The 72089-nt window shown below is 37.3% G+C and overlaps 4 protein-coding genes and 1 pseudogene across 4 annotated transcripts; all 5 read left to right on the top strand.

The window, feature by feature from the left end:
* The first annotated feature begins 8933 nt into the window (after positions 1-8933).
* On the top strand, positions 8934-14063 carry LOC143626854 (synaptotagmin-3-like). The gene is made up of 12 exons (XM_077096804.1): positions 8934-9044; positions 9090-9107; positions 10486-10584; positions 10673-10723; positions 10817-10940; positions 11014-11234; positions 11308-11382; positions 11476-11552; positions 11616-11871; positions 12697-13065; positions 13714-13848; positions 13916-14063. Exons 1-12 carry the CDS (start codon positions 8934-8936, stop codon positions 14042-14044), a joined length of 1665 nt encoding a protein of 554 aa, XP_076952919.1. The 3' UTR covers positions 14045-14063.
* A 4827-nt stretch (positions 14064-18890) lies between these two features.
* LOC143626887 (large ribosomal subunit protein mL102 (rPPR5) pseudogene) lies at positions 18891-21235 on the top strand (annotated as a pseudogene).
* Positions 21236-26103: 4868 nt separating this feature from the next.
* LOC143626888 (31 kDa ribonucleoprotein, chloroplastic-like) lies at positions 26104-28787 on the top strand. Its single transcript, XM_077096828.1, has 5 exons — positions 26104-26451; positions 27049-27150; positions 28005-28307; positions 28386-28461; positions 28554-28787. Exons 1-4 carry the CDS (start codon positions 26104-26106, stop codon positions 28446-28448), a joined length of 816 nt encoding a protein of 271 aa, XP_076952943.1. The 3' UTR covers positions 28449-28461; positions 28554-28787.
* An 814-nt stretch (positions 28788-29601) lies between these two features.
* LOC143626789 (protein CNGC15b-like) lies at positions 29602-32395 on the top strand. The gene is made up of 6 exons (XM_077096758.1): positions 29602-29705; positions 29946-30621; positions 30705-30991; positions 31148-31259; positions 31345-31581; positions 31667-32395. The coding sequence occupies exons 1-6, from the start codon at positions 29680-29682 to the stop codon at positions 32333-32335; spliced, it is 2007 nt and encodes a 668-aa protein (XP_076952873.1). The 5' UTR covers positions 29602-29679; the 3' UTR covers positions 32336-32395.
* Positions 32396-52219: 19824 nt separating this feature from the next.
* Positions 52220-54499, top strand: LOC143626790 (auxin response factor 18-like). Its single transcript, XM_077096759.1, has 3 exons — positions 52220-53323; positions 53403-54163; positions 54244-54499. Exons 1-3 carry the CDS (start codon positions 52220-52222, stop codon positions 54323-54325), a joined length of 1947 nt encoding a protein of 648 aa, XP_076952874.1. The 3' UTR covers positions 54326-54499.
* Positions 54500-72089: the final 17590 nt, after the last annotated feature.

Below are 72089 nucleotides of genomic sequence, written 5' to 3' on the forward strand. Positions count from 1 at the left end.
GCCGGAGGTCGCTTCGAAGTCCCCCGTTTTACCCTCAAAGAAGGGTAGAATGGACTTCATGGCGATGTTTGCTGCGCGAACGGAGTTGCGCCAAGGTACGTATTGCGCTCTTATTTTCTGACTCTTTTAGATCAAGTCCTGAACCATTTCTTGTTGTTGATTTTTTCATAGAAGCCGTAGCTGGTGCACAAGCTTCTGGCGGCACTCCTGGCGCCGTTCCCAGCGCCGTTGGCTCTGCTCCTGCTCCTGCAAGCGATGAGTCTCCCCTCATCGGCATTACTAAGGAGCAGGAGGCCGTCTTGCGCGCTGACTTGGCGGCGTCGAGACCTCCCTCACCTCCTCCTGCGCACAGCCCTCCCCGCGAGTCCGATTTTGATTCTAGGTCGCAGGAGAAGAGGCCTATTTCAGAGGAGGGTGAGGAGTTTGAAGTTGAAGACTCCGCGGGCGCACGCGCCAGCCCTGCTGCGCCACGAGGTTTCGCGGCGGAGCCTTCTCGTAGGGCTGGCGATGACTTTTCTGCTTCATCCCCGCAGGTATAGGTTATTTTTTGTTCCGCTGCGCGGACTTCCATCTTAATGTTTTGATGACTTAGATAATTTCTTTGTTTTTGCAGGAAGCCGATCACACTTACCGCCCGAGATGGAATATTACTGAAGATAGCACATTTCAGTCCATGGGGGTGTGTGCGGAATTCTGGGCTCATGCTGTGCCTCCATCTGAAAGGAGGTTCCAGGAGGACCGCGCTCGCGACGACCTGCTCAACGATCACATGTTTGCTGGGTCGGCCTTCTTTGCTGCCTCCCAAGAGCTTCGCTCTGATTACGTAAAAGTACGTGATGCTCTTGCGAAAGCCAAGCAAGAGGCTAAGGTGTCTGCTTGGCATCTTTCTGATGCTCGCGAGAGAGCTGAAAAGCTCCAAGCCGAGCTCAGTGAGAACAGAGCAAGTGCCAACAGCGCCTTCGTGAAGCGCGGGCATGAGCTTCAGGCGGCGCGGGAGAAGCTGCAGGCGGCGGAGGCGGATGCTGCCAAGTACGCGCGCAGAGCGCGCGACTTGGAGCTCGAGGCGGAGGCGCGTGACCAGGCTCTTGTCCAGTCTGTCACTGAAAAATCTTCACTGGAGAGTGAGGTTGCGCGCCTGAAGAAGGAGCTGGCGGCCGCGCAGGCCGATAAAGATGAAGCCCTGGCGACGGCAGCGTCGAGCCAGGAAGCACTTGATGCTGCGCTGGCGGAAAAAGAAGAAATCTTGGCTGCAGCAGCGTCCGACAAAGAGGAGCTAAAAAAGATTAAGGAAACTGTTGAGTTATTAAACTCTCAGGTTCCTGCCCTCGAGACGTCTGTTGCTGGCCTCGCGCAGGATCGCCACTGGCCGATCTCACAGGGCATGACTCGTTGCGCTTACGCGATGAAATACTCAGGCGAGTTTCAGGCCCTGGTGATGGATTGCAATGCTGCCGCGCGCTTGGTGAGCCGAGCTGAAGGGTTCACGGATGGTTACGAATATGGCATGTTGAAGAAGAACCCATCCGAGTACCCTTATCAGAGCGACGCTGCCTGCGCGGAGATGGCCGCGATGGGGGAGAAGTATATGAATACTCCCATTCCCATCCTTGCACAGGTATTTTAACCTTAATGAGATTACCTTGACTTATTTTTTAAGTCTTTTTGTACTCATATTTTTGCTTATGATTTGCAGATATCTGCGCTTGCTGACCAGCCCGATCTCGCCGCGCTAAAGAAGTTACTTGACGAATGCGAGGGGGCTGACGGCGGCGATGATGGCGCGGGGAATGCTGGCGTTGCTAGCGGCTCTGGCGTGGCCAAATGATCCGCTCCTGACACTGTCATGATAGAAGACTCCATTCAAGATGAAGAACTTGACTATGGTCAGTTTGGAGACGACGAGGAGCAGGCTGCGCCAGATGCTGAGGGCGATGATGAGGATGATAAAGAGGCTGATGTCAACGTGGAGACTTGAGAAGCCCTTCATGTTTTTTTTTTTTTTTAGTAGTTTGTATCTCATCTTGTAAACTTGTAAATTTCAATGCTTGGAATGAAATTTTGTTTTTCCCTTCTTCGCATCTTGCGCATTCGCATTCATCTCTTTATATCGCTTGTTTGCTTGTCGAATATAAGATATGCTTGCACGTTGGAATAAGAACAAGGTTGTAAGGAATTTATTATACTTAACCCTTGTCATATTGTAAGTGATTTTGCCATATCTTGATTATGTTGACACGTGTCTTGGCGCTTTCATTATTCCTCTTTTGCGCGACGTTATCGCGCGTTTATGGAATTATGAGTTTTTTAGCTTTTACGTGTCAATATGTGTTACTCAGATATCCATTACAGTTTTATGCGCGACCCCAACCTGAGACCTTAACAACTATGTTTTGGCATTTGCTTTGCCTTAGTTGTGTTTAGGTGTTTTATGGTCAGGCTGCGCAGTATGTAGGATGGATGTTGTGAGTGATTTGAGCTAAGGCTCACATTATTGGGCTAAGGCCCTGACGTTTTAGAGTTAAGACTCTTTAACGCGTTTGCGCATGTATGTTTTACTTCGTTTTATTTTGTTTTGATGTCAATACAATGTTATCATATTGCTCAAAATTAATAAAGGGAAGTGTGAAACATGTATGCGAAAGGTAATAGAATTGGGCTAAGGCCCTGACGCTTTAGAGTTAAGACTCCTTAACGCGTTTGAGCTTGAAGCTCGCGCATGTATGTTTTACCTCGTTTTATTTCGTTTTGATGTCTTAACTCTAAAGCGTTGTACGAAGTGAGCTTGGAACTTTTCCAATAGTTCCTCGAACCCATCGATTTGCCCAGTAGGCAAGCTTTCAAACCAGACACGCGCCGCGCCCGTTAGGCAGCGAGCAAACATGTGGCACCATGTTGGCATCGTCCAGCTCTCTAGGTTTCCCGTGTTGTAAAAACCTTGCAAGAAATCGTCTGGATCTGTTGTGCCGTCATATTTACCCAAACCACTTGGCATCTTGGTTTTGTGCTGGATGGGAGCCTGCGCGATGCGCGCAGTGAACTTTGAATGTTTCACCAAGATGGCTGGTCTGTACGGTGTGGTTACATCCACTTGTCCTCTAACTGGTGGGCTGTACGGCATGTGCAGATCCAGATCGGCTCTGGCTCCAGGCGCCATGTTCACAGGCGCGCGGAGCTGTGAGCCTCCTGCATGAGTATCTCGTGTCTTCCTCATGCTGTGCACTTCTTCATCACTGAACTCAGTGTGTGCAGTGTGAACAGAATGTCCTTCTTCCGGCGCGCGCGGCCTTTTTGTCCCATGAACAGTTTGCTTATCAAGCGCTTGCCTTTGTGTTAAGTCGGCTAGCTTTTTCTGTTTGACCATCTCATTATACTTGTCCATTAGACGCCGCTGCTCGTTTATGAGCCATTCTTTAGGATCATTTGTTTCATCTTCTGGACCCATTGGTCCTTTTTGCTTCGCGCCGGCAAGATTTTGTAACGTGAGATCGTCTGGAGGAGTTTCAGTCTGGCCGTGAGGAGTTGCGATGAAGGGACGGTTACTGGTGGTGCGCGTAGAATCACGCGGCACCCTCAGAAACTGTTGTCCCTCATTAACATCCTCACGTTCAATATCCTCCAGAACTTGATCAACGTTATGAACGCCAGAAACCATGGTGAAAATTGGTTTTTTTATAGATCTGATGAGATCTTGTTGCCGTTGTAACAGTGGATGGCGCCAATGAAGAAGCGTGGATCGACTCACCGGTAGACGATCTACTTTCCTCGGGTGTGATTATACTATTTCACCGATGGTTTTCTTGGATCTGGGTTCTTCCACCTACAAAATGAACAGCACCGTCAACTTACCCCTCAGAAAGGGACAGAGGGGTCCTCTTTGGGGTAACCCTCCGGTGTGAGAATAAGTATTTGTGGAGAAGATAATAATATGAGAGTAAGGAAATCTGGAGAGTATTGCTTGATAGCTGAATACTCTGTGATTGAATATGATTGTGTATGTTACTGGCTGTAACTGTCTGTGATTGAATGTAATTGAATATGATTGAATGTGAATGAATGTATATTTCTCCTTGTGGAGTTGATGCTGTATTTATAGTGCTATGGTTTCCACTGATTGGGCTCAGCCTTGTTGGCCTCCTTCAATCGCTTTGCGCCACGTGTCCTCCGGGACACCTGGTGCTTTCTCATTGGTTGTAATCACGTGGTAGCACATGTGTCATGCTGAGTTGTCCACCTTTCATTTGGCAGCTGTCAACATCAGCATATTCTTATTCCTTAAAAAGATACATTCTGGAAGGTTGTCTGACGTGCACAATCAAGGTTGCCCTAATCCTGATTTGGATAAGGACGAGGTTGACTATGTGCATGTGCGATATGCGCCAATCCTGAGGATGCGCGAGGTCTTCTCTTTATTCTCACGCGCAGATGTTTCATGCGCAGATGTGATATGCACGAGCATGTGATATGCGCCGCGCGCATATGTGATATGCGTGAGCATATGTGATGCGCGAGCATATGTGTGCCTGGGCATATGATGCCTGAGCATGTGATGCATGAGCATATGTGATATGCGCCATGCGCGTAGGTTTTGGCTTTGTGCCTTCATAATGTCTTGATTTCAAGCCTGTTGTCTATATCTTGTGGGTTGACCCGCCTCGCTTGGTGTTGAGGCGGGTACATACCTCTTCAGTAGGTATCAACATAGAAAAGTGATAGCAATATCACCGGTAACGGATAGAAATTTGAAATAATTAAATAAAAACCAGATACTAAACTGGCCTTTCGTGTTCCTTTGATGAAGAGAAAATTTTTCCATCATCGTATCTGACCTCCATTTCATCTGATGGACCCTTTTTTGAATTTAAACTCTTAGACGTAGATTCATCTTCTTGTTCGATAATCCCGTAAAGGATGATGTATATTTGATTATGTGTCTTTTTAATTATTTTAATATATTATTGTATTTTCTTTTTAATTAATTGGCAGTTTATTTCTTTAGGTTAGTGGATAGAAGTTAGCATTTTCATTTCCTAAGTTGTAGGGAACGTGCATGGTGTAGTATTTTGATTTCCCTATATGTAACTATTTCAAAGGAGAATGAAAGGATAGTGTGTTTATGATGAAAAGTTATTGTATTGGTTTATCTCTTGAGAGTGAGAGTTAGATTAATATGTGTCTATGCTAGTTCAACTTTGGCAAGTTGGATGGTGTTCTTAGACCCGATCCTCTAACCATAGTGGTGTAAAGATCGTAGCCCGGCGGTTTATTTCGGTGGTGTATCTGTATCCGAAAACGAGCCGTTGATCTATCCCTTTTTATTTAATTATTTCAAATTTCTATCCGTTACCGGTGATATTGCTATCAAAAAGTATACCGTATCTTTGAATATCAGATAAATATATAATACATTGTATCAAATTATTGGTATATCACATGACAACTTGACAAGTATTACCGTATAAGTACGCCATGACTAAATGTATTATATAATGAAGTAAATGAACGATTTTGTTGAGATCTCATAGTTAGATGAAGAAACTTGTGGTGTTGAATAGTCATGAAGAAGAAGTCTTGGGAATATTCTGTCACACTTGCATTTTTTATTTATGTTTTCCAAACTTTAGAGTTTAGACTTTAGACAACCCAATATCTGTGTATATTTATATAAACCATCCATGTAGTTTGCTATTATTTCACTTACTTTTCTAATTCTTTTTTTTTTGTTCTTTTGGTGACATGAGAAGTGAACAAGTGAGATTTTCAAACCATTATCTACATCATGTTAATTGTCACATGCAACATCCAAATAACTTCTAGTCGTTACATTGTTTTTCAGTTTAGTTTTAGCTATATTTTTCATTAAGTAAAGTAACGAGTCTAATGACTCATAAACAAATGTTATAGAGACCAAAGAGCGGGCTAGAGACAAATTTTACGTTCTATACGTCATTGGTAAGGAGTAACGGGCTCAAGCCAATCGAGATTGGCTCCAAATCTTGAATCGAGCAAAAACTTAAATGAGCTTGAGCTTATATTAGGGTATGCTTAATAAACGAGGCCAAACCCGTGTTTCATATGTTGATATTGACTAAGCTCACGAGCCTAAATGAGCATATCTACCTATCTACCTTCTACCTATACTAATAAAAGAAAATAATGAGGATGACGTGGCAGTTTCATATTGTTTCTTGGCTAAATTTTTCCGCTCAAATTTCTAATATCTATTTATAGACATTTTAAAAACTTTCCATATTATGAATAAAGATTATATATTAAAAAATTGGACAATTCCTAATAAAACAAATAACTTGGACAATTCCTTATAAAATGAATAACATTTAATGCAATTATATGTGAAAATATAAACCTAAAATTGGAATTGAAATATTTAACCAATTTCAATTTTAATTTATAATATATTAGAATGTCATGCAAAATAATATAAAAAATGTACCGATAATAATATACGATTTCTTAGATTACGTGTACATTTAAAAATTAAATCATTTTTTTTAATATCTTAGCGTTTTTAAATATCTATATTTTGTAACATAACAACAAAAACATGTATACAAATATATTATCTAATTTAAAAAATCTTTTCATATGTAAAAAATGGATTTACGAAAAAAATTTTTTTTAGGGATTTGTGACATTAATAGCTGATCAACCCAATATTTATACAATATAACAAAATTTGAATTGTTTCTAAAAATTCTATTTAGTTTTTTATATTTGTTTCAAATAATTTATTGTATTAATTTACACATTGACAAATTCCATTTAATACATGGGTTCTAAAGCTAGTTGTTAGTTTATATAACACTAGTTTGAGTCCCTCCGTGTTACCGGGGGGGGGGGGGGGGGGTTATTTAGGTTTTGTTTTTAGTTATTTTGCTATTTTATATTTTGTGATGATTTGTTTTATTTTTTTAACATGGGTTTGTTTTGATTTAATACGTATATATTATTTGTTACGTTCATTATATTTTTGACGTTTGGGCTCTTTCAATTTAGATGCGCAGGTTTTTTAAATTTTTAACGAACGAACATAAGCGAACACAAACATGTTGATTTTTTTTAAACGAACAAACATGAACACAAATATTTGTCTTATGAAAAATGGGTGGTTGATGCAGGTGGCAATGGTGGTTAATGCATGAGAGGGGGTAGGTGGTAATCGGAAGTTAGTCAGTGATGGAGAGGATAGGACGACGACGAAGAATATGTGGATGCGAGAAATTAAATTAGGGTTTGATGATGACAGGGTTTCACAAATGAATGAGATGTTATAACGCGTTTAAGGGTTATCGGGTTTGATTATGAAAGAGTTTCACAAATAAATAAGATGTCATAACCTGTTTAAGGACTATCCAGGTTTGGTGAGACCCATACCAATGAATATTGGTCAAACACACGACAAGCCTCAAATCACAAATCAAACAATCTGGTGGCTTAAAGGGGGTGAGAAGCAACCAAAGAGTGACACATAGATTTTTTTGATAGACATTTATATAAATAGATAGATTTACTTAATATGTTCAATATATATTTTATAATACTAATTGTTATATATAAAATTATAACAAAAATAATTATATAACATATATTGTGCTACAAATAAAAGTTAAACTTCTAAAATTTATTTATTTACATAAATGTACACATATATCAGTTAATTAAGTATAAATAAAAAAAACTAGCTGAGAGTCAAAGAACAAGTATCCACCCACGAGTCAAGCTTGAGTTTTACAAATAGAGCTTTAATGAGCCGAACCCGAGCTCTCATAAATTAAACGAGGCAAACTCAACCTAGACAATACCTGGTTCAATGTGATCGTTTACACTGTCATACTGAATCTACGATAATACTCAAACTCAAGAACGAATAATTAATTTATAGGCTTTTGAATTGAAACTTCCGTCCACAAGCTTCACCTTACAATTTTTTTTAAAACATAATCAACTAACTAAACAATAGAGCAGAGCTCTATTTATCCTAAACATATAATAGATAAACTAGAAAAAAAGATAAGCCAAGAAATTGAAATTTGAACAAACAATAATTGATAATGAAATCTGAATTCAATCAAGAAGATTTGAATTCAAATCTCCAACTTGTTATCCACTCCAATCCTTCGCCACACGGGTCGCCAATTAAGTCTGATCATACCATTGGATTGGATGTTCCCGTATCACACTCGTAGATAGAGGTGCACAAAATACCTGGTTCTGAACCTGACCCGGTGTACCCAACCTGGAACTGGTTCCTACTCGTACCCTACTCGCAGGTAGGCCTTGGTATAGGATTTCTCCTCAAAGCCGTACCCGGAACCGACCCGGGCCCGGTGGAGCCGGAAATACCCGGTAAAAACCCGACCCTACCTACCCGAAACCCGAAAAAAACCCGGAAAACCCTGTCAAAACCAGGTCAAATACCCGACTATACTCGGACCTGATTCCTACCCGGACCCGATTTTGACTTTTATTGACCATACTTGAAAATACCCGGTTTGTGCACCTCTACCTGTAGACCCTAGTCATTTGGATCAATGAATTCCAACTAGTAAAACAAATTATTTTATTTTCAAAGGGGTGAAGTTGATACTAACGTAAACAATGAAGGGTACAAAACATAACTTAACTAACACACGTACTTTCTCTCCTAGTATTCATCTCTTTTGTCTTGTATCGCTACCTCAAAAGCCCATTTTTGTCTGTTTAATCTCGTGTGTTTCATGATACAACACAACACTCTTTGCACTACGTTAACGTCACCCCACAAACCATCCAATTATCGCTTTTATTTCCCGTTAACTGGTTTCGTAAATCCATTGTGTTTATCTTCCTTAGACACCAATCAATCTTTTTATATTATTCAGAGACCAAGATCAAGTTTGTTTGAATTATAATTATACAAATGAAACAATATTAAGATGAGCTTTGTTTGTAGCTTGTTCGGGATCATAGGGTTTGCGATTGGGATTCCGGTTGGCGTTTCTATTGGTTTTCTTATTTTTGGACGCACTGACTCGACAGATGTTAAGGTGACTTATTTGTTTCGTGTTTGTGAATATGGGTTTAACTTGTAGTTGTTTTTAAGATGTGCGGTATGTGTTGATAAAATGTCTTAATAAATTACTTTTGGTAATTTGAGTTAGAACATAGTTATTAAAAGCCCTAGCTTCTTGCGCCTGGGCCCCTTCTTCAAGCAAGGCTCAATAAATGCGCTTCTAGTTCCTAGGTGAGCGCTTCAGCATTGTTTATGCCAAGAACTTGAGAACATAAAAACCGAATGAAAGAAACGCAAGGGGTACTATTGAAGCTTAGATCCAGGAGAAGTCAAAGGCGTTATATTGATACATTTTGTTATTCAAGTTTTGGAATTACATTTGAATCTTGACAATTTTAGATATTTTGGTACTAATTAGATGTTATTAAATGTTATATAATAGCCTTTGTTTATTTTATTTTAAGAAGAGTATTATTTTTCATGTACATAACATATTTTTTATTTAAGTGCGCTTAATTTTTCTTGGGCCCTCGCTTTTTTTACGCCTTGCACCTAGGCCGCAGGCGAGGCTATGCGCCTTGAGTACGGCTAAGCATTTGATAACTATGGTTAGAACATTTCTTGAATTATAATAATATTGTACCATGTTTGCAATTTGGTACAACATTATTATTAAATAAATGGTGCCTTGCTAGTTGGGCTCCAGAGGTGCTGAAAGTCAGGCACCATTATAGCCTAGACGATAAAAGTCTGGAGCCTAACTAGTACAGCCTAGAGCCTAACTAACTGGTCACTAAACGAGCCTAGGCACGGGATGCTAGACACAAATGGTGCCTAACTAGTCATGCAACTTTATAGCCCAACCAGCTTTGTCAGGCACTATCGTAGCCTAGCCGTCGTATATGTAGTTGGCTTAAAATTTGGCTTGTCTGGGTGGCTAGGTGCTTGGCAGAGCCCATGGACGAAGCCTATTGAGGGCCAGGGGTGGCCCCGGTCTCCTGTTTTTTTGCGCAACAGTGTAAATTAGCCCGTTTTTTGCTCGAAAATTTGTATATGTAGTGTAAATTAACCTGTTTCAACCTAAAATTTGAGAACCCCCCCCCCCCCCCCCGGGTGTTTTTGTCCAAGCTCCACCACTGGCAGAGGATACATGGTTCCTCTGGAGCAGTGACAGACATGTAAGATCTTAGCCTTATTATTCTCCTTTAGGCACTTATGTAGCCCATCTTGGACATGTGCCGCTTACTGTATGTACCAACTCATTTTGTACTTAAAACCCGCAGGGCTCTCTAGTGCCTAGTAGAGCCCAAAAAGGTTACGTGGCCGAATATGATTGGCGGTGCCTAAATTTGTTAGGTTCCAAAAGCTTGCCTGTTTCAGTATTTTGTTAATTTTTGGTTCAACTTTGCTTATTTTGGTAATATTAATGTTTTATTGATATGGTCAGTTAGAGGTTTCTCAACATACATTTGCAGGATCCGTTCACTAGACCGATTCAAGAACTTGATAAAAGTTCATTGCTTGATATTATACCCGAGCTTCCATTATGGGTAAAGCACCCGGACTATGAACGAGTGAGTACAAAATCCAAACATTCTTACTCATCATCTTCAAACTTTTTATAACAATGCAACATGTTTTTTTTTTTTAATGATTATACAGGTGGACTGGTTGAATGACGTAATTCATGATATGTGGCCGTACCTCGAAAAGGTGCCACAAAATTTGGACACTTTATGAATCTTTTTTCGGTTTGTTAGGCACAAGAAGTAACTCATGTATCACATTCATTTCATTCTTGTATAGGCAATATGCGGTATGATAGAAAGCATGTGCAAACCTATATTTGCTGAATACATTGGCATGTATTTTATAAAATCCATAGAGTTTGAAAGCCTTACATTTGGAAGTCTTCCTCCTATAATTCAAGGTATGTTTGTTCACTAATATTATAATCACACACTATGCATAACAGTTATAGGCTGCTGTTATTAACTTGACAGGTATAAAAGTACACGAGTTGAATGAGGACAATTTGGTCTTTGATCTCGCGGCTAAATGGGCTGGAAATCCCAAGATTATTCTTATTTTGAATGTTTCACATCTACCGGTCAAAGTTCAGTTAATAGATATGCAAATAACTGCATCAGTTCGGCTGACACTAAGACCGTTTGTGCCAACATTACCATGTTTTTCTAATGTTGTTGTCTCTTTATTGGACAAGGTAGTTAAATTTATGTGCTATCAGATATTAAAATATGTCTCTATGGATAATATTATGATGTGTATTTGTTTAGCCGGATGTGGATTTCGGGCTGAAAGTAATGGGAGGCGATATAATGGCAATCCCGGGGCTCTATCAATTCATTCAGGTCCTCTTTTGCTTCATTTTTTGAAAAAAAAATTCGTTATCCGAATATTAAAGTTTATTAACTAAATCAGTTTAAATGCTGGTTTTATGACAGAATATTATTAAGAAATACATTGCTAGTCTTTATTTATGGCCTCAGTATCTAGAAATACCGGTTCTTGATGCTTCGGTGTAAGTTCTAATAACTTTTTCTTAATTATGATTTATCATATGCTAATCTTGATTTGGTGACAGTGGAGCTGCAAACAAGCCGGTGGGCATACTGCACGTGAAAGTTATACGTGCGAGTGACCTTTTAAAGATGGATTTACTCGGTTCTTCTGATCCATACGTTAAGCTCAAACTTAGTGGAGCTGGGAGGATTATTCCTTCCAAGAAAACGTCGGTCAAAACTAAAAATCTGAACCCCGTGTGGAACGAAGAGTTTAAACTTACTGTAAACGATCACATGTCACAAGTTCTTGAATTATACGTATACGACTGGGAAAAGGTGCGTTTTTTATTCGTATTTTTGACATCAATATTCCATTTTGATCATGAGTTTGTAATTAGGCCTGTAAACGAACCGAACGTTCGATGAACTGTTCTTGATTGTTTGGCGGGAAGTTCATTTATGTTCGTTTATTTAACAAATGAACGAACACGAAGAAAAAATTTGTGTTCATTTAATTAAACGAATGAACATGAACACATGTTCTGTTCGTTCATTTATGTTCATGAACGTTCGTTTATGTTTGTTTATTTATGTTCGTTTATGTCTGCTTATTTATGTTCATTTATGTATTAATAGAAAATAATTAATTATTATCTGGATTAGCCATCTGCTTAATGGTTTTGTATTTTTTAATTTGTGTTCATTTAAGTGTTTTCATTTATGTTCATTTATATTTGTTTGTGTTCATTTATGTTCGTTTGTCTTTGTTCAGTTATGCTCGTTTAGATATTAAACAAACGACCATAAACAAACACAAATGTTCCTTTTTTAAATAAACGACAATGAACATAAATATTTGTTCGATTAAGTTTCGTATTCGTTTTATATTAATTGAGCGAGCATGCCCTTGTTTGTGTTTGTTCAATTAGTTTGCAGGCTTTCATTATTCACATTGATGAATACGCCGGTCCTCTAGGCTCTGTCGATTTTATTTGTTTTCGTTTGTGTTTGTGAACACATTCATTTCCTTAATGAACAAACGCGAACAAAAAATCTCGTTTCGTGTGAACACATTATTTCCTTAACGAACGCACATGAACAAGGCCTTGTTCGCATTCATTCGGTTCGTTTACAGCCCTATTTGTAATACTTTGTGTGCAGGTTGGGCTGCATGACAAACTAGGAATGCAAGTTATTCCGTTGATGATATTAAAACCGAACGTTAAAAAGGAGTTGACTATTGGTTTGGTCAAGAATTTGGATTCCAGTGATCCTAGGAACAGGAAGCCAAGGGGGAGTATAACAGTGGAGATGACTTTTGTTCCTTTTGTGGAAGAAAACATGGGACTTAATGGGCCTATTGACTTCTATATGAGGAAAGAAACTGTTTCCAAAAAACCTGGGAGTGAGTTTGTTAACAGGCCAGGATTACTTTTGGTGACTGTAATCAGTGCAACAAGTGTTGAAGGAAAACACCATAATAACCCCTTCGCTTTAGTCGTTTTCAAAGGAGAGAAGCGTAAAACCAAGGTGATTAATGATTAATAAATAGGCCTGGAAGGCTGGAACCGTTCGGCGGGAAGTTCATTTATGCTCGTTTATTTAATAAACGAACGAACATGAACAAAAAATTTGGGTTCGTTTATTTGAGCAAAAGAAATATGAACACATGTTTTGTTCGTTTGTTCGTTCGTTTATGTTCATGAACGCTCGTTTAGTTATGTTCATTTATGTCTGTTTATTTCATTTATGTTCATTTACATAGTAATAGAAAATAGTTAAATATTATCCTGAATAGTCATTTACTTAATTCTTTTATATTTATTCATTCATGTTCATTTATGTTTCTTTATGTTTGTTTGTGTTCATTTACATTTGTTCATGTATGTTCATTTATGTTTGTTTATCTTTGTCAGTTATGTTCGTGAACTGTTCGTTTAGAATTTAAACAAACGAACATAAACGAACACAAACATATTCATTTTTTAAATAAGCGAACACAAACACAAAATATGTTTTCGATTAAGTGTTTGTGCTCGTTTAAAGTCAAATAAACGAACACGAGCATGCCCTTGTTCATGTTTGTTCGGTTCGTTTACAGGCCTATAATAATGAATAATGATTTCACTAGTTTAGACTCGCAGTTTGATTCTTGACTTGGTTGACTTTTTACGACAGATAATGAAGAAAACTCAGGATCCAAGTTGGAACGAAGAGTTTCAGTTTATGTTAGACGAGCCTCCTTTTGAGGACGCTATTCATATCGAAGTAATAAGCAAACGGAATCATAAGATTGGATTTAGTTCATCAAAGGTAGACCTTTATCTTTCAAGAACAAATGTATAAATGATTCATTTGTTAGGATTGCCTTAACATGCAGGAAGCTTTGGGGCATGTGGATATAAACCTTGTCGACGTCGTTTATAATAATCGTATTAATGAGAAGTACCATCTTATTAACTCGCGAAACGGGATGATACATGTTGATATTAAATGGAATGCTACATGATGTACAGTTGCAGATTTGGTTACACAAATGAGTTCATGGTTTTAAGGTTTGTCAAATGTTGCATAGAGGTTTGTTGGTTGTGACAAAGATATTGTGGTGAAAAATACAGATTTATGAATTAAAATGGTGCTAAAAAATCATTTGTCTTACATAGGTTGTTCTCCTTATTTATTTATGTAAATTCAAACTATGTTCCATTTATAATTACTTTTTTTATATATCAAAGACAAGCCTAGATATTAAGCTTTTAGCTTTTAAGCCTATCTTTAGATTAAATTAGACTTTTCTTATATTTTTATATCATTATAGAAAATTTTTAAAGAAGCAAAATTACAATTGGGACTAGTAATCATACTCCATCAATATTTAACGGGATATTGGATTTTAATAATCTAAATTTTGGTTTATTGGCCGGCATTAATTCTAACTTAAGAAACTCCCAATGTTAATCCTAACTTTTATCATATTGACCTCCACCGAGCCTTTTTCTAACAAATACTAACACAATTAGTTTTTGGGCAAAATATGTCATTGCTTTAAATTGATGGAGTAAAAAAATTTTGTTTATTAATATACTCTCCAACTAGAGGTGCAAACGAGCCGAGACGAGCTCGAGCTCGACTCACTTCTATCTTTATTTCTAAAGCTTGAGTTCGGCTCATGAGTGGTCTTTCAGACTCCAGGTCAACTCGTTTACCATTTTATTAATCAATTTTTATATTTTATAATTAAAAAATATATAAAAATAATATTATATAATATATATTATTTATATATTTTTTTCATTACTATATATATTAATTAATAGTAATATAAATTTTCAATCTCCTTCATAAACCTATAATCTGCATGGCGGCGACGGTGGTGGCGGCAAAGGTGACGATGGCAATGGTGGTGGGGGCGGCGGGGGAGGTGACGCTGGTGGCAGTGATGGCGACGAAGGTGATGCTGGCGGCGACGGGTGGGTTTTGAAGTTTATTTATCCCTCTCAAGTTGGAGAAATGACAATTTTTATCGATTAACCTAGGGAATTTCTTAAGTTGGGATTCATACCGGTCAATAGGCCAAAGTTTGAATCATTAAAATCCAATATCCCATATTTAATAGTCTAGTGGTATGGTGTCCGCCCTTTTAAAATGGACGTGATGAATTCAAATCCTTGCAAAATGAAAAATAGGAAAATTTTAGATGAAAATAAATTTGTTGTTTAAAAAAAATATGTATCATACTCCCATAGTGACTTAAAATCGTGTCCGGTAAGCGACTTCATAGAATCAAGTAAAATTTTCCAACATTACAAACCTTTATGTTTATAGCTAGTGACTTGATTGACAATAAATACCTAAAAATTATTTCATGTTGTTATGCACAACTACAAATTAAATTGTTCTAAGTATGCTAAAATAAAACTATAAAAAGCAGGAATTAGCAAACTCAATTAGAATATATATAAATGGTTTATAGTCTAATGGTATCAAGGTGTGTATAATGATGTTTCTCTTCAGATGGTTTGGGGCGAGTCTCATCTCATGGTGTACAAAGGAATAGAATTAATGTTTTGAGCGAAGAACACATCACCCCTAGAGTCTGATACTCCTAAAACCCACCTATTACCCAGGTCATGAGACGTGACCCCACACCAATTTGATGGAGATAAACACTATATGACACTAGGTCAAAAAGCTATCGACAGGAGTAAGTTTAGTAAGGATGTGAATTAGTCGTTCTAAAAAGAAAATAAGTTAAAAAATAGTAATTAAATTTATTATAACCGTTTATACCTTAAAAAATAACTAGCGACATATTAACCTTTTTATGACACTTTATTATAATAGTTCATTCCTCATTTACCACCCACCAAGCATATTTACAAGTTACAATTCCACTAAAACACATTTACAACACATGTCATGCTATTTCGAGTTGCATCCTAGTTAAGATCATGGCTATGATTTATGAATAAACCAGTAAATCCTATTTGAGTTAATTATCTAATTAGATTAAAAGACAATTTTGGTACTTCAAAGCCCCCAACCATTTGGCGGCACCATATTTATTTTGTTTTTTAGTTCTGCATCCATAACGAACATAATGAAAATTAATCAAATGACAATTTTGTTTTAGTTTTGGTACCAACATAACAAAAACCGATCGAATATGAATTATTCTTTTTCTTAGTTCCGGTACTGTAACAAATGTGACGGCGACCGACCGAATTTATGAAGACTCGCTGGCTCAACGTCCGGGATCGACAACGCTCGGGTTTTACCAACGCCCGATTTTTACCGACCAGCGCCAGCTCATTGGTCCACCTCAATTTTTATGTTTTTTTAGTAGTAATTGTAACCGATTGAATTATCATTGGTCCAAACGACTAATGGATGCTTTAGTCATTTTAACAAAAATCAAGCTGCTTGAAGCACCGTTTTGAGGTAAGTTTTACATCAATTGACTCGTATTCTCATTCGATCAAAAGCCCTAAAATAACAGTTTGAAATTTAGAAAAAACTTAACGTCGTTAAGTTTTTTTAATGGAGGTCCAATAAAAACAAATTGTGTGAAAGTTGGGATTGTTGACAGCTATTTTCTAAGTTGAATTATTATCGACTAACTGTATTAAATTGAGATTATTAAAATCCAGTTTGCTTTATTTTTAATGAAAGACAAGCCTAGATATCAAGCTTTTAGCTTTTAAGACAATATTTAAATTAAATTAGACTTCTTTTAGATTTTTATATTATTATAGCAAATTTTTAAAGAAGCAAGATTACAACCGGTACTGGTAATCATAGTCCCATACCCGACTTAAAATTAAAATCAATTGTTAGTTATGAAAAGAGTGACTTCATAGTAGTGTTAGTTTTTCCAACATCACAAACCTTCATGTTTATAGTTTTAGTGACTGATTGACATCAAATACCTGAAAATTATTTCATATTTTTTTGTGCACATGCAATTACGAATTGTTTTAAGTGAAATGATGGATGATGCCAAAATGAAATTTATAAAAAGCAGGAATTATCAAACGCACTTAGAAGCCAAATGAAGGGCTTATATTCTAGTGGTATCAAGATGTATATAATGATGTTTCGTCTCAAGTGGTAAGAGGAGAGTATCATGATGTACAACTTTGTAAATTCAGGAGTAGGATTAATTTTTTCAGCGACAAACGCACCACCGCTAAATTCTACTCCTAAGATCCTCCTATTGCCCACGTCTTGGGACTTGACCCCACACCAATTTGACGTAGATAAACACCATATGCCACTAGGCTAAAAAGCCAGCGAAAAGAGTAGGATTAGTGTGGGTGTGAGTTAGTCGTTCTAAACTAAAATGAAAAGGAAACTATAATTTAAAATGTATTTATATGAGTATATGTTCAGGTAAATGGGTCAGGTGCCAATAAGTGACATACATACCTGAACCCACAAAATTTTATTTATTAATCTTATATTTGGAGCCCTACCCAAATAACCATCGAAGATGTTTCATTTTCATTTTCAGTCACCATTCGACTTAGATTTTTTTGCCAACCAAAACAGGGTAGCGTTTAACACGACGCATAAATTATTAATTTTAGATAAATCTAAACAAATTTTGATTGTAAAAATATATAATTTTTAATTTCAACACATTAACCCTTTCACGACCTCCTTTACATGTTTACAACTTCCTTGTTTGCACCCCATTTACGTCCCACCTAACATATTTACAAGTTACAGCCTGGTTAAAACACGTTCACATCATGTTATTGCGGGTCACGTCGTAGTTTAGATCATGGTTATGAATAAGCTAGTAAATTCTATTCGAGTTAAACAATTTCAAGACGTGAATCTATTATCTGTCACAAATTAAAATATTTTAGGTAATAAAACATTTATTTTGTTCACAATTTACAAAAGACAAATTGAATTTTAATAATCTCACTTTATTGCAGTTGACTAATAATAACCCCACATTCTAAAATAACTGTCACCGGGCTCACCTTTCACACTAACTGTTTTCATTGAACACTAGTTGTTTTATTTTGTTCACAATTTACAAAAGACAACTTGAATTTTAAAATAGCTGCCACCGTTCTCACTTTTCACACTAAGCTTTTTCCGAATTTTAAACTGATGTTTTAGTGCTTTTGATCGGAATGAGGATATGAGAAGATTGATGTAAAATTTACCTTGAAACGGTGCTCCAAACGGTGCTTCAATTTGGGTGCTTAAACTTTCAATTGACAAAAGATTAAACTATTTGGAGCACCATTTCGAAGTAAGTTTTAATCAATCGACTTGTATCCTCATTGTGATCAAAAACCCTAAAACTTCAGTGTGAAATTTGAAAAAAAAACTTAATTCTGTTAGATTTGTTTTTTAATTTTTAACAAACGCTCAATGAAAACAATTAGTATCAAGAGCGTGCTTTGGATTGAGTTTGAAAATGATTATTAGTTTATTGGTGTTTTTAAAAAATCAATAAGTTAAAATGTGTTTGACAATCACAAAAGCCTTTTTTATTTTAGCTTTTGGAAAGAGCTAAGAAGCAGTTTTTTAAAAGTCTGAAATCTTGGCTTTTCAAAATGACTTTCTGAAAAAGCCAATAAAACAATAATCATTTTTCAAACTTAATCCCAAACATGCCCCCAACTACGTGACGGATGACAGCTATTTTCAAAGATAAAACTATTATCGGCCGACTACATATAAGTAAAATTATGAAAATCGAAGTTCTCTTTACTGAAACCATATACAAAAAGCATACTCGACTCTCGAGTCAAAACCGAGTCGACTCAGTAATCGTTCTACTAAAACCCTAGCCCTCAAACCACACTTATCACCATCATCACTCATCCGCCATTTTCATCCTCCAAATCACCAAAAACCATGTCTTCTTCATCTTTAATCCACACCTCCAAATCCCAAATCTTGAACCACAACTTATTCTCCAACCTCTCAAGAATCTGCACTACCCACCAAACCCTCAACTTCTGCACCTCATCATCTTCCCCAAATCAAACCCACCTCCCAAACCCGGATCAAGACCCGACCCACCAACCCGAACCCGAAAAGACCCAGACCCGCCAACCCAGGTTCCCAAGAGGTAAGCATCAAAACCCAGAAAAGATAGAGGATATAATATGCAGAATGATGGCCAATAGAGCCTGGACCACAAGATTACAAAACTCCATTAGAAATTTAGTCCCTTTATTTGATCATAACCTTGTTTACAATGTCTTACATGCCGCCCGCAACCCGGATCACGCGTTGCAGTTCTTTCGCTGGGTCGAACGGTCGGGCTTGCATAAACCCGACCGGGAACTGCATTATAAGATTATAGACATTTTAGGGAAAAATTCAATGTTGAATCATGCTAGGTGCATTTTATTAGACATGCCGAAAAAGGGTCTTAAATGGGACGAGGAGTTGTTCGTTGTGTTGATCGATAGTTACGGGAAGGCGGGCATTGTTCAAGAGAGTGTTAAGATTTTTAGGAGTATGGAGGAGTTAGGCGTGCCGAGGAGTGGGAAATCGTATGATGTTTTGTTTAAGGTTATTATGAGGCGCGGGCGGTATATGATGGCAAAACGGTATTTTAATAAGATGTTGAGTGAGGGTATAAGCCCGAGTCGGCATACTTATAATATTATGATCTGGGGGTTTTTTCTTTCGTCGAGGATTGAGACTGCGAATCGGTTTTTTGAGGATATGAAGAGTCGGGAGGTTTCGCCGGATGTTGTGACGTATAATACGATGCTTAACGGGTTTAATCGGGTGAAGAAGATTGACGAGTGTGAAAAGTTGTTTGTTGAAATGAAAGGGAAGAATATCGAACCGACTGTTATAACGTACACCACTATGATTAAAGGGTATGTTAATGTCGGTAGAGTCGATGACGGGTTGAAATTATTTGAAGAAATGAAGAGTTTTGGTATGAAACCGAATGATTTTACGTATTCGACCCTGTTACCCAGGCTTTGTGATGCTGATAAAATGGCTGATGCGCATGCGATCGTGAAGGAAATGGTCCATCGTCATATCGCCCCGAAGGACAATTCCGTCTTTTTACAGTTGATATCGGGTCAGTGTAAGGCGGGTAATCTTGAAGCGGCTGCAGACGTGCTTAAGTTCATGATGCGGTTAAACGTCGCCCCGGAAGCGGGACATTACGGTTTTTTAATCGAAAATCTTTGCAAAAACGGTGGTTATGATGAAGCGGTTAAGTTGTTGGATCAACTTATAGAAAACGAAGCCGTGTTGAACACTAAAGGTAAGTTAGAGCTCGGGTCAACCGCTTATAATCCAATGATTGACTATTTATGTAATAATGGTATGACGAATAAAGCGGAGACGTTATTCCGACAGTTGATGAAATTAGGCGTGTTGGATCCGGTTGGGTTTAATAGTTTAATACGAGGTCATTCAACCGAAGGCTCACCCGATTCGGCTTTTGAAATATTAAAAATCATGCAGAGGAAAAACGTCTCATGTGAAGAAGCGTCTTACAAGCTGCTAATCGAGAGTTACTTGAAGAAAAACGAGCCAGCCGATGCTAAAACCGCATTCGATTGCATGATCGAAACCGGGCATAACCCGGGTCCGGCTCTTTACGGGTCGGTAATGAATAGTTTGTTTGAAGACGGGCGGGTGCAAACCGCAAGCCGGGTAATGAAAATCATGATCGAAAAGGGCGTTAAAGAGCATAAAGATTTGGTTATAAAAATCTTGGAAGCACTTTTGTTAAGGGGTCATGTTGAGGAAGCTTTGGGAAGAATTGACTTGATGATGAATGTCGGTTTTGCCCCTGACTTTGATCATTTGTTGTCGGTTGTGTGTGCAAAAGGGAAGACGATTGCTGCTGTGAAGCTTTTGGATTATGTTTTGGAGAGAGATTATATTGTTGAATTTTCGACTTATGACAAGGTTTTGGATGTGTTATTAGCTGCTGGAAAAACACTTAACGCTTACTCGATTTTATGTAAAATTAAAGAAAAAGGAGGCGTTACGGATAAAAGCAGTGGCGAGGAGTTGATTAAGATTCTTAATGAACAGGGGAATACGAAACAGGCTGATATTTTATCGAGGATGATTAAAGGGACAGGTGGCAAGAAAGCGAAGAAACAAGCAGCGGTTGCGTCTTGACTGAATGTGAGTTGATTTATAGTTTGTTTTTTCCTGTTATGATTAATAATATTTGATGGAGTTATTGTAACAAGCAGCGGTTGCATCTCACTGTTTTAGTTCAGGTTTTAAAACTGGTTTAGAGAACGTATTATGCAACCAACTTTTGCTTTGTTTTTGTGTTTTTTTATACGTTAAATGAATGTTATCTACCAACAGTTTTCGAATTTAGTGTGTATACTTAATATTTTGATCAAGATTCATATTATAAGTTGGTAGGGGAAACTTCTGTATTACTTGTTTAGGGGTAAGTCTGACGAACCAGGCGGGCTGGGAAAAATGAAACTTGGGTTAAAACGGGCTGTTTTATGGAAGGAATAAGTTGGCTCGGGTCAAAACAGGTTCTGACCAAAATGGACTCAGCTTGAAATGAAATATATCAAAATATTTCATTTTGAAGCCCGAGGTTCGAGCCTCGAGCTTTTTGAACAGCCCTACTTCCACACCCATAGGTTACAGTGTCGGTGGAAGTAAGGCTGTTCAAAAAGCTCGAGGCTCGAAACTCGGGCTCATGGCTCGGTCGATAAAGGCTCGAATAAAACTAGCTAAAAAAACTTAATTTGAAACATCTGAGCTGATTTGGCTCATTTTGTTAGCAAACCAAAATTGACCTAGGCTCGGCTCGAGTCATGGCTCAGCTCGTTGGCTCGATCTTAAGCTCGTTTAACTTCAAAATCGAGCTAGAGCCTAGCTGAGTTGCCTCGTTTAATTTCGAGCCCGAGCTCGAAACCAACCTGGCTCGACTCGGGCTCGACTCGTGAAACAGCCCTAGGTGGAGGTGGTGAGCCGGTGGGTGGCAGCAGCGGTGGCCAAGGTGGCGGCGGCGGCGGCGGCGTAACAATGGCGGATTTGTGTTGGCAACGTCCAATGGTCGTGGGCGGTTTCGAGGAGTGACCCGTTTTGGCCCGTGGTATAATTTGACTAGACCCAAATTGACCCGCTATTTAATTTAGAATGACCCAAATGGACCGTTATGTATATTTTTTTTACCCATATCAACCCATCCTTAAATGACTGGGTCATGATAGTTTAGGGCTGCTGCGGTTGTGAAGGCAGCAGCATCAACAGTGGTGGCGACGACAGAGTGGCTGTAGCCATGGCAGTGATGGTGTAGGTGGGCGCGGCGACATCAGTTTGTGCAGGCGGCAAACAATGGCTGTAGGTGGCGTCGATCTATTTGGACCCATTATAAATTATGATTTTTCATAGTAATGACCCGTTTTAACCCGTGTATAATTTGACTAGGCTCAAATTGGCCCGCTATATAATTTAAGATGACCCAAATGGACCCACATGTAATTTTTTTTTATCCAAATCAACCCATCCTTTAATAGTTTAGGGCTCCTGCTTGTGTATGCATAATTATTATTAGGGAAAATTCCTAAAATAGGTATTTATGAAAATAAAGTTCTAGTTTTATGTATCATTTGTAAAAAATTCCAGAAATATGTATTATAAACTAGTCGTGACGAGTAGTTTGCAGGACCAATTAAAAGTTCTCACATGTCCTTAAACTAACCATAACGAGCACATTCATTAATCATTTACTCGTCACGACTAAATAAGTTTCATGCCTCGTAATCAACGCCCACGAGTTATTTATAAATCCTTTAGTCGCGACGACTAGTTTACCTGGTTTACATTCTCTACACGAGTAGTTTATTAGTAATTAATTCGTCGCGACTAGTTTAACCTTATAATCTACTCGTCGCGACTAAAGGACTTATGAATTACGCGTGGGCGTTGATTACGAGGCATGAAACTTATTTAGTCGTGACGAGTAATTGATTAGTGAACGTGCTCGTTACGGTTAGTTTAAGGACACGTGGCAAGTTCGAATTGGTCTCTACAAACTACTCGTCACGACTAGTTTATAATACCTATTTTTGGAATTTTTTACACATGGTACCTAAAACTAGAATTTTGTTTTCATAAATGCTTATTTTGGGAATTTTCCCTTATTATTATTATTAGTAGTATTTATATATATACACAATTTGGAACTTTCTATAGCATCATTGGTTGTACTTTGTTAAAAAAAACTTGTACCATCTTCAAGTTGCATAGTTTTTTTTAAATCTTTATTTTTATTTTTGCTTTAGATGTCATACTTTTACATCTTTTACAGTTTAACTTCAATGTTTTTACGCATGTTATGTTTCCCATTTAACGGCACCATCGATCGCGCAGGTCATAGATCAGCTTAGTTATTAGTTTCTATGTTTTACGTTTTGAGTGTGTGGTTCAACGTTTTTACGTCTACTTTTCGTTTAGTTTTACTTTTTTTCTTATATTATTCCATTTTTATGAGTTTTCTCGTGCTGGTGGTCAATTCCGGTGGTGCGGCATTTGGTGCTACTTGGCAGTTGGCACGGTTTACGCCCCAGCTGCAACGCGGGGGCTTAATACTAGTTTGCTAATTAAAAAAAAAAACTAAATAAGTGGTCTCCGACATCCTTTTAGGCATATGCGAATTGGATAGACGCGATCTGTCGGGTCAACATCCTAAGGTGTACTGTCGGGTGGCATGATCAATCGTCGATAAGGGTTATTTCGGATATTTCGTAGCATTAATGAGAGGGGCAATAAGGGAAGAAGTTATGAAGGGTTTGATGAATCTACATCTCTATCAGTCCTCTTGGCCATTTGATTTGTTTTTGAGTTTTGACAGTTGTGGGATTGATTGCCTGTTATATACTCTTTTTGTCTGCTTTCATCTAGTGATTTAAAACTATGGGATGTGGCTTTTACACAACCCAACATTTGCTTCCAAGATATTTCTGAAAACTTAACATAATTTATTATTTTATGGAAAGCAGGTATTGCAATATTGGATATCATATAACTTATAAATTTTGATTATTAATTAAGTAATAAATAATAAAATTTTTAAGAGGCATTTAAGTGAAAAGATTATAATTATATTAAAGGGCAGTGTAAACTGTAAATCTTTCAAATGATTTAAAAAAGACCTTTGAATGTTTGATTATCAAATCTTTCTAATTATTATTATTATTATTATTATTAAAAATAAATAAAGTCAAATAACATGCAATTAAACACATGGACGAAAACACAAATAAATCCAGCACCATCCAATGCTCTTAGCTTTCATCCTCTCTTCATCTATGTGAGGTTTCAATTCAAAGTTGAGGTTTTTAAGTTCAAAATTGTGTAATGTAAGACTGTTATTCGTTATTTTCATGCCATTGTTCGTGGAGAGTTTGAATTACAATGGTGTCGTTTGTTGGTGTGGTATTCGAGTCGAGGGTTTTTGGTTTTGAGTCTAGTTTTATTTAATTTGATAGGTGTTTTATCTTTTACATTCTTCAAATCTAAATAATATAATTAAAAGAATATTTATCAAGTTAATATATAACAATGGCTAGAGTTATGTATAATAGTAACCCAATCCATATTATTAATTAAGATTTAGGTGAGAGTAGCTCAAAATATTTAGATAGTAACATGGCAAGCAAATAAAGGAATTTTAACACACTAACGTCATTGTTGCACAACCCCTGCAATGTTTCATCGTTGTCACACTTACCACAAAAACGCATCGCGTCATTGTGATGTTAAACGTGTCCAACACCAAATCAAATTGAAGGCTCCTAATATCTTGGAGAAGATTTAATATAATAATTAGTTTATTATTATTATTATTATTATTATCAGATAAGTTAGTCTTATCTATTTGTTTTTTGAAAGTCCTAGTTGAGTTAGTATATGATTAGACGATTAGTCATGTACGAGTTCCAAAGCCCTACTTTGTATCTGTTTTATTAAGTTTTTTCTCATTTGTTGCTTTCTTAATAAAAGAGTCGTAGAGAGTTCTACAAATCTCATGTTTGTGTTCTTGATTCACTTGCTCAAAGTTTAATATGTGACCCCTGCCAATCGGTTGCCACCACCTCTGTCCCTACCTATCAATCGTTGCCTCAATCTTCTTCGTTATCATCAAACCCATAACAATGACCACACGATGTTTGTGGTGGCAAAAATGACGAAGGGAAGGGACACCCGAGGTGTAGGAACTAGTAGTGAACAACCATCGGAAATAGGAGTGATCTCACACACAGATGGGTGATAGGTGGCAGTGACATCTTATGCAACACGTTATGAATTCATATTTCAATTTCAACAGATCCTGTAAACCAAACTCGTTAAAAACAAACACAAATCCAATTCTAATTGTATTGTATTATATTATATTAAATACCATGATTTAAACACACCCATAAACTAAAAGACATTTTCTTTCCCCCCTGTAACCACTAACAACAATTTAACACATGATTAAATCATCTCCCCAATAGAACAAAACACAGGGACACAAGATTCGTAAATCAAAACTTCAAAACCCCAAAACCCTGGAGTGTTGAATGCTTTAAAATCGGTTTGTACAAGTTTTACCGGATTTTCTACGTGGGCCCAATATTTTATGGCGTTTTATTACCAGATCTTTGAACCAGCTGTTTTTTAACTTTTTTTCTATAATACCTACCTAGCTTTAGCCCAAGTGATTTTTTTTTTAAGTGTGTGACCCTTATTTTCTAAAATACCTGCTATTAAAGCTTATGAGTAAAGACAACACAATCGAGCAAACTGCTATTGAATCTTCAACAACTTTGATTACAAATCGATTATTTTTGGATTATTTTTTAGTTCAATCTGCTTTAAGTAAAAAACCCGATTTTTAAAACATTGGCCATGACTCATGAGATTTAGAATTTGAGATAAGACACAAACGGGTCGGGTCGGGTCGGGTCGGGTCAACCCGAATACCCATCACCACCCTAACCTTATAAAACACACCCTTTCTCACTCCCTCACACCCCCTTCCTTAGCAAAAACCTTATCCATCCTCTGCTACTAAACCCCTAATCCATGGCATCCTCCACAACAGCTTCTCTTCAACTCCTAACCCTTGCTTCTTCCAAAACCCTAACACCCATCACCAAAACCCCATATTCACTCAGCCTCTTCACTTCCCTTAAACCATTCCCAAAGCTCAAGCTCTTTGAACCCTCTAGACTCATCAGAAGTACTGTTGTGGTTGCTGTTTCCACTGGCTTAGAGGTTGATGAAGACTTGTCTGGTGATGATGCAGATGATCAACAACAACAAAGCTTCTCTCCTGACCTTAAAATCTTTGTGGGTAATTTGCCTTTTAGTGTGGATAGTGCTGCTCTTGCTGGATTGTTTGAGTCTGCTGGAAATGTTGAGATGGTTGAGGTATTATTATTATTATTAATGTTAATGTTATTATTATTCTGTTTTGAAAGCTGGGCCTTTTGTAGATAATAATTAGGTGTGCATGGTGCGGTTCGGGGCGGTTTTGGGCTAAAACCAAGCCAGAAACAGAAACTTTGGTTTTTGGATTTTTGAAACCGTTTGGTTTAGGTTTTTTGGGTCTTGGATTTTACAGTTTTTGTCATTTGAGCTTGAAAATTTTAGGCCGGGAAAATAAAAGTTAGGCTGAAAATAATGAATTTAGGTATGAATAATTTTGTTAGTTATTAAATATTAACTAACAGACTATTATATATTTGGCCAAAATATTTGAGTTATATCTTTATTAATTTCTTATAAATTAATTAAAATAAAAGAATAAAAATCTTGAAACTCAGTTTGGTTCGGTTTTTTGGGTTTATATTACTTGCAAAACCAAAACCGAACCGTAAGTTCGGCTTTTACAAAAACACAATTCCAAAACCATCGGTTTTTGTTTCGGTTTGGATTTTTCGTTTTTTCAGTTTCAGATAGGGTTTTTTGGTTTCTTGCACACCCCTAATAATAATCAACATAACTGAATTTGAGGTTATTATTTAGGTTATATATGATAAAGTTAGTGGAAGAAGCAGAGGTTTTGGGTTTGTTACAATGTCATCAGTTGAAGAAGTTGAGGAAGCTGTTAGTAAATTCAATGGCTATGTGAGTTTTTTTTTTTATTTTTGTGTAAATTTCAGTTGGGTTGTGGAAAGTTTCTTTATATTTGGCAAATGGGTATGTAAGTTTTTGCATAAATTTCAGTTGGGATATAAAAAAGTTTAAAGCTTTATGGACTTTTAAGATTGTTAAATGCATGTCAAGCAAACTTTCTTTATTTTGGCAAATGGGTATCAGGGTATGCAAGTTTTTGTATAAAATTCATTTGGGATGTGGAAAGTTTAAAGCTTTATGACTTTCAAGATTGGTTAATGAATGTATACTAAAGTTTCTTTCTATTTGGCATTTGAGTTTTGTATAAATTCAATTGGCTATGTAAGTTTTTGTATAAATTTCAATTGGGATATAAAAAAGTTTAAAGCTTTATGACTTTCAAGATTGTTTAATGCATGTCAAGTAAACTTTATATTATGCCTTTGAGTTTTGTATACATTCAATTGGCTATGTAAGTTTTTATATAAAATTCACATGGGATATGAAAAAGTTTAAAGCTTTATGACTTTCAAGATTGGTTAATGCATGTCAAGTAAACTTTCTTTATGTATGCATTTGAGTTTTGTAAAAATTCAATTGGCTATGTATATTTTTGTATAAAATTGACATGGAATACAGAAAGTTTAAAGCTTTATTACTTTCAAGATAGTTTAACAAACAAACTTTCTATATATTGGCATTTTAGTTCTGCATAAATTCAGTTGGCTATGCAAGTTTTTGTAAATAATTCAATTGGGATTTATAAAGTTTAAATCCCAATCAAGATTGTTCAATGCATAACAAGCAAGCTTTCTTTATATTTGTCAAATAGTTTTGAACTTTTTAAAACTGTTTGGAATTAACAGGAGCTTGATGGGCGGGCAATTCGGGTCAACGCGGGCCCACCACCGCCACGCAGGGAGGAATCTTTTGGTGGGCTCAGAGAAGGCGGCCGGAGAAGTTTTGACAACAAGAACCGCGTTTATGTTGGAAATCTAGCATGGAGTGTTGATAATCTTGCTCTTGAAACTTTGTTTAGAGAGCAAGGAACTGTTTTGGATGCTAAGGTGGTTTATGATAGGGAGAGCGGTAGGTCAAGGGGGTTCGGGTTCGTGACTTACAGTTCTGCTGATGAAGTCAACAGCGCAATCGAATCGTTAAACGGCATTGTAAGTAAAAAAATTCATTTATTTCATATGCATATATTTTTGCGTAATTCATGAAGTTTAATAAAAATTGTGGTCTAGGATCTTGACGGTAGAAATATTCGAGTTAGCGTTGCTGAAGCCCCACAAAGACGTCAGTTTTAAAAAATATCAAATGGTGCGTTACGGTTGACTCATGTACATATATTTGCATAATTTTTTTTTCTTTGATTTGGTGTTGTAATCGGTTTTGTGAATGCTTAATGACAGCGGTGCAGCATGTTACAAGTTAAAGAGGTAAATGATGCTTATTGTGAAGCTGTGACTACCTGCATTTTTTTTATGTAACCTAAGGATTAGCAGGTCTCATAAGTGTCATTAAATTTTGTAATGAATGCTTTTAAACTATATACCGATTTGTAATCAATCATTTTGGTGTATGCAAATTGCATTCGGTTGGATCTTTCGTGGGAAGAATGTTATGGTCGTCGTGAATTTGTGAGTGCGAATTAGCGTTTGTTATTTGGATTAGTTTTGTTCAATAAAGCGTTTGATACGATTAATGTGTATTCAACTATGTGCTTCTGAAATGGACATTAGTCTGTTCAAACTTCAGAATTGTACGTAAAATAATTGTGATTAGCGGTGTTGTAAAACTCCCGACTAGGCGCGGATTAATCACTAGTCCCTACCTCACCGACTTGTGCTTGATTAATACCCATTTGTCCAAAATCGGTCAAAACTGAAAATTTTATATAAAAAATTTGGAGTAATCATTTGTCCAAAATCGGTCAATTCGGTCAAAACTGAAAACTTACATAAAAAATTTGGATTAATCATTTGTCTGAAATCGGTCAATTCGGTCAAAACTGAAACTTTTATATAAAAAATTTGGATTAATCATTTGTTTGAAATCGGTCAAAACTGAAAATTTTACATAAAAAATTTGGAATATATAGGTGTTTTTGAAAATTTACATATAAATTCCAATCCGATTAATCCATATTAATTCCGACTAATCGCTAGTCCCTACCCTACCATTCGGCTAGCGCCTAGCGATTTTTACAGCACCGGTGATTTGTATCTTTCATGCAGTCTTTAGAGTGAAATAAATTCTTGGTTTGTATCTAAAATTCTATAAATTCCTTCTTTTGTATCTTTTCCTACTCTGTTTCCTCTGTTTTCTAGCAAATTTTAACAATTAAAAAGAATAAACACAACACGCACTCATAATAGACAAATATTAGAACATCAGTTTCATTAATTAAAACCAGCAGAAGCTGCCAATTTCAGTAATATACCCTTTTCTTCTCTTCATTTTGCCTATAAAGTTGCAGTTTTGGCCTTTAGATCATCAACAGTTTCAAGAAACTTGCAGCATATCCGGGCGCGAAAAATGACCAATTCTAAACGTTACGTCAGGTTAGAAACTTATTTCTTATGTCACAATGTCACATTACCTGTTACACCCCAACTCTGGGCCTAGGAGTGTGACCAATAGTTGGTACCTATTTTGTAAATATATCAGTGTTTATGGATTAATTTTAGCGGAAGACTTAATGGTTATTATAATATTAATTTACATTGAAAATTTACTTGGGATTTAATTCATATGATTTATAAATTTAGACAAACTACATGTATTAACTTTTATCTTACCAGATTTGCTGCTGACGTGGAATCCGTTGAGCCGGATAGTGCATCACTAAAACAAGACGACCCGAAACTCACGAAAAACCTCTCACGAGTGTTCTCAGAGGATTATGCAAAAACCAACAAAAGCGTTCTTGACCCACGAGGCGCAGCCATAAACCAATGGAACCAGTTGTTTCTAATTGCAGCCTTGATCTCACTTGCAGTCGACCCGCTGTTCTTTTACTTACCTGTAACCAAAGAAGACATGTGTCTTGATGAAGACATGACCCTCAAGATCACACTCACTATCATCCGTACGATCGTTGACATCCTTTACGCACTCAAAATCTATGTCCGGTTTCGTACTGCATACGTGGCGCCTTCTTCCCGTTTGTATGGAAGAGGGGAGTTGATTCTAGATTCTGCTAGTATCTCCGAGCGGTATCTTCATGGTGAATTCTGGCTCGACTTCTTGGCCACGCTTCCAATTCCACAAGTGATGACATGGTTTCATATTGTTGACAAGACAGAAATGATGAGTACTAAAACGAGCGTCTTATACTTCATAATGATACAGTTTGTTTTAAGGTTGTATCTCACGTTTAGACTCGGCTCCCATATTTCAAAACAAGCCGGTCTAGTGGCTAATGTCGCGTGGGTCGGGGCTGCTTATAATCTTGTCCTGTTTATGTTGGCTGCGCATGTATGTTTTGTTCAAAAACATGTTAAAAATATGTTTTTTCGAGTATTACTAACTTTTGATCGGTTTTCTTGATTATTGTGAAGGTGATAGGAGCGATGTGGTATCTGTTAGCGATCGAGAGACAAGGGCTATGTTGGGTGGAAATATGTGACAAGGAAACGGAATGCAGACATCGGTATTTTGATTGTGTTAATGTTAATCTTCCTAGACGCGAAGCCTGGTTTCCGACTAGTAATGTCACGAGTGCGTGCACCGATCCGGATAACTACCATTATGGACTTGTCGAAGATGCGGTTCGATATAGTATTGCGTCCGCTAATTTTTTTAAAAAGTACTCTTATTGCCTTTGGTGGGGCCTAAGAGGGTTAAGGTAAGTTTAAATACATAAATGGAAAGACCGAAAGACATCCTTTACTGGCTTGTAAACAGTAAGCCAGTAAAGGATGTCTTTTGGTGACGGTATAAGAATAATATAAGCGACTGATTTTTTTTATTTGTTATATTTTATTTGTTTCGTGTTTTTCAGTTCAGCGGGCCAAGAACTTCAAGCGAGTCCGTTTATAGCGGAAACGCACTTTTGCATACTCATTGGGATTACCGGATTGGTGCTCTTCGCTTTGCTTATTGGCAACATGCAAGTAAGTCGCGCTTCGTTAATGTTTCGTGGTTTAAAAACATAAAACATAATGATTTAATAAACTTTATGTTGTTTTTAAAAAACAGCAATATCTGGAGTCAAGAACTAAACGACTAGAGGAGTATCGTGTCAAACGGATGGATACCGAGCAATGGATGCACCATAGACATCTACCACACGAGTTAAGGGAACGCGTACGCAAACACGATCTTTACAAATGGATTACAACCCGAGGAGTGGACGAAGAAGAAATTCTTGAGGCCCTTCCTCTTGATATTAGGAGAGACATCAAGCGTTACGTATGCGCTGAGCTCGTTAGACGGGTGAGTTATACGGTTATACCATCTCTAATTTTTCGTTTTATCCTACACGACTTTTGCCTTAAGACGATTATGCAAATTCGTATAGGTTCCATTATTTGATCAAATGGATGAACGAACCGTGGATGCAATATGCGAGAGACTAAAACCCGTGATCGCAACACCTGGAACTTGTCTAGTACGAGAAGGCGACCCCACTAATGAAATGTTATTTATCATGCGTGGTCACCTAGATTCCTACACCACAGGCGGGGGCCGATCTGGCTTCTTGAACCAGTGTGAGATCGGCCCAGGAGACTTCTGTGGTGAGGAACTGCTGACGTGGGCACTGGACCCACATCCCAGTGTTATTATGCCTTCGTCCACACGTACAGTAACTGCCATTTCTGAGGTGGAAGCTTTTGCTCTCACCTCAAAACATTTACGATTTGTAGCCACACAGTTTCGTAAGCTTCATAGCAAGAAGCTGAGACACACGTTTAGGGTGCACTCGCACCAATGGCGAACATGGGCCGCTTGTTTCATACAAGCGGCTTGGAAACGGTACCAAAAGCGAAAACAAGTCGGGCTTCTCAAGGCCAAAGAGGGTTCCAACACTCATAACATGAAGAGCAAGCAAAATAGAAAGGAACCCGGTTTATCAATATTGGCAACGAATGTAAGAGCGCGACATGATGACGATGATAATAGCATTCAAAGCCCGATACCACCAAAACCGAAGGATCCAGAGTTCCTAGATGATGATGATAATAATTAAAAGGATAGATTAAGTTTCATAAAGTTTGATCAAACAATGCATTTGATGATCTTTCACTCTTCATCATTTAGGATTTTAAACCTTTTGCCACTTGTATTGTTTTACAAGATTAAATAATAAAGTTGTATAAAATACATATATTAATTGTAGTATGATGACATTTTATAACCAATTGAAAATAATGAAACATACCTTTATTATTAAAATCCAATTTAATTAATTAAAGAATTGGGAGATGTTACGATTCTTATTAATGGTAAATATAACATGCAAATTGCAAAGCATGGGCCAGTGGGACAGGGCCCATGTTATTGATGATATGTGGGCTATCTGCAGTAAATCGAAGATAAAACAAGCCCAGACATGTTTGAACCAGATCATATGGGTCCATGATTCATAAAACTTGTCCCCGCCGTTGGTTAAGGGGGCGTAAGACTTGAAACAATAACCTAGAGGTCGTGGGTTCGAAACCGATCCTAAGCGTCAATCACCTTGCCGCTGAGTAAGGTTGATTTACCTCTTACGTGATGGGCCTGGGACTAGAGGTGCACACAGAAACCGGTTCCTAACTGAAAAGCTAACCGGTTACTAACCAATCCTAACCGCCGGTTAGTAACCGGTTTATATTCTTGATTTCAAAACCGGTTATCAACCGGTTAACCAATTTTTTTATTATTTTATTAAAAACCAGTTTTAACCGGTTAACCGATTTTCTTTTTTTTTTTTTATTAAATTTTCAAAACCGGTTAGTACCCGACCCGATTAACCGGTCTAACAGGTTATTTCCTGCAAAAAAAAAAACCGGTTTTCGGTTAACCGGAATGTGCACATCTACCTGGGACGGTCTGGTGTGGGCCGGTTTGCGTGTCCGGAACAACACGATTTGAAACAATAATTCATAAAACTTGTTATAATTTATTGTATGCTATTTTAGGAGGCTTCGTTTGTAGCCTTCGGGTCCGAATCCGACGTTTGTATTTGTGTTTTGGGTATGTCTACAAGATAAACGTATATCATAAATATAGATCATGTTTGAGACATCTAGTGTTTCTGAACTTTGTTAACAACTACGACACTTGAACCCTTATCATTTGGAAAGATAAAGCCTATCCAGCATGTTGCTACTACCATACCGAAGGCCATTTGCCCATTTGGTAACGAAGTTATAGTAGTTGTGCAACATAATCATGTATCATGTATCTTTTATCAGGATAAAACGGTTACATGAAATACTTTCACTTGTCCGCAACCAAAGATTTTGTACTTCCAAGTGGATGATTTCAAGGTAACAATATACCAAACAATTATATGGTTTTGTGTTTTCCTCATTAAATAAAGTACCAGTCACAAATCTTTTTATATTGTTTAAGATACAAAACATATAATTTTGTGATTTTAATGATATTACAAGTTGAAAAAATTCAAAAAATACCGCATGCATATTAGGTAATCAATTCATGTAGATACTAAACCCACAAGCAAGTCTTTTGGTGTTTATAATGTTCCAATCCACCAATGAATGTTGGAAACTCATGGATTTGACATGACCAATAAAAGTAACCTAGGAATATGTTAGTCAAATGTTTCAAGAGTGAGAGGAGAAGTCCCGATTAATCGTTAGTCCTCACTTTAATGATTAATTAATTTTTTTGGCTAATCGGCCAATTAATCGGTCAATGGTAAAATCCGGCCAAAATCAGGATTAATCGGCGTTTTCTGATGAAGTTCTAGCCAAAATCCACGGTTTCCGGCGAGATTCCGGCCAAAATAAGCGGTTTCCGGCAATATTCAAGCGAGATTCCAGCCAATTTCGGACCAAAATGTGTTTGTGTATATATAAAACTGAAAGTTACATATAAAAATGTGTGCGTGTATATATAAAATTGAAAATTATACATTAAAGTCGGATCCGATTAATCTCGATTAATCCTGACTAATCGCTAGTCCCCACCCACCGCTGTAACATCTGCCCCGATCCGACCCGACCCAGGTACCCGTTTCTCTGACCCGATCTCCTTTTATGATTTAATATTTATTTATACTTATATTTTACTTTTAATAATAATAATATATTTTCCTTCCCGCCTTTTTCTCTCTCTTGCCGTCGTTCCGCCCTTAAGCCTTGTTTCCCTCTTCCAACTCTTTCCTTGTCCTTTGTTTCTTCCCGCCTGAGGTTGTCTGCGCAGCTCCACGCGCCAGACTCCTTTCAAGGAAGCCTGCGTGAAAACCATCTGTTCCAGCGATACGCGAGACGAACTCTTCTCGCAGCGCGCTAAGAATTGTAATTCTTCTCGCAGCGCGCGAAGAACGGTAGTTCTTCCCGCGACGCGCTAAGGATTTGTAGTTCTTCTCGCAGCGCGCTAAGAATCGTAGTTCATCCCTCGACGCGCGAAGAATTATAGTTCTTCCCGCGGCGCGCTAGGAATTATAGTTCCTCCCGCGGCGCGCTAAGAAATGTGATTCTTCCCGCGGCGCACCTTAGCCTTCTCACGCTAAACCCTTTGAGTTTTCTTCTGTTGAATCTAGCCGTTTGCTTTTGTGTTGTCTTATCTTCTGTGCTGTTAACCTGACCTATCTTATGTCTAAAAAGCCACTTTTGGCGCAGCATGCGCACCAACCCCATTGGTTGGCAGAAAAAGTGACTGACATTATCTTTTGAGATCTGCTTTCCCATGCTTGACCAGTACCTTTATCTGATCCGCCCATGCTTTTTACTGTTCCCTGTCAGCTTTATCTTGCCCCCCTGCAGCTGCCATATCTTTTGATATCTTTTGCTTTTGGAATCTTTTGCTTTTTGAGATCTTTTCCCCTTTTCTAGGGATTGTGTTCCCTAGGGTTTCTCTATAAATAATAATGTTATTTTCCTAACACATCACACACAAGCACTTAATCTCTCCTGTTCTTCCTTGCTCTCTGCCGTTGATCCTCTGCCGTCTCTCTCCTTGCCTTCGTCTTCCTCCCTGTTCTGCCCTGCTTTTCCGGTAATATATATTATATATAATAATTTACTTATTAATTATGCTAACTTATAATCAAGACTTAAAACAAATCATTAAAACAATAATCTTTAATTATAGGTTAACTTGTGCTTGTTTAAAGTTGGTTCTTGCTTTATCTTTCACCGCATCGTTTATCAAGTGAGTAATCTCGTACCTAATCCCTTTTTATTTTTAATATTTTGGGATGTTCATGTGTTCATACAAACTTAGAGTCAAACTTGTTTATGAACTTTAGTCGCGCAGTATCCCATGTGTTGAGGACGTTTACTTGGCTGTTTATTTGTATGTGTGTATCATTAACCGCTTTGTTCGGCCTATTCCGAAGTTTTCATGGATCCATTAGATGAACACGGGAGACCTATCGTTTACGGTTTTCTTTGTTTACACTTGCACAGATGTTTTCTTGTTTTTGTGCTCAATTGGGAGCACGGATTGAACTATGAACTATGAGCTATGATCTATTTAGGCTTGATCACAATCTGATTGCACCCTTGTTAAACACCAGACATACACGTGTTGCGCGCAGATTTATTGTTATCTATTATCTATTAAACTTGATTTCTCACCAACACGCAAGTGTTTGACGTTTATTTTAACACATGTTCAGGTTTGCAGTAGCTGTTTTGGAGCTTGTGGACACATAGGAAGTTTTCTTTATTTTGGACCTAGATTAAAATGTATCAAGACAAGTTATTGTTGTTCTAATATTTTGCCTTATAATATATTGATTTATGTTATCTTGTGTTTACCTTGCGCGTGCGCGAATGAATGTATTTATTAAATATTGACACCCAATAGTGTCACGAGTAATGAAACAATATGTGGCGCCCCGATGTATAATCCGCCTTTGGTCGGGGTGTTACAACCGCTCTCCTAGCGACTAGCGATTTTTACAATACTGAGTAGTGGTGAGCATAAAACCCGTGAGGCCTAACCCGGATAAGACTCGGTAATTTACGTTGGCGTCGGTTTCCGGATTCTAAGAATACTATTAAACGGGTTCGGGTTGGGTCTCGCGAGTCTAACCATTTTTCTCCTTGCATAATCTGGATAAGATCCACGCAACCCGCGAGACACGAACCGATCATACCCGGTTATTTAAAATTGCATTGGATCCCGGGTCCTGAGAATACCACTAAACAGGTCCGAGTATTATACACCCATAATAATAAGAATCAATTCAAAATTTCAGCTGTTTATTAGAGTAAAACTAAAATGAGTATAATTATAATGTAAAACTAATTAAACCATACCTTTTAAATGATTACATTATATCAAAAACATATCTTGAAAACTTTTGATGCTTGATAGGTCAAATCTATTTTACGAGAAAAGAAAAGGTAATATCTTTTAGTAAATCTAGGCCTTTTAAGGCCCATATATGGGCTAGCATATGTGGTCTTTTAGGATACATGTTGGCCCATAATCGTTGGGTGTTGCCTAACCTTAATGTCTTTCACTCTTTTGAGTTTTGACCCCTTTGACCCTTTGGATTCAGTTTGTCAATCAAAATCAGAAGAATCATTATTTCAAATCCTATAAACTTATGCTATTAATTAGTTTATTATTCACTCGTATTTACCTTTCTTTTAAAAGGGAACCTCCCCAAACTAAGAAGTAGATTGTACTGAATATAATATAAATTGTTACAAGAATGATTTTTAGTAGATGGGAAAAAGTTAAAATGTAAAGAGAGATAAAAATAAGAAGTGTAAGAAGGATTTGTGGTCACACAAAAAACTCATAAAAAATCAAAATAATAATAATAAAAAATCATAACTTAAAATATAAATAAAAAATAAAAATAAAAAAAACCGAAATGTTTCCCCCGTTTTTCGAGTTAAAAAAAAATTCCCTCCAAAAAGACACAATGTCAAGAAAAAAAACACAATGACGAAACTAAACAAAAACAACAATGATAAATAAAAAAAACATAATAGATCGCAAAATATACACAATATCAGGAAAAAATACACAAATGCCAAGGAAAAAGACAAAATCAATAACGAAAATATAAAAAACACAATGATAAACAAAAAGACACAATGATATTTTTTTCTCAACATTGTGTTTTTTTATTAGTTTTTTAGAATGAGGAAGACGGGAGAAACATTCTTGTTTTTTACGTTTTTTTTATTAATTTTGAGTTATGATTTTTTTTATTGATCTTTATTATTATTTTTTTTTTGAGAGTTTTTTTCCACAAATCATTCTTATCCTTTTTAATTTTGTTTATCTTTGTAGAATAATCTGACCCTTGCTAGATGTCATAAAGTTTTTCGCTGTATTATTTATATTTTTGAGTTACATCTTCGGAGAGTTTTGCAAGTCTCATTCATGAAATTTGCTACTAACACTATCTACAAGTAGCCTGATGCCTTTCTCATTCTCATCCTTGTATTTTAAGGTAGTTATTTTATTTTAATTTTTTGAGTACATGGCTATACGACGTAGTTTAACTAAACAGTATAACACCATATATAGATAGTAGGCTTAACTAACTTATCTTTTAACAAGCACGTTGTAATTTAAATAAATAAATTAATAAATTGAATGCGTGTGTGTATGAAGGGTAATGAACCCACCTCTTTTTCATGTTAAAGGGTGCTAAGGGGGTATAACACCATATTATATGCTTTGGGCCCCATAAAGAGTGAGACGATCCTGCTACATATTATCAATTTTTATTACCACAAGTGAAGTTAAATGTTGCAACAATGGTTCCACCATGGTGCTTAATGATGAAAATAAGTACTACAAGTCTACAACGTGAAAGACATGCTTTAATTTTCTCTCGCTAATAGAGATGCAAACTAACAAAGTTTGTCAAATAACGTATAAACATGCAATCAGTTTTTGTTAAAACACCAGGAGTGCGTCACGTTATAACATATATGCTTGAAACTATTCGATTATGCGTGTTTTTGTTAGCAGTAAATGCAAGCCCATCATAGAGGCGATTTAAATGTAATAACTTAAATGCAATAGGAGAATGGTAGTTGCATAACCAAAACACATTACAATAGTGAATAAGACCGGAAAGATTGACTCAATTTTTGTTTGTGCGCATCGTTGTAATCAATAGTGTATCAGAATTCATTTTAATAATGAAAACTGAGGTATTGCCATATGTTTTAGACGCATCGACACAATAAACAATACTTGTGAGTTTTTCAAACACACCATTATAATGGGGCTAGATAATATATACATTGTTATAAACAACAATGTAATCACTCCTATGAAAAAAAATCAATATTTATTTTCTGAAAATATACCGCAAGAATCATATCAAATTAAATTTTAGAATTGGTGGTATAACTATTTAAAACTTTTAAGTTGTATAAAAGGTTTTACAATGACAAACAAGTAAAGGAAGAAATTAATTATTTAGCACATTATTCCAATACTAACTCAAAAGCGTATAGATGCTATCGGTACAATATTGGCGATCTCATAAAGATTTTTTCCAGTGAATTTACATACAATCTTATACAAAATAGATCATCTTTTGACTATACAAGAATATGTAGAGCTCAGCATGTTGAAAGCATGAGAGAACGTTCTTTTACTGATACTAATACCTGTATTTACCATTGGGTTATTCTTAGCATTATTATACCTTTCCTATTCATTAATGTTATAGTAATTGATGAAAACTATATTTAAATGAAAAAAAAATCAAAGGTGCACCTTCTTTTCGCTTTTTACATATGTTTATTCACGTATATTCTTGAGTAAAGTGTTAAAATGATTTATGTGGATCTCTATATTAAAACATTTATATGCAAATTGTAATCAAATGATTTTTATTTACTAGGAACTAGGAATCTTTCCTTAAAACTCTTTAGGATGTAGAACCTAGGTATTTTTGAGGTATGAACATAGATAATAGTTAAAACATTATTTAGACAAGGACATATATAATGATAATAAATTTAAGTTAGATACACAATTGAATTATACTGAAAATAAGACACAAGTATAGTATTTGTAGAAATTAAGAAAATTTGCATACATTGATAATGAGTGTGACATTGACTATGTGTAGATGTGTGTGATCATAATTTAGTCATGAAGATAAATCAAGCACCACAAAGACAAAACCCACCAACATATATATCAAGATTCAATGGGTGGGGGCAAGAGACATAAGTGGGGGTTGTAGATGTTACATATGGACATGTATTTCTTCTACATGGGGTCTTTTTGTTCCAAGTGGTTAGGGGAAAACTACAACATACATGCCTTCACATTTATTATGTTTTAAAGTAAAATGTCCTTTCTATTATTATATTTTATTTATTTATTTATTTATTCATACTATTATTTTATTAACATTATTAATGTTGTTTTATTATTCACATACATAAACATGTATAACAAATATAAGCAATCTAAAATTTTGATTAGTGGTTAATATGTTGATAAAACAGTCAAATTAAATTATTCACATGTTTTTTTAGTTTTATTTATTGTTTATCTTCACATGATGTATATGTAGGTAATATAATATGCACACAAATACACAATACACATACGCATAGGTTATATACATGAAATTAAATATGTATTTTTTGAATTTTCGAAGAGGAGCAAGAAACAATAAAACCACATTATGCCATTGTCTTTTAAATTAGAAAGATAGATTATTTAATGAGGTATTTTTTTTTCTATAAAGCATGGTGATTTTTTAATTTGACTATTTTATACGCTGGTCTAAATTTTTTATGTACGGTAAATCTGTATTACTGACAGATCATTAACTCACTCGATCATATCTTCATTTCCTGACTAACAGAGACCACCAACAGGAGGAAATCCGCTATATGTGAGAAAACCCTCTGATCAAACTTGAAACCCATCTTTTGTCACATGTAGAACTTGAACACAAGATATCCCATTTTTAAATGAAGTCTTTGAGTGCGTCATCAAATAGCCTAGATGACACATAAACAAATATTTAATATCAGTTATATGATTTTATGATTTTATAATAATTTGGTTAATAAGCATCTAATTTCTTGTATTGGAACCTTTCCAAAAGGTCATAAATGATTTACCTATTGCAGAAGTTATCGTCAAAAGAAAATATGACTTCTCAAATAATTGTCATAATAAAGTTATAGAAATTAAGAAAGCGCCAATATTACAACGCCTTCATCATGAAAATTAGTAAATGTTTAAAAATTTGTTAGCATGTTTTGTCATAAAAAGAAAGCGGTCCCTTATTTTAAAACAGCCTATAATAAAATAACGAAAAATAGACATCTCAAAATAATTTATTTTTATTATAAAAAACAATCAGTTATAAAATGGAAATCAAAAGATGAGTTGCTGAAAATATAGTAAAATTTTATCGTCATAAAAATAGATGTCGTGATTACTATTACTATGGATTATTTTGGTCTCTACAAGATAATTAAACATTATTTTAGTCCAAGCCACTTACATTCAGAATATTATCGTTGGTAAGATTTATATCGAAGTTAATTAAATGTTTAAATTTTAAACGTTGTATCATATATTTCTAAAACTATTCTAAAACTAGCTTGAGATACCAAGGGTAGTTAATTAATTAAAGTAAAACACTTAAAAAAACAATCAAAATACAGTTTAACAATATTATACTTATCATACATTAGTAATACAAAGTTATCGTACAATACAGTTTACAACAATTTAAAAATAAACAATTAGTTGTTTAATTGACATTATTTGTTGTTGTATTTCTCCAAGATTTTATGAGTTTTCTAAAAAACGTAACATGTAAACAAAAAAGCATAACATATAAATTAAAAACTATAAGCATAAAGACATAACAATACACTTGAGACCGTATGTTCAAAGAGATGTAGACATGTTAACCTATTTTTGTCATCCAACAATAATTTTCTTAATATATGATTTTCTCGAGAACAATCAATACGAATACCTAAGAAATGGAAATATTATTTAGCTAGTTTAAAAAATAAAAAATAAAAACAATTCTAAAAGTTTTAAGTAAATTGATTAAAAGAATTATAAATTTTTACCATAAAAAGATGGCTAAAAAATTTACTAAATGCAACAATATTATAAAAATTCAACCATGTGTATCGAATAAAAAAAAGTGAAAATTAAGTTTTGAAAAATATAATTTGTAGGATGGTTAGTAATTACCCTTGTTTTCTAATATGGATTTTTTTATTTGATACTCTCTTAAATTACGAGTGTTAATTTAGTAAACTCAACCATAAGTTCGAATAAAAAATCTGGAAATTAAGTTTTACAAAATATAATTTGTAGAATAGTTAGTAATTATTTTCTAATATGGATTTTTTATTTTGATAAGTTCTTAAATTACAAGTGTTAATTTTACAAATTAGGAATTACGCAATAAAAACAAAAACACATAAATTAATTATACATTATTACGCACAACTCCGTTTTGAATCAAATTTATAATGAAATATATATAAAAGTAGCCACATCATTGTTTGGAATTTTATAATACATCGTATATTAAAATTTATAGTGGTAAAACAATAATAATAATAATAATAATAACAATAATAATAATAATAATAATAATAATAATAATAATAATAATAATAATAATAATAATAAAACTGTGAGCGTCAATGTGTCAAAAGGTGTTTGGACAAAAAGAAAAAGAAAAAATAAGAAGTATACGGTATTAACTATTAAGAGAAGTGTAGTTTAACGTGAAGGCCATATTGTAACCTTAGATTTGTAGGAGGGAAATGTTTTTACAGAATGAAATTGTGAAAGGTATTAAAGTGTTTGATATTTTCCATATTTCTTCGTACACAACTTATATCCATAGATTTATAAATTAGCATACATATTTAACACGTAATTTACCGGTAAAGTAAAAAGAATCAATACATAATTAAATTACTCAGAATAACTAAATATTTAGTCATTATTTTTTCATGATAACTCTTTATAAAATCATGTGTAGTTAGTTAATTAAAGGTGATGCCAAGTTACTGATATGTAGACGGAAGAGCATTAACTAACTAACAACTCAAACTTTGTGTAATGATTTACCTAACAATGAAATTATTATCTTTACTTTTTTTTTTACAAAATATGAATTGGCTGATTAGATTGGTGGTTTTTTAGTTAGCTTCACACTATGAGCCCCTTGTTTCGTTACTACCATGGCGCCTAGTGGGGAAATTTTGTGTTTGGCACCCATTAACGATTTGATGAAATGGTTTAATCCTCGAAAAGATGGTGAGGTTGCAAGGAATGGAGTCTCCCACATCACCATAACACATAGTCTAATTACGTAATAACTTATAAGAACGCAAGTGTTAAAACCAAACATTTTAATATGTTGACATCTTTCTCTCTCAAAAACAAGTGTTGATTACCACTTAATTACTTGATCTGTGTCACAAAGATTTTGGATTTCAAGCTTGCTCATAAACCCTCCATACTTGTTCGTTGTTCTTCACTCCTACTTTGACCATATTTTAATTCAAGTTAAACTGAACGACAGTTTTAACTCATTTTTTTTATTGAGGCTAAAGATTCACAACTAGTACTTGATTCATAGAGGAAACTTTGATTCACAAGGGTGCTTGTGATCATTGGACGAAACGTGTATCACTATGAGTAGTTAAGCATGTGAATACGGGTAACACATTAAATATGTTATGCGTGTAACTTTAATCGTTCTCCATTCATGTGAGGGATTCTTGAGAAAATTAAGTAGTGAAAGTACGATTTTTACTAACTTTGAATACAAAGTACATTATGTAGTTATTATGAATTAAATCATTATTTCTAAGGTTTACATTCTCCAATGTGAGAGCTTCGCAATGAAGCACAACATGACCAAGATGAAGCTACAATTAATGAGATATCAAACAAGCTGTGTGTTTGGAATGTCCAAAGGTGCAAAACGTGAAGGAACTTGTCCTATATTAGAGGAAGGTAGGTGATTGTGTGCTGTATATAACTGAGAGCATTTTAGGACATTGTTTCCTTATAAGGAACAAGTTAGTAGCCTAGAAGGCGTGAAGTGCCCTCACACGTGTGTGCATACCATAATTGTGGACGAATGGCGCATTGTAGCTTTTTGATGACACACCGATTGATGCCTAAGTTCCGATCTTTTGTGTGATTGATGTCTAAGTTCCGATCGAATAAAAGTTTGAAAGTGTGTTCTTAGATGCCTTAACTTAGTTAAGGATATCAATTCATTATGAGTTATTATTAGTTTTGAAACAATGCTTCCAATATATATTTATTGTACGTTTGAATTTATTACGTATCATTTTTGGTAGAGACCAGCAAATGCTTTTTCACCACTTCAGAAACGTAGTGAAGCCAAAGTGTCTCATCGGCTGTCACACTTCCACTAACAAAAAGTTACGAAAAATGTCCCCAAGTATGTTTAAAGGTCTCATCTTTTAATTTATCTTTTAACTGTTGATTTTGTACAAAATTCGTTCCTTAGACCTTAGTTCATAGTCACATAAAACATCCATCAAAATGAAAATATTTATAACATTTAAACACTCAGAGTAGTTTTACTATCCATAATTTAATTAAAAAACAAAATTATGCATAAAATTTAAACATTTTTTAAAATAGTCTCTGCTTCTCATCCTCAGATGAGTTCTCTATTCAATTAAATAATACTTATTTATTTTTATGTATTACCTTTTCTCTTTCTTTCATTTACAATCACTTATAAAAAATATAATAAACAATTATATGGAGATGAATAGCGTAACCCAAAATTGGGAGTTGAATGTAGGTTCCATATAATTTGGGGATTGGAAATAAGGATGTGTAACCTGGTGTAAAATAGAAAATACAAGTCTCTTTTTATGATTTCTTTAAATTTTGTGTATGAGGATAACAATGGAGTTTCTATTGTGAATGCTCTAATTTCACCCGTCTTATTATTTGAATTGTCAATTAGATGATACATATGCACATCTGTCATGAAATTGGTTTATATTGTGGTATTAATGGTAAAAACTCATGTATATACCCCTATAAGGAAAACCATACAACTTGAAGCACACTTATGGGGTACTGGTTTTTGTTTGCAAAACTTATATCTGCTAGGGATGAGAGTCCAATCACACAAGTACATGTACATTTTTTGTTGTTTTTCATATGTATTGAAAATACCGAACCCACCAAACCTAAATTTCGTTAAACTATCTAAATTGAGATTCATTTTTAGGGTCTTAGAAGGTTGGACCAAATTACAAAGATGTTGTTTTCGAGCTAGATGCATGAAATGATATGTCTATATTGTTAAACTTTGTTAAGTTCAATGGATATTATGATATTCTAGATATATGATAATAAAATTTAGTGGCACAATTCGGGGTTTAGTGCTTAGAAGTAAGCATCTTTAAGATGTTATTATTCATATGCATCAATAAGCATATGATGATATTCAATAAACTATGTATAAGAATTGTACAACATTGAATGCGAATAAAATAATTGTTGACAGCATCTTTATACAATTATATATGATATAGAAAATGATGTGCTAACTAGATTAAGTTTATGCGCCAAACTCTTGAACAATAAAATTGTATACATGATTGGGAAACATGAAAGGAAGTCTATGACGGATAGCAAAAACTCTTGAACAGTGAATTGTATATATGATTGGTCAACATGGAATGAAGTCCGTGGCAGATTGTAAATGCATGAAGCATTGAAATTACAAACTCAAGAATTATATTAAATCAACAATATCATGATAAAAAATATTATTATATATGTTGATGATATCATTGTATCTCTTGAAAAGATGGTATATGGGTCGAGCATTTATATAATGATATTTTTATACATCAATCATACTACATCAAGAAGATGTTAGAACATTCTAATATTGTCACACTCCGACTAGCACAATGCGGAAGCGTAAAACGGGAATGTAACAGACACCTCTGGTATCAACACATTGTTTATAAAGAAACATTACAAACTAATTTACAATATATTACAACTCATTGTTCTATCATTGTTTTATAGTCTAGGTGATACAAACAAAACTGGTTCGTTAACTATACGTTCTTACTACTTACACCCTTTCCTCTATTCACATAGCACCAACCGCACACCTTGGGAAAATAACAGATCACCAAATCATTCCAATTTAGGTACACCTGAAAAGCAGTTTAAAACGGTTCAACTACTAGAGTTGGTGAGTTTCACGAGTTTCAAGAAATCAGTAATGAGTATTCACAAGTCAACACTTGTAATCATGAAATAAGTATGTATGTATGTAAATGATGTATGTGATGTAATTATGCTAAGTTACAGTGAAGCCTGGACTGTTCGTACTGCGTGCCTCCATTTCCCACGCTCAATCAACCACTGTGGCCCCTTTCCGCCCACAACATGCCCCGGTAGCTATGTCTAACACTACATAGCTGATTCGTAAAAATATGGACATGTGCAAACGGGATAATGTCTCAGCAACCGTGCTGGCCCCACCTGGGTTTGTCAAACCAATAGTAGTATTCACAAGCCACCGGCTCGAAGTTAATCACTGTGTTAGTGGGGACTTTCATGTGTTAGTACTTAGATAATTCACATCATCACATGTTTCAGATAAGTATATAGATATAAGCAAACATGCTTTTCACCCCAAAAGTTTGTAAAACAGTTTAGAAGTGGGGTCATGAAACTCACGGTTTAGTAGATATTCAGTACTGTATCAGCTCGTGGTTTGTTCGGTCCGCTATCAGTAGTTCCTATAATCAATATTATAATAATATTAATATTTTAATATTATTATAATCTCAATACTAATATGGGCTGTATAACTAATCTGGGTGTAGCTGGAACGCCCAGAAAGTGGCAATAGGCTTAGGTTGTGATGTTGTTCAAAGTCTAATACTTAGAACTGAACTTGGCTCAGATTCCCGTTTTCCCAGCTGGGCCAAGTTGTTCGTTTACGCGTTCAGAAAACAGTTATGGGAAAATAAGTTTGGGTAAATGTATTGGTTAATAAAATAATTAAGTTATAAAGAAGAATCACATACTGGGGTCCCCGATTAGCCACGGGGCCCGTTTCTGTTTATTCAGTTTGATTTGAGAAGAAACGCACACAATCCACCCGGATTGTCCAGGTTTCTCATAGAAAAGTTCATTTTCACTTAATTAGTCCAAAAATATGATTTTTGATCACTCTTGGTGTTTTGATATTCCCGCAGGTTCGTTAGTCGCAAACTTGCCGGTTTTTATAAAAATTGAATTTGTTTAATATTCAAATTAGCATAACTAATTAACCGTTAATCATTAAATTATGAAAATTTAACCACTTATCAATTAAAATATGTATATTTTTATAAAAATATTTTTGGAATTTATTTACTGATTTAATAATTTATAAAAATTTATTTTATCAGATATATTTCGCCTGAAAATCGTCCGTTTACCCCAAACAATTTCCAAAAATTCCAAAAAAATTCTTGAATGCTCAAATCATGTCCCAAATCAACCTGTATCAATTCTAGAATGTAAAAAGTTCATGCAATATCCTTTTCGGCCCAAATTCGGCTATAAAAATTCACACGAACGCATATAAACAAAATACATTTAAACTTCTCCAAATGATCCCAAAATTCATATGTGATCAAAATACATCAAATCTGAGTTCCCAAAAAATTTTCATAATTTTTGAAGTATTTTAGCTATTTTTCCCAAATAAACGTCCCAATTCGGTAATAAATTTGCCAAATATTCTCGGATGGTCAAAAAATTACCAAATTTAAACAGGGACTTATTGACATGGTCCCTAATGTACCTACAAAATTTCAAGTCCTAAAAATATGCACATCACAACCTTAACCTAAATAGCCCTTAAGCGAGTGTTTCGGCATTACCTTAGCGGGTTTGGCCCGTTTCCGACTTTTTAATCAAGTTTTTAGGTTCTTGTGCTTCTAAGAAAGATAGGTACAAGTCCTATATCACAAACCAAGCAATTTTTCATCAACATAACAGCCCTTAACTTAGGGTTTCGGCTAGTGCACAAAAACGAACTTTTGAACCGTAAAAACGCCGTTTCAACCCTTTAATCCATGTTTATGGCCAAAAAAAACTATCAAAACAGGTTCCTTGCCGTGTTTATGATCAAAACATGTTTATGGACCATTTTTAGGATTTTTACACGGTTAGGAATGATTTTTAGTAACCAAGACATGTTTTTATGGTATTAATCAAGGTTAAACAAGTACAAAAGCTACTTATTTAAGCTCCTTACCTTAGGGTTTGAAGGTTTTCTGGAAAATCAGATTGCAGCTGCTTGGACCTCAGTTTTTATAAACCAAAATGAATAACCAAGCTTGTAAAACAAGTTTTATAAAAAGAATGGGGGGTGGGCTGGGCTGTCCGATCGGAACCCCATGGGCCTCCCCCTTGGGCTGTTTTGGCCCAATAATCTAGTTTCTCAAGCCCAAAAACGAAAAGCCCAGTCCAAATTTAGTTCGGGTTCGGTTTTTGGCTCGAAAAACTTATCGGGTGCGTTAAACAGCGCGAAAACGAGTGTTTTTCAACTAGTTTTGTGTAAAATTATAAAAACATACTATATGTTTGTAAAAATCAAAAATATTTTCACGGATCGCTTAAAACATTTCAAATAAGTGTTTGGTAAGTCTTTTTCGGCTTAACGGATGATACAGTGCTTGGTTTGTAACTATCTTTTGCGTTTAAATCTATAGCGGGTAGTTAAACGAGCATATTTTCGTTTAACTTGTTTGCTATCAAACTAAGGCCATATTTCTAATGTTTTAGCTTGTATTAAACGTATATCACTTATAGATGGTCCCCCGAGATATATGGGTCATAACTCGACCCGTTCGATTAATCGTTCGTTTGTTACGCAAAAGGCGTTTATTTGCTTAATCGGTAAATACATACTGAGGTGTACCTTGTTTTGGCTCAAATGTCACAAATATTAAGAAAGTTCTTCACTATAAAGGTTAATGTCACACCCCAACCTACGGCTGAAATGCCGAGACATAACTAAAATTCATATCATAGCTCAAAGGCACTATTTTTAATAAGTGACTATATCTATTCATCTAATTTTGAACCACAAGTACACAAAGCATTTATTGAAACAAAAACCAAGTATTATTGCACATTCAGAAGAAAAACAAAACAATTATCTTTTTATTTTAATAAAACCTAAGATCCAAACTAAATAAATCTTCAAACTTGCAATCATCCCAAAACAGCGACATGCAATATGCGCAAAAATAATATATATTGTCAACAACATATATTGAGCGAGTAATATTAGGCGAGTTAAAGAAGAAGATGAGTGAGAATTAAGCAAGCTGACCAAATTAAATGAAAAACCCTAAAAATTCATAATATTAAACCATGATTAAAACTAGGAAGGAACGCACCAAAATTACCAAAAATTATTGAGTATAACTCTAAATATTAAAGAAACAAGAGTTAAAAGAGTGTTTGGATGTCGGTATAAGACCGAATATGGGTCCCACATGTCCAAAATAACATGAGGAACATAAAACATAAAAGGGTCAGAAGCTAATTCGGGTCAATTAATGGTGAAATTGAAAAGCCCTAAAATTAACATAACATAAACCCTAAACGGGTCTTAGTGAAATTGACTAACAAAACCCCTTTAATCATTGAAATTGATTAAGGACTTTAGTTTAGATGATGAAAACAAAAAACTTTTCTGTTTATAACTTACCCAAAAACTTGATGGATGAGGAAGAACATGAAAATGTTGACTTATAGAGTCAAAGTAACAAAACTCTTCAAATTGAACACGATTTGAGTGTAATAATTCGATGAACAGCAGAAGATTAAGCTTGAGGGAGGCTAGTTTATATAGAGAGGTCAGTCTAACACGTTTAATTGACGGGATTTGATGAATCATTTGCTTATGGTAAGAAATGAATGCAAAAAAGGCAATTGATAACTTTTGAAACAAGTTAACATATTGAAGTCATAAAAACGTCCTGATACATGTCTTAAAGGTTACTCCAAGAGATTAAGTAGATGGAATTGAATTAGGATCAAATAAAGGATTCCAAAATTCTTTCACCGACAACAGCGTCGGTCGCGTATCGCGACGGGATGGAACTCCTCCCGTCGCGTAGCGCGACCGACTGAGAACATTTCAGAAATCTTCCTCCGTCGCGTATCGTGACAGGTTTGGTTTGATCCATCGCGTAGCGCGACAAGGGGAGAAGATCAGAAATTTGATTTTTGACATTTACAAGCCCGAATTTTGATTAAACACAATTTTAGGCCAAAATTAGTGAGCTTAAGGTTCGATTCATGACATGTAAATATAAAATAAAACACACACCATAAATACTCAATAAATACGCGATTTTGTTAATGCGTGTAATTCGAATAACAAACCCAGGTCGGGTTTACAATACATATACATGAAATGGAAAAAACCCAAATGTTACACTTAAACTTTTATATCATCTGGTATAGAGCAAGTTACCATTATCATCTCCTATCAAAGTAATGAAAGTTACTCGTCCAGAATTATCATTGTTAATTCAATTGATGAAATGCGTCTTACTAGTTATACATAACTAGATATGTCTTTTGCTTAAATTTATTAATAAGATATGTTGTTTCTACTAAGGAGAAATTGAAATGAACTAAAATAAGGTATGAATGATATAAGTTTATATTTTGCTAACTCATACAAACGTTTGGTTAGTCGTATTGACGTAGGGATGTAGTACAACACGGTCATGGATTTTGTGGTACTAATTTACAAGACGATGCGCTATAAGTTATACATGAACAATAGGCATTGAAGTGGAAAAGAAGATTTGAGACAGAGATCGCAAGGTATCAAGTTTGAATCCAATTCCAACAAGGTTTTACTGAATTGGGCCTTCGAGCGCTTGTTTTTTCGTGAACAGAAGATGTTGGGCTTGAGCTACCCAATACTATCTGCTTTATTATTTGATTCCTTCTAAAAGAAATTGTTAGTTTTATAATTTGACCATTTAGTTATATTTACTTAAAAGTATAGTTGCTTGAATAAAACGATCTAACTGAAACAAAATGATGAGAGTATGAAAAAAGAAACATGGTGTATGATATTAGATTTGATTTTATTTAATATAATAAACATATTATATAAATGTTTTATTACATGAAAATAATAGAGTTACGTGGTTTGATCGTGTTTCGTCAGGAGAGTGTTCTTAGTATATCCCTATCTTTCTTCCAGATAAGAAGGAAAAACAGTTTCAGTTGTCAAACAAACTCTCCACTTTTAATTTCAACAACGTAATGCAAAATAGCCCCCTGAAGTTTATATTCCATCGCAAATAAACCCAGAACTCATGAAAATAATCATGTTGACAATATGCATGATGTCGACACTAATGTTTTTGTTTCAAAATTTATTAATTTAGTCATAACAAAGTTTTTTATAAAATAACACTAAAAAGATATTCTAGAAATGTGGATTTTTTTTTAGTAAAACTTAGTTATTTTCTTACAAAAGTGTTACTACTTTTGTGATGATCAGACATTTACAAAAGTACTAACAATATTTGTGTCGATTAGACGTTGAAGCAAACGTATTACGACTTTTGCATCAAGTGCAAAAGTACCACCACTTTTGCATTTATTAGACGTATGGCAAATACTATCATTTCTGTGTCACTTGACACAAATATTGCCGTGTGTCTCGATAAAAATGTTATTTTTTTCTTGCAACTAAAAAATGCATAGTGGTTAAATTAGTATATATATTTTTATAACAGTAATTATTTGAGTTAATAACTGTTACGTTCATGTAGTGTGTCGAAAATCTCGATTTCAATCTCATAAATCAAAACCCATCCTTACTTAGGATGGAGTCACGGGGTACTACTTGGCCCCCTTCCAGGTACTAGCCCATTAATAGGTACACCACCACCATCCTTATCCTCACAAATAAGATCGATTAACTTTTTTCACGAGTCAATCTTAAATAAGTCAACAACGGCTTGGCTCGTCTCCATCCTCAACTGACGCCACTATAATTCGAGTAGCAAACATAGATAAACTATCTTTTATTTATCAGAATATGTGATTTCTACCTTACTTTCTTTTATTTATTTATTTTTATTTCAGACTGGACTTTGATTATTTTTATGTTGATACAAATTCAATGATTCATACATAGTCATACTCATATGGAAATCTCAAAACCTCAAACCAACCAAACCCCACCACTTAACTATAGTTAGGTCTGACCCTAGTCAAATCAAAGCAACACAATTATCCCTTAACCTATATAATCTTCATCTCATTTTGGACCTTTTTGTCCTTAATCAAAACCACTTCTCACGACATATTCACTCACCCACGATATTTCAACAATAATAAATAAATAGAAAAACTTTCAACCTGTTCAGCTTATGACAGAGAATATATATAATAATATTATATCAGTTCTTAAAACCAGTTTAGAAAGGAAGAAGGGTTTGCTTCCTTTAAGATCTTTGTTGTTATGCTGGCTTCTGAAGACACACCACAGTTTCTTCAGATCCGAAGAAAAAGGTAACAAAATTTAATTTTATTATATTATTATATTACACTATGTATTACTACCACTAGTGATTCATTACTTTATATATATATATATATATATATATATATTTATTTATAGATACATACATATATATATGCTCATGCAATTTTTAGAGTGTATCCAGAATTCTTTGGATTTATTTAGTTATTATTTTAAAAAGGTATAAGTGATATTGGATATAATATCAGCTTTAATAAATTGTTTTGGGGGTTATGAATATTGAATAATAATATGTTGTTTGTTTTTTTTGTTATCTATAGATTATTATTTTTGGGAAGCAAAAGTATGATTACTTTTATGGAGTCTAAAGAGAAAGTGAGTGTAACGGAAAGATGTTTAGACTCGCAGTTATGGCATGCGTGTGCCGGCAGCATGATTCAAATGCTGCCGGTTAACTCGTATGTTTATTATTTCCCGCAAGGTCATGCAGAGCATGCGGGGAATAATAATGTTGACTTTCGGGATGGGGTGGGTGGAAGGGTTCCCGCGTGGGTCCCGTGTCGGGTTGTGGGAGTTAAGTTCCTGGCGGATGCGGATAGCGATGAGGTGTACGCGAAAATTCGGTTGGTATCGGTTAGTGGTTCGGGCGAGTTTAGTTCGTTAGAAGACGAGGATACGGGTTTGGATTCGGATGGGTCGGTTTCGGTTAAACCGACGTCGTTTGCGAAGACGTTGACGCAATCGGATGCGAATAACGGTGGCGGGTTTTCGGTTCCGCGGTATTGCGCGGAGACGATATTTCCGCGGCTTGATTACTCGGCCGACCCGCCGGTTCAGACGATTTTGGCGAAAGACGTGCACGGCGACACGTGGAAGTTTCGCCACATATACCGCGGGACTCCGCGGCGGCATTTGCTTACGACCGGGTGGAGTTCGTTTGTGAATCATAAGAAGCTTGTCGCGGGCGACTCGATTGTGTTTTTAAGAGCGGAGAATGGGGATTTGTGTGTCGGGATCCGACGCGCCAAACGGGGAATTGGTGGCGGGCCAGACACGTCGTCCGGGTGGAACCCGGGTGGGAGGAACTATGTCGGCCCGTATGGCGGGTATTCCCCGTTTGTGAGAAATAATAGTAATGGGAATGCGGGTGGGCATTTGGTGGAAAAGGGGAAAGTGGAACCTGATTCGGTGATGCAAGCGGTTAAACAGGCGACGAGTGGACACCCGTTTGAAGTCGTGTTTTACCCACGGGCTAGCACGCCCGAGTTTTGTGTGAAGGCGTCGCTTGTGAAGAACGCAATGCAGATTCGGTGGTTGCCTGGGATGAGGTTTAAGATGCCGTTTGAAACCGAGGATTCTTCGCGGATCAGTTGGTTCATGGGGACTATTTCTTCGGTTCAAGTGGCCGACCCGATTCGTTGGCCCGATTCGCCCTGGAGGCTTTTACAGGTACTACTTGAACCCGAATACTTTTCCGTTAACATAACTATGTGCATAACTGCATATTAACATTTTTTCGGTTATTTAGGTAATGTGGGATGAGCCCGATTTGCTTCAAAACGTGAAACGGGTCAACCCGTGGCTCGTGGAATTAGTATCGACAATGCCCGCGATTCATGTGTCGCCTTTCTCACCGCCCCGAAAGAAATGTAGACCGTCCCAGCACCCGGATTACCCTATGGAATCCCAAATCCCGATCCCGATACCCGCATTGTGCGGTCCCCACTCGCATCTCTTTGGCGGGCCCACCACCGGACCGTTCGGGTACCAACTCCCCGAGAATTTAAACGTTCATCATCCTGCGAGCATGCAGGGAGCCAGGCACACCCGTTATGGTTTATCTCTTTCAGATATCCAACTCAATTCAGGTTTTTACCCGTCCCATTCCAACCCGTCGGTCAACAAACCGGCCCAGAGCGAGCCCGTTTCGTGTTTCTTAACCATCGGGAACTCAACAACGCCATCGAAAGAGCCCGAAACCCCTAAATCCCGGTTTTTACTCTTTGGTCAGCCAATTCTTACTGAGCAACAAATATCTCAAACCGCAAATGCCTCTGGGTCTGGGTCGGGCCGAGAAAAGGACTTGAACCTAGAGACGGGCCATTGTAAGGTTTTCATGGAATCAGAAGACGTAGGTCGAACACTCGATCTCTCTTTACTCGATTCCTACGAAGAACTATGCAAGAAACTAGCTAACATGTTCAAAACCGAAAGCACGATAATGCTGAACCGTGTTCAATATTGGGATGTAACGGGAACCCGAAAGCAGATTGGGGACGAACCGTTTGGGTAAGACCTAAATTCGCATTTCTGTTTGTAAATTCGAATATTGTTTTCGTTGCAACCTAATTTGGTTCGTTTTTATGCAGCGAGTTCACGAAAATGGCTAGACGGTTAACGATTCTAACGGATTCCAACGGCGATAACAACGTTCCGGGTGTGGATTCTTAGATAAAAATTGTATGGAAACTATGGTTTTGTTTTTGGTTTTGGGTTACATATGTTTTGTTTTAAGTTTTTGACACTAAGTTGAATGAAAGTGAGTATTTTAATTTGTAGCAATCTAGTGACTTATGTTATATGTGTAAATATAAGTTTATATAATATTTGACTGGGAAGTCATCTGTCACTATTACAAGTAACTAAGGTTGTTGAGTAAAAGTTTATAAAAAAAGTGGGTATTTCGTGCACGCTTGGGGAAAGCAAGAAAAAGCCAAAAAGGAATATCATAGTAATAAATAAGTAGTCAGACAAATTGACTAATCATAAGTTAACTGGTTTAGTTTTGGGTCTGGCTGAGTTAACTTATTTAACCTCTTTTGGTAAAACGGACTGTGTTTGGGTTAATATTTTAGCTTCTTAGGTTGTTTAATATTAGGTCGTGGTACTTATTTAATCTAGTTGGTAAAATACCTTGTGTTTAGGTTAAGCACTGCTTAATGATTGGGTCGTGCTCGTTTCACGTATTTAATCTCTTTGGCTTCTTAACGTGTTCAACGAATTATATTGGCAGGTCAATATGTTTGCTCGTTAACTCGTTTATTACTACTTCCCAAACATTTTTAAATGTTTAGAATTTGATTACAGGTCAATTTGACTCATTTAGAGGAATGAGTTAAATAAATTAGGATCATGCATTGCTAGTATAAGTTAGATTAATATACGAGTGTGTTTGGGTTCAATGATTTAGCATTTTTTTACTCAGTCACCTAAGTAAAGAAATACAGTTATCTAGTAAATTTCACTAGATCAAAACTTAGTTTTATTTGATTGATATGTATACATGTGTTGACTGTTGAGTAATGATTCATTAGACTTCTCGTTATGGGTAGTATGAGGGGCTTTATTGGGGCAGTTTTGGAAGTGAGCACCGCCAAGGGACGGTATTGTAGGGGCGCTTGGGGGGGGGGGGGGGGTCACAAAGACCGGCGGTATGGGGTGTTTCTGTGGGCCCTCTACTTTTCACTCTCCCTCTTTCTCATACACACATACATATATATATGTATATATATAATGGAGCGGTAAATAGGCTTTAAACCACAGTTGAACGTTATGAAAAGAGACTTCGAAGCTCCGTTTCCTACGTGACGATGACGTGGAGGGACTTTAAAGCCCCTCCACAGTGAAAGTCTTAGAGTAAACCAAACCATACACTTGATTTATATAGTTTGGTATCCAACACATATGTCAACCAAATTTAAGCTTAATTTAGCGAGAGAGATGTTTATATTTGTACTAATTGTTTATAATTAAGGTATAAAACTGTAAAAGGGTCTAGATCAAGCTCGTCTCAACTCATTTAGAGCTTTGTTCTAAAGCCCGAACTTGGCTAGCAGGTAGCCGCTCAAGCCTGGTTCAACTTGATCTTTCAGTGAGACGATCTCAAATAGTTCACAAACAAACCAACTCGTTTATACACCCTCTTCATAACTAAGGCAGGGAAATCCCAATAATAATAAAACAAAACAAAATGAGCATAATGGAAATTGGTGAAAAGTGAAAAGGAAAGAGGCAGAGGTCACATGGTAGACCAAATATTGTTCCAAACATTGAATGAATGTCCCATTGAAGTGCCGCAAGAGTTGGCCTTGTTTTAATTCCATATTATATTGCCATTATTACATTAAACATCCTTAATTAAATAGTTAATTAACGATCTTATTAATTATTACATAGTATCGGGATTACAACACTAATATTCAATTTCTTTTCTCAATTTCTGAGCACACCAAACACAAAGTCAACAAAAGGCTGGAAATCAACAACAATTTCATTAATATTTCAGCATTTTCATCCAACCAATTTCATTCAAAGGACCAATTACCTTTTCAAAATATTAAGTTTGTTTTGGAAGGCATACAAAATATTTAAATAAAATAAACACAACTAGCAAGATGCTAGATACGAACAAATATCAGAGTTACGCCAGCTTTGCTATTAAGTCACTAGAAAGAGTTTGGCTTAACTTCATTATTTTGTTCGCTCCCTTTTGATGTTGAAAACCTGATCGTCCTCACTTTCCAAATCATCCAAAGTGAAACTAAAATGATGTTGAACCCAAATTCTTATACAGTTAACCACGTTTGTAGCTCCATGGACCGCACCCTCTCCTTCACCAAGCATTGCACCACAATGGATAATATGCACCAAGCACGCACTAGGTTCCATACCTGTCGCACATTGCTGAAGGAAAAAAAAACAAAAACAAAAAAAGAAAAAAAGACTCGGACGTTACTATATTTATATCTGTTGCTTTAGTTATCATAATGTTTGTATATATATATTTTACAAACAAAACGAACTTCCATGAAACCATGAACATACAGTGTACAACAACTCAACAAGAGGCTGAATACAAGCAAAATACATGTTACTAGTATAACCAACTATATATTTATGTAATTATTATTTACCTTAATCTTTTTACAATTTATAATTATATATACCAAACATTATGAATATCCGCCTTATAAGTTATGTATTAATTAAACATGTAGTTGTAAACTTGTATGTGTATCTTCATTCGCCGTCAGGGCCGGCTCAACCATATTGATGGTCTAAACGATGTTTAAAAACGAGGCCTTGTTGTAAAAAAAATATTTTGATTTCACTCCAAATAAATCAAGATGCTGTCATCATATTTTTGTAAATACATGACTAATGCAAATTTCTCACATTTTCTTATACCTAATTCAGTTTAAACGTCGTTCAAATTACACACATTATCCAAATCACAAATGTATAATTATTAATTTTGTTTTGTAAATTGAACGCCTTAAAAAAACATAGACCTAAAACCCAAGCTTCAATTTATGCAATCTATAGAGACGGCTTATTTACCGCTAGTATATGTAGTCGCACGTGAAAGTAAAATGAAGGGCAAGAACAATAATATGTTCACGTGCGGGATATGTCAGCTTACGTAGGAGAGGAGTGTGTTGCGCCGTTTTGATGGAAGGGCTGTTTTTTCTCCTTTGACCATCCTCATTTTCTTTTAGGCAATAGATAAATATTTTGCATGTGTATTAAATTTATTTTTATTATTATTATTATTATTATTATGGTTACATTTTTGAAAATCCCAATATTGAACTCCTTATGTTGGTGTACGATTTGGTTCCACAAATTTAAGTTGTTTGGTAAACGGATTGTATTTGCGATGACACTTGACACGAGTTATAAAGTCATTTTAATGTGTTTGTCAATTCGGTCATTTAAAAGCTAAACTTTTCGACCTATGCAAAGTCTATATCAAGTGATGGTGGTCCATTTTCACTGGACTTTGACGTGTTTTAATATGATAGTTGGACCTTAAACTTCTTGTTAAAAAGAGTATGCGGGGATGATTCAACATAAAAAAAGTATTATTTTAATTTTATAAGTAAATTTCTAAAAATATTTAATTTTAGATGTAGAGTATTTAGTCAGTGATTCATCTGGTTAGAAACTCGTGTCTTACATGAGTTGACTAACGGGAGTATTAAATAGTTAGTAATTCGATTTTAAAGTTAAATATTAAGATAAGATATGATCAATTACTATTGGTTTTGATATTATTATTATTATTAACTTTAAATAAACAATTATGAATCTTGCTTATTATTTAGGGGATTTTTCTTCATTGTTACCGCTCAATTCAAGTTAACAAGTAAAAAAGCAATCACTGAATAGTAACTAGGATTAACAGATGTTCCATTTAGTTATATACTTGTAAAAGATTTAACGTTTATAAAATTTTCATAAGATTAAAAATACTTAATAAAAATTGAGTGAAGAGGTAGGTCCCAGCAGAGCCCAGTTGGACCCGCAAGACTCACCTTGAAGAGGGACGTCTGCGCAGAAACCAACTGGACCCGCAGGACCCACCATGCTCAGAGACGTGACGTCCTTACGCGCAGTACGCAAGCTGTTCCCGCAGGAAATGCCTCCCAATGGTGAAGTACTCTGCCTGTTCCCGCAATTGCGGATACAAGCCATCAGGGAAGGCCACCCGCGCAGCAAGGCTACACGCACAAGGCACTTAGCTCTCAATCACTCAGTGTCACCTGAAGGAATGAGCAAAGCCGGGAACAATCCCGCACAAAGGCGGGAGGGGGAATACTCCCGCCCAAAAGCCAGTCCGTACGATACAGGAAGATCTTTTGTACTGTACCTGACGAGGTATGGGTAAAAGATCTGACTAAAGATACGACAGCTTATTGACAACAGTATTGTAAGCAGCATGCTCTTGTACTGTATGTCACTATTAGCCGCTGCCTACTCACCAACTCCTGTCATACCACGTGCATAGCCGGCAGTTGGTGGAAAAGGAATAGTACACAGCAGGCCTGGTCACTGTCAGCCGCTGCCTACCCACCAACAACAGCATGGCACGTGCGTAGGCCACAGTTGGTAGAACAGGAATACTATTCAGCCGACCACACCTCCTTGGAAACCTACCTTCGGCTATAAATACCCCAAATGGTATGATCATCTCATCTTATCACATTATCATCATAATATACCTGATATCTGCTCTAGCAATCTCTTAATATACATTTATATTTAAAGAGCAATCTAGTCTAATTCTCACGCCGGAGGGTGGTCACAAGGAGGAACCCCCCCATTCTCAGTGACAAGCTCACGGTGTCTGTTTTGCAGGTTATCAGAAGAGCCATCTTTTCTGGGTCTAACCCCTCGTGGAAAACATCTATCTAACCCCCAGGTTACTCGTAATCTGCCCGGGGTCCGGTTAGTGTTTCTTCATTGGCGCCATCCGTGCATAAAAGCTAGAACTTCATTTCTTTTCAGTTTTTCAAACTTCTGGAAAGATGGTTAAAGAAACTCCGGTAACCACAACCCCAGCTACTGGGGGGAATACCGGCTACACAGTTTTTACAAACACTACCCCGGTTACCCAAGCGGGGGCAAGTGAAGTAAATTTTATGAACACTACCCCAGTTACACAAGCTGGGGCAAGTGCAGTAAATAATCGCTCACTGGGATTCACCGATACCCAGTTAGAGAAACGAAGACTCCCCCGCCAAACACTCGATGAAGTTAAGGCATGGGCGGAGGCACGTCAGAAGGAATTCCAAGCTGAGTTGGACGAACGCTTGCGTTCCGTCCAACAGGCTGACGAATTCGAATACTTGGAAGATGACTCGGAGGAATCCGACACCGACGTGAACCCTCGCCGTAAGGCAAAAGGGAAGCGTAAGGAAACGGACTCCCAACCAAGAAGGCGTTTTGGAGAAGCCTTCAAACCAAAAAACACAGGTGGAAGTCCACGTGAGTTCTCCAAAACATTCAGACCAAACGTTGCAAATGCGGGAACGTCCAAATTTGCAAGGGACATTGCGGAAGCAATCGCCCCAAAAAGTGCCAAACAAATGTCCAGCATAGGCACATATGATGGTATATCTGACCCAGATGATCATTTGAACAGATTCACAGCGGGGGCAACCGTTAGTAGTTGGACGGAACCTACGTGGTGTTACATGTTCCAAATGACGCTTGTTGGGGCTGCTAGAGCGTGGTTCGATCGTCTACCGGTCAACCACATCTACGACTGGGCAGACTTCCAACAGAAGTTTAGCCAACACTTCAGCCAGCAAAGAAAGTATACCGAGGAGCAATGGACAATCCTCAAATGCATTCGAGAGGAAGATGAATCTTTGCTAGACTTCATCACTCGCTTCAACTCAAAGAAGCTTAGTCTGGGTAATATCAGCGAAGATCTTGTTCGCGCTGCTTTCATCCAGGGCGCGAACGACCCAGAGCTCATCCGCACCTTAACGGGTAAAGATGGCTTGCCATCCACATGGGATGCCATCATGACAGCAGCAAAACGCTTTGCGGAAACGGAGAAGCAACTGGGTAGAGATCTCCCTCAGAGCACAAATCTCTACACCCAGAAAACAAGGGAAGACAACGTCCTTACCGCCCGATTAAACAAAAAGCGAAAGCTAGGGATTTGGCAGTCAAGGGTAAACTTTGACACCTCATCCGGCTTGCAACATCGGTTAGGCGGAAGGGATAACGTACGGTCGAACCAGAACCCCAGATGGACGCCACTCACCAAAAGCGTCACCGAGATATTCGCCACTGAGGAGCTCCCATGGCCAAAGCCTCCAATAATCCGACATTGTCACAATGCTGATCGGAGCAAATACTGTGACTTTCACAGGACAAAAGGCCACAACACTGAAGAATGCATAGACGTAAAGGACATGGTCGAAGCATTTGTCAGAGATGGGACGCTCGCGCACCTCGTGGCGCAATGAACGGTGAGCAGGCTGATGCGTGTAGAGCCCCAGATGGGGAAAACACGAATAAAATTGCAGCTTCAATGTGGAGACTACATGCTGCGTAAAGAACGAGATCCCGAACCAGGTATCGGCTCGATGGCACTCCCATCCCAACAACATGGAAGGGAGCTCATTTACACAGTTTGCATGTAGATCAATTCCAAATTTGTAAAGAAAAGGCCAAGAGCCACTTCTAATGGAAATGATTCTCCTTAGAACATCGACGCTGATGATTTTACATTTATACTTTTATGAACTTCCAACACGGATATGCCGGTTCTCACCGCATAATTACGTGAAAAGTCGTTGCATGGGGAAGGCGGCAAAACCCGCATAAACCCAAAAAACGGCAAACCTTCACGCAGGTCAGTTGAAGGGGAAAAGTTCAGTCATCCCACTAAATGAAAGTGCCGGTCTATCCGCATGAATCATGATAGAGGAAATTGAACACTAACCTATTAACAACCGCGCGTCGAACGGTTAATTTATTCAGCACGGATATGCCGGTTTTCACCGCATAATTACGTGGAAAGTCGTTGCGTGGGGAAGGCGGCAAAACCCGCATAAACCCAAAAAACGGCAAACCTACACGCAGGTCAGATATAGGTAAAGTTTTGTCATCCTACTAAGTGCAAGTGACGGTCCTACCCGCACAATCACGAAAGAGGAAGCAAAACTTCACACCTATTATTTACCACGTTTAAAGGTTAACTTATCCTAAAGACTTAGAAATTTCAAAAAAAAAAAAAAAGATGAGGAAAACCTCCACGCAGGTCAGATGGTAAAGTTTAGCCATCCTACTAAGTGCAAGTGACGGTCCTACCCGCACAATCACAAAAGAGGAAGCAAAACTTCGACCTATTATCTACCACGTTCAAAGGTTAACTTATTCTAAACACTTGGAAAATTGCTAATTTAAACTAAAGTATGCAAGTCATATAACGTTTATAAAGCAAGGAATCCAGAGAAAATAGCGGTTGTTACCCGCACAAAGATTTATATTTCACAATGATTCATTACAAGAATGGCCGGGTAACTACCCGCCTACAAGAAAATAAATCTATACAAGTTAAATCTATCCTAGCAGTGGGAAGGGATCTTCAGGATCAGGCTTCAGGGCCACTTCCACTTGGACCAGCACCATCAGTAGAGCGTGGCAGTTCAAGGAAAGCTTTAAGGATAGCTAGCCCATCATCAGCAGCAGCAACTTCGTTTACCTTCTCCACCACCGGATGCGGGAAGGCGGCATACTGATTCACCGCTTGGTCGTATACAGCTTCAGTATCTACATCAAATAAAGGGAAGTTGGAAGGCGGGATGCCTTTCTCAACGAACCCTAGACCAAGCAGGAAACCGGCCTTTTCCCCATCCTCATGAGAAGCGTTGAGGGCTGCGCTCATAGCATCGTCATAAGACGTCTCAGTGAAGACTCGATGCACAACCTACAAAAGAAAATATACAAGTATCAGAACCTATTCTATTTACAAAGAAAAGCGTAAAGACATGAAAAGCTTACCTGAGACAACGCTTCTCGAAGAAGCCATTCCTTGGCAACCAGAGCTTCTTGGAGGGCGGCTTGAGCTTGGGTACAGGCGTGTTCGGCTTCACTTTTATTAAGGTTGGCAAGCAACACTTCCTTTGCAGCAGCCTCTTCGACGCCCTTTAGCTTCCGCTCAGTATGGTCAAGCACGCCCCTCTGGTCCAGGATTTCTTGGAGCTTCTTCGCGTCCTCCATCGCCAAGGCATCATGAGCCTGCTGGAGAGCCTCTAATTTGGCTTTAAGCTCTTCATTCTCCAGGCGTAGAGGCTCAGCAACAGCTTCAGCCTTGGTGGCCCTTTCAGTTGCGTTCCTAGCAGTTTCCTTGGCCAGCCGAAGCTGTTCATTAACAGCTTGGGCAGCATTGGAGCGAGCCTCGAGACGGGCCTGAACCTCAACTTCAAGGGCCTTGAACGCCTTCTCCTTCTCCGCCGCCGCGGCGGAGAGCCTCCTATTCTCCTCCCGGACAGCCCGCGCCTGAGCTACTTCCTGAAGGCGAGCTGCTTTTAACTTGTCGTTTTCACGACAAAGCAGCTCGACGCGCGGCTGCATCCGGGCCAGGAGAACCCGAATCTCATTGCTTAGTCTACCCTCCTGGTAGCTAGCCATGGCTTCCCCCAACGCACCACTAGGAGCAGCGTGACGAGCCCACTCCACGCACTCCACAGGGGTGCGAAGGGTTGTTCCTCGGCGAATGTTCCATCGTGGAACATACACTTCATTGGAATCCGACACTGCAAAAAACAGAGCAGTTAGGAAAAGATGATTGAAAAATGTAAAATAGGCAGAACCCTACGCACCTGTAGGGTCAATAACAGGCCGGTAGCCGCCGAACCCATCACCTGAACCCAAGGGAAATCCATCCAAGAGGTCAGGCAGATGGGAAGGTGGCAGAGGTTGGCGATACGCCCCATGCATACCTGAAGGATCGGCCGTCGTTGCCGATGACGGAGGAGGCATGGTAAAGGCCGCCGCGGCAGCCGCGGTCGCCGCTGCGGAATCCGGAGCAAAAGTAACCGCCGGCTCGGTGAAAGATGCGGTAAAAATGGCACTCACAGCCGGCGGTGACGTCATCACAGCTGGAACAGTCGGCTCAAAGGAGTGAGCAACTGAACCAGCGGAAGCAGGCGCAGGCGCCTGGGTCGTCGCCTCAGGTAGGCTGACCAAGCCTACAGTCATTGGCGGAGGGGTACTCCTCTGCGCTCCACCCTGGAATGCGTCAACATCCACGCATACACAAAGAAGAAAAGTGTTAACGATATTAAGCTATGAAGTTAAAGATAAAGGAAGTTTGTACTTACGGGTTTTCTTGAGCCTGAAAGTGCGGACGGGCGGGGATGAACCCGATGGAGCCGGCCTCTTCACGCCGGTCACCGTTGTCATCCTGGGCTCTCCGGAGGTGACAATCGTCGCAGCCTCCGGAGCGGTCTTATCACCACCGGGATTCCCCACCACCTCTTCGCTCTCGGTCTCTGAATCAGACCGAGGCACCGGATCGGCAGTGGAGGCCACATTCTCCTTCCCCTTCCCGCCGGCAGCCTTCTTCTTACGCACCAACGGAGGACCATCTGCGGATTCCTCATCAGAACATAAGATTAGAGGAATTCCAGCAGAGGTTTCAACATTGAGGGGTCGAGGGTTGAATAGCGCCTTACCTGGCCGCCTGGCGCTCAGGATCTCGTGGCCTAGCGGGTAGACCTCCACGAACCGATCCGCCGTTTGTTCTAGGATGGGCAACTCGTTCTCGTCTAGAGCGCGAGTACCCATCCGTGCGGGACCGTCAGCCTCCCGCGGGTTCAGGAGCGACTGCAAGTCGTTCCCCTCTGAACTAAACAGGAAAAAAGTTAGAAGAGATTCTAAATCAACAAGAAGAAACAGAGCATACCGTAAGGAACAGAGTTCGAACCGTATTCAAGGACGATTGGGATCTTTTGCGCATCAGCCTCCTTCCACACCCGGCTCATCCCCAGCATCACCATCCCGGACTCCGCAAACCGGTAAACCAGAGATTGGACTCGGGATATCTTCGAAAACCATTCCGCCTCCTCGTAGTAGGAGGCGTGAAGGCTGGGAAGTGCTTGCCCGTTCTTGAATTTCATGGCAAGGGGGATGGCGCGAGCGGAGATGTAGAAGAACTCCCGCTTCCACGAGCGAAGACTGCGCTCGGTTGCGCAGATCTTCAAACCCTTAATCCGGGTTATCAATGTATACCACCCCTGGATGCACCTCCAAGAGTAGAAGGTCATCAGGCGGTCAACATAGGGCTCAATGCCCAGAATCCGGCACACCCACTCGAAGTGCCGAATCTTGGCAATCGCCATCGGGTGCACCTCGGTCAGGTGCACACCGTGCCTCTCCAGGACACGGAAAACAAACTTTGACAATGGGAACCTAAGATTCCCATAAACAAAGAATGCAGCATATACCCCGATCTTGCCTCTGGGGGCATCGTACACCGTATGATGGGGTTCAGGAAACTCAGGCTCGAGAGACTCGAGCATGAACTTCCTGACGATGTACTGATACAGATCGACAGGCAGAGCACACTGGCACTCGCCAGCAGTACTCTTGTCATCGGCTGTAGATTCGAGATCACGAGACGACATCTTGCAGATGTGAAAGAAGAAAACGATTTCAAGAGAATGCTTGCCTGAAAAGGTGAGTATTCGCCGGAAATCGCTTAGAAGATGAAGAGAAGAGTGAAAGTGTGAATTACAAAGAACCCTCTCCCCCTTTATATACTAATCGCAATTAATGCGATGCATTTAATGCGGAAGAGAGAGAAATCGAAGGTGCAATGAAACTATGACACGTGGCAAAGAGCAAGCTGGCAACAGCTGTTGACAGGACGCATACCATTAATTTCGCGGCCACGCGCCCGAAAAATCGCGCCCACGCGCCTGAAAAAGCGTCTGAAATGACCATGTACTGTCACGTCACCATAACTTCCTGCACGTCCTGACACAGTCAAAAGAAACCGTCGCACGAAGTTTCAGACGTTTGGACTGTTCTTATCCTTTCACCAACTCTTCGAATTTCAAAATTCAAAAAGATTCAAAAGTAAGCGGGAAAATACCCCTTACCTTGGCAACCAAGTAACCGTAAGACGGATGCGGGTACAGTGTTAAGGCAAAACCCTTCACATACCTAGCACCCGCAGGGAATTGAAGCCAAGAATAACTTGGCAACCAAGTAACCGTAAGACGGTTGCGGGTACAGTGTTAAGGCAAAACCCTTCACATACCTAGCACCCGCAGGGAATGGACGCCAGGAATACCTTGGAAGTAAAGTAACCGTAAGACGAGCGCGGGTACAGTGTTAAGGCAAAACCCTTCACATACCTAGCGCTCCGCAGGGAATTGAAACCAAGAAGGATCTTCTGGGCAATGCTTGCGGAAACGGGAATAACATCCCCGCATAGCGGGAATGTCGGGAACTACATTGTTGGAAGCTCCAAGATGGAATTGGTGGTTTTAACATAATTGATCACTATGTTCAAAACTACCAAAACCTCATGGAGAATCCACACAAATGGGACTCAACGCTCCTGACTTGCGAGGAGGTTACAGACCTACCCGCATCATACCCAAAGATCAAGCAGGAAAGTCGGGAATTTCTGCAAGTGACAAGGACTTCCGTGGGAAGAATCCCCATGGAAAACCTTAAAACTAAACCCTTTTCAAAACCCTTTGCTTAAGTCCAAAAGTTCACCTCACTTTATTAAACATTCATGAGAAGAACATTGGACTGGGGGGACTTGAAGAGGTAGGTCCCAGCAGAGCCCAGTTGGACCCGCAAGACTCACCTTGAAGAGGGACGTCTGCGCAGAAACCAACTGGACCCGCAGGACCCACCATGCTCAGAGACGTGACGTCCTTACGCGCAGTACGCAAGCTGTTCCCGCAGGAAATGCCTCCCAATGGTGAAGTACTCTGCCTGTTCCCGCAGTTGCAGATACAAGCCATCAGGGAAGGCCACCCGCGCAGCAAGGCTACACGCACAAGGCACTTAGCTCTCAATCACTCAGTGTCACCTGAAGGAATGAGCAAAGCCGGGAACAATCCCGCACAAAGGCGGGAGGGGGAATACTCCCGCCCAAAAGCCAGTCCGTACGATACGGGAAGATCTTTTGTACTGTACCTAACGAGGTATGGGTAAAAGATCTGACTAAAGATACGACAGCTTATTGACAACAGTATGGTGAGCAGCATGTTCTTGTACTGTATGTCACTATTAGCCGCTGCCTACTCACCAACTCCTGTCATACCACGTGCATAGCCGGCAGTTGGTGGAAAAGGAATAGTACACAGCAGGCCTGGTCACTATCAGCCGCTGCCTACCCACCAACTACCAGCATGGCACGTGCGTAGGCCACAGTTGGTAGAACAGGAATACTATTCAGCCGGCCACACCTCCTTGGAAACCTACCTTCGGCTATAAATACCCCAAATGGTATGATCATCTCATCTTATCACATTATCATCATAATATACCTGTTATCTGCTCTAGCAATCTCTTAATATACATTTATATTTAAAGAGCAATCTAGTCTGATTCTCACGCCGGAGGGTGGTCACAAGAAGGAACCCCCCCTTCTCAGTGACAAGCTCACGGTGTCTGTTTTGCAGGTTATCAGAAGAGCCATCTTTTCTGGGTCTAACCCCTCGTGGGAAACATCTATCTAACCCCCAGGTTACTCGTAATCTGCCCGGGGTCCGGTTAGTGTTTCTTCATTGAGTAACTTTTGATAGAAAGAAAAAAAAAAGATAGTTGTTATTAACAACTTTTTAATTTTCGCTTATATCGAGTTCATCAAAGGCGTTTTAACACAAAACAAAAGCCTAGCTTCGAATTTAGACAAACCCTTTTACATTTCTAAATATTTTGAATGAATAATTATAATAATACTATAAAGTTTTAGTCTTTCTAAATACTTTTGTAAGAGCATTTTCTAGGTAACAATATTGTTTTTATTACTTACTATTTTATATATCTTTTTAATTACATAAATTGGAATACCATAGCTCAATATACAAGGAATAAAAAAAGGAGGGAAAAAAGTAGGGGTGTGAAGCTGTAAAATGTTGGCGACAAGACCATGAGTTGGATCACGTGAAGTTCCTTCAAACAACGTTTGATCTACGGAGATCCTCAACTTACTTCAATGTACGGCATCTTTCTTTTACACTCAACCGAATCCGGTCTGGTTTATAGAATCTTATGATTCAAATCACATAGTGATTTTAAGACCATATCATAAAAATATTTCTTGTTTTATGTTATTATTATTAGGGCTACTGTTTTTTAATACTTTCTACTTTCATTTTGGTACCCACCACTCTCAGTGTTGACCTTATTTGTTCCTGGCACTCCCGAACCTAACGACTAACTCCTTTAGTTTTCTTGCTGATGTGACATTTATGTGGAAATACCTCTTAAAAGAAACTAATTTAATATAATATACCACCACCTACCTCCACCACCACCTGCAACACCTTAGTTCAAGCCCTAAACACATGGATGCTATTGGTCATTTATTTTAATTTAGTATTTGGATGTATGAACATTTAAACAGTTATAATTTTGAGTTCATTTTTGATTTAATGGTTAAATGCAAACGTTGAATATTATAAATGTGTTCGAATTTAATACGTTTAATCCATGAATATTGTATTCTAAATTATTCGTAGTCGGTCAGACTCGTGGGAATGACTCTGAACTAAGACTATTCTGACTTTGGACTCAAGGAGCTGACTTCCATACTCACGTACATCATTATGAATGACGTTGGATGTAACTCGCATCAAATCATCTTCATGAATCTTAGTCATGAAATGTTTTGATATTGGTATAATCATTTGGTATCCTTAGACCTGAGATACATATTAGAACTTTCATTTACTAAAGACTATTCTTTGATTAGTGTCAATCGTTGTCGCGTAATTGCCGGCTATAAAGGCATTGGTTGGTAATATTTTGAAGTTCAGTGGGAGTTATATGTAGTTAAGATGGGATTATGTACTCTTACATTATATGTAATAGGTAGACATCATGGCACCCTCGTTAATTCAAACTGGTGAAGTGTGATGCCTCACCGAAACTTACTGTGTGTTTGATTAGACCACTTTGATTATATATTGAGAACAATAATAATTGAACGCCATGTGATATTGAATATGATCCATGTCTCATTGTTCAATTGATGTCATATACAGAAAGGATAGATGACAACGATTACCGTAAGCTCATTATCTTGCAATAGTGTATCCCAAGATGTTTTGGTTAATGACTTTAAAGTGTCATAACTTGTTATGGGTAACCATGTGTAGCTAGAGCACCGCTGGCTGTCAGCGTTAAGAAAACTTAATCTGAAACCGCGGTTCGGTTAAGTCAGCGCAGCCGACCGAGTTATGACCCGTAAGTTACACCCTGGGTAACGAACATCAAACCCGATTAAGTTGGTCAACCGACATTGACATATATAACAAGATAGTAATGTTTATTTATCAAATAAACACGGACAGAGATTTTGAGATTTTGAGTTAGAGATGAGCTTGATGACCCGGTTTGGATTAACTAGCATATTAGTTAATCTAATTAACTTAATCAAGTAGGCTTATCAGAACATAACACTAGCCACCAAAGTTCTCTCTCTCTTGACTCACATCGCGCCACCACTTCGCCGTTGCCTAGCCACCCTGATACCATGCGCCGCCACCAGCGGGCCTCGTCTCGTTTAGTCACCTAGCAACGCTTATTAATGCTCGGTGTCTCAATCGGTTAGTCGTTAACCATGGTATGATTTTTCTCATCGGTAGATAGAATACTAACATGTTTATTATATTTACTTTGCTCGTATTGTTTGTAACCGGATCCTGTCGGATTTTACTTTGGTGTTGATTACTGGTTTTATTCCGCTGCAGTTTTATATTAATTAACCATATTAATTAATTTACTAACTATTATCAAAATCGGTTTCATAATTACGTTTGACTGATCACCACTGAAACTCAACAATTACCTCCAACTAGTACATGTGATTCACTCCAATCAATTCTTAAGCTCCCTACCCATCTCAAGGTGCCAATGAAGAAAGGAAAGGCAATACAAGCAATATTGTCTCTTTGGTTGACTTAGAAAGGTAGAACGAAAAAGTATTGGAACAAAATAAATGCTTAGTTACAAAGTTCATGTGGATTAAGAACATAAGCAAAAGAACAAGTCTAGATTGGGAGACTTGACACAAATTTAATTTCGTGAATTTTTCGTTATAGCTTTATGTTATTATTTTGTTTTGTTTTGTAAGCTTGTTCTTTAACTGTTTGGACCTGCGGGCCTCTGCTACTCGCTTGAGGCCCATATTTTAGTTTTTTCTTTAAATCAAAATTTGGCCTTTCTGGAAAATAAAATTTAAAAATAAATTTAAAACTATTAGAGAAATTTAAAACTATTAGCTATGTTATAGATGATAAACATAAGGAAAGAATAAATATCCCCTTTTCCAAAGCATTTTGGTTTGCTCTACAACACTATAGCTAATAATTTTAATTTTTAACGTGGATGAAACAAAGACCATCCTTTGTTTTCAGCACCCTCCAAACAATACATCCCATAATATATGCCATAGTTTCTACCCATGCTCAACCATCACAACCATATAACTACATACAATAATACATATTGTGTGGCTTGTCAACATATAAAGAAAACTATAAATTCGTACTCTAAAATTTTATAAAATTATTTGCTTTAACATTCAGCTTACAAATAGTTCACCAGGAAAAAAATATATAAATAAAATCTTCAATAATAATATCGTTGCATATTGTGTTGAATGTTATAAGGCTGTTTGTTGTCTATTAACGCCTGGGGTGTTTTAGGTACCAAATAAGCACACTAACGTCAGCTACACCGTTCCGAGCCATTAATGTTTGGGAGTTAACAAGGGGGCAGTGACGAGCGTTATGAATGACTAATGTGTGGGGCCAAATTTAAACAACCACTCAAACTTTTTTTCTTTATTGCCACCTCATAACTTGCTAGTTAACTCACAACACCTAACTTAACGAGTGGGCTAGTTAAAACCCCACTGCCTACATGGCAATGACGTAACGCTTTAATTAGTCTAGTTACTTAGTTAGCCACCAACGCTTAGCCTCACCGTTCAGAGCCATTAATGTTTGGGAGTTAACAAGGGGGCAGTGACGAGCGTTATGAATGACTAATGTGTGGGGCCAAATTTAAACAACCACTCAAACTTTTTTTCTTTATTGCCACCTCATAACTTGCTAGTTAACTCACAACACCTAACTTAACGAGTGGGCTAGTTAAAACCCCACTGCCTACATGGCAATGACGTAACGCTTTAATTAGTCTAGTTACTTAGTTAGCCACCAACGCTTAGCCTAACAGTGATCATCGGCAATTCTCGAAACATCTAACAATATTTGAAAATTTGATTGGAGGATGTGAGACCAAGAAAACATGGCCAAAAGTTATATAGCAATGAGTGACAATTTTCGAAACATCCAAAGTAATGTCTTAACACCAGCACCAAAAGTGGACACTCCTCTCTTTTTCAGTCTCAGACAATAAATTCAAGGTATGGGGTTCGTTTGTCCTTCGACTCCACCTTTTACATTTTCAAACCCCATACTACACTTAAAACAATTATATACACAGGATAAAAAAATAATACAAGATTATTAGTTAGTTAACACACTAAGATATATTTTTTTTCCTTCTAAATTTATAAGAAAGAGTATGTTTAAACCTACTTAAGTATTTTCTTTCTGAATTTATCTTTGTCATTCACTCTAGCTGGTTTTTATCTACACATGTGTAAGTTAATGGAAATCTGTCACGGGGAAATAAGTAACTACGAATAGATAAAACAGACGAGTGAGAGAAGAGTAAAAAACAAGATAGAAATTAACTAGAGAGAAATCATTTGATCTTTCACGTTATATCTTTTATGCCGTCGCTGTCATCATTACCTTTCAATTAGCACAATGGCCACCAAAAATCGATAACCCATAAATTATAATGTACTGGGAGTGATTAGAGGTGAACAAAACACTTTTTTTTCCTAATGTTCGGTTTGAAATTACTTCAGTATTGGTCAACGAAAGTCAAAACTGGTTCTCGTGAAACCGGTTTGATTTCCAAATGGAAAAGTATCAATTCGGTTTAAAACCAAATTTTGATTTTTAACCGGTTACAAATTGGTTTTAATGGAGACGTTCTCAAACCAATATTAAACCCTACGGTCCCTTTTGGTTTAAAAGATCTAAGTAATAAATGAACTATCTCAATCAGCCCAATCCTATCCCATCAAACTTTCTCATTATTAATTTAGAAATGATTAGAGTCCCTAAATGAACTTATTCAGCCCATAGTTTACATAAACTATGGGTGTAGAAAGAACCGTCTATGACTCTATGTGCTAATAATGAACCACTATATTAAAGTGTTACAAATTACAAATTGAAATAAAAAATTCGATATATTTATCAAACATTAAGATAAAACATAAATGAAAACGTTTTATTATCGTATGTTAAAGTTGTTCCAAACATTACAAAGTTGTCGGACCATGCAAGACACCTTTCGACTCTTTTTAAAAGTTGTGATATTCTCCTTAAATACTAACTTAAACCTTTATTTATACTTGCCTCTTGCAAGTCTAAAATTTCAGATTTCATGCATGTTCTTTAAGGGATTTTAACTTGTAAAACACATTTCATTTCCTTCAAGAATAGTGAGACAAGAATAGCTAGTGACTCAATTATTGTAATATTTAAACACTCAATTGTAATCTGGTATTTATACCATTTTAGAGACAAGTTAGTGGCGATAGCTACCGGCTACTAATCTTCCATCTTATAGA

Source organism: Bidens hawaiensis, unplaced genomic scaffold (genome assembly GCF_021521415.1).
Source record: "Bidens hawaiensis isolate Kalapana, Puna unplaced genomic scaffold, B.hawaiensis_p1.1 tig00004525_1, whole genome shotgun sequence".
Classification (NCBI taxonomy): Eukaryota; Viridiplantae; Streptophyta; class Magnoliopsida; order Asterales; family Asteraceae; genus Bidens; species Bidens hawaiensis.

What these genes read in the sequence shown, in the direction of transcription:
- LOC143626854 (XM_077096804.1), top strand. Translation starts at nt 8,934, where the DNA reads ATGAGCTTTGTTTGTAGCTTGTTCGGGATCATAGGGTTTGCGATTGGG. An exon ending in AGCACCCGGACTATGAACGA is followed by an intron (nt 10,585 to 10,672) that starts GTGAGTACAAAA and finishes ATGATTATACAG; the next exon opens with GTGGACTGGTTGAATGACGT. An exon ending in TTGTCTCTTTATTGGACAAG is followed by an intron (nt 11,235 to 11,307) that starts GTAGTTAAATTT and finishes GTATTTGTTTAG; the next exon opens with CCGGATGTGGATTTCGGGCT.
- LOC143626888 (XM_077096828.1), top strand. Translation starts at nt 26,104, where the DNA reads ATGGCATCCTCCACAACAGCTTCTCTTCAACTCCTAACCCTTGCTTCT. An exon ending in TTAGTAAATTCAATGGCTAT is followed by an intron (nt 27,151 to 28,004) that starts GTGAGTTTTTTT and finishes TGGAATTAACAG; the next exon opens with GAGCTTGATGGGCGGGCAAT. An exon ending in TCGAATCGTTAAACGGCATT is followed by an intron (nt 28,308 to 28,385) that starts GTAAGTAAAAAA and finishes ATTGTGGTCTAG; the next exon opens with GATCTTGACGGTAGAAATAT.
- LOC143626789 (XM_077096758.1), top strand. Translation starts at nt 29,680, where the DNA reads ATGACCAATTCTAAACGTTACGTCAG. An exon ending in AATTCTAAACGTTACGTCAG is followed by an intron (nt 29,706 to 29,945) that starts GTTAGAAACTTA and finishes TTATCTTACCAG; the next exon opens with ATTTGCTGCTGACGTGGAAT. An exon ending in GCGCTGAGCTCGTTAGACGG is followed by an intron (nt 31,582 to 31,666) that starts GTGAGTTATACG and finishes AAATTCGTATAG; the next exon opens with GTTCCATTATTTGATCAAAT.
- LOC143626790 (XM_077096759.1), top strand. Translation starts at nt 52,220, where the DNA reads ATGATTACTTTTATGGAGTCTAAAGAGAAAGTGAGTGTAACGGAAAGA. An exon ending in CGCCCTGGAGGCTTTTACAG is followed by an intron (nt 53,324 to 53,402) that starts GTACTACTTGAA and finishes TCGGTTATTTAG; the next exon opens with GTAATGTGGGATGAGCCCGA. An exon ending in ATTGGGGACGAACCGTTTGG is followed by an intron (nt 54,164 to 54,243) that starts GTAAGACCTAAA and finishes GTTTTTATGCAG; the next exon opens with CGAGTTCACGAAAATGGCTA.